The sequence below is a fragment of the Symphalangus syndactylus genome, chromosome 12 (genome assembly GCF_028878055.3).
Source record: "Symphalangus syndactylus isolate Jambi chromosome 12, NHGRI_mSymSyn1-v2.1_pri, whole genome shotgun sequence".
In the NCBI taxonomy this organism is placed as follows: Eukaryota; Metazoa; Chordata; class Mammalia; order Primates; family Hylobatidae; genus Symphalangus; species Symphalangus syndactylus.
Window position 1 is genome coordinate 72,203,168 of NC_072441.2, and position 72,089 is coordinate 72,275,256.

The 72,089-nt window shown below is 42.9% G+C and overlaps 2 protein-coding genes and 3 pseudogenes across 3 annotated transcripts in view; 3 read left to right on the forward strand and 2 right to left on the reverse strand.

Annotated features, from left to right (window-relative positions):
- Positions 1-6,718: 6,718 nt before the first annotated feature.
- On the reverse strand, positions 6,719-7,822 carry LOC134734676 (glyceraldehyde-3-phosphate dehydrogenase-like; annotated as a pseudogene).
- Positions 7,823-18,199: 10,377 nt separating this feature from the next.
- Positions 18,200-19,679, forward strand: LOC129465742 (selenide, water dikinase 1-like). Of its 2 annotated transcripts, XM_063624695.1 has the most exons (2): positions 18,200-19,152; positions 19,360-19,679. In XM_063624695.1, exons 1-2 carry the CDS (start codon positions 18,403-18,405, stop codon positions 19,579-19,581), a joined length of 972 nt encoding a protein of 323 aa, XP_063480765.1. In that variant the 5' UTR covers positions 18,200-18,402; the 3' UTR covers positions 19,582-19,679. The 2 variants fall into 2 exon arrangements, with proteins under 2 accessions (XP_063480765.1, XP_063480764.1); XM_063624694.1 differs by having other exon boundaries at positions 18,207-19,679.
- A 1,608-nt stretch (positions 19,680-21,287) lies between these two features.
- LOC134733866 (3 beta-hydroxysteroid dehydrogenase/Delta 5-->4-isomerase type 1-like) lies at positions 21,288-39,411 on the forward strand (annotated as a pseudogene).
- A 20,471-nt stretch (positions 39,412-59,882) lies between these two features.
- LOC134734677 (glyceraldehyde-3-phosphate dehydrogenase-like) lies at positions 59,883-62,283 on the reverse strand (annotated as a pseudogene).
- Positions 62,284-65,620: 3,337 nt separating this feature from the next.
- Positions 65,621-72,089, forward strand: part of LOC134733875 (3 beta-hydroxysteroid dehydrogenase/Delta 5-->4-isomerase type 1-like) — a 9,304-nt gene continuing 2,835 nt past the window's right edge. Inside the window, 2 exon segments of the mRNA XM_063624726.1 lie at positions 65,621-66,538; positions 70,245-70,409. Of these exon segments, the coding sequence (XP_063480796.1) occupies positions 66,394-66,538; positions 70,245-70,409 (310 nt within the window). The 5' untranslated portion in view covers positions 65,621-66,393.

Sequence of the window (72,089 nt, forward strand, 5' to 3'; positions counted from 1 at the left end):
AGGAGGTTTCCCTACCAACATATTTATGAAGGGATTAAAAAAACTGGGATGGGAGACATTTGAAAGAGGGCAGAGGGTAGGTTTAACCAGAAGTCAGCTGTCTAAGCCATTTGTCTGGCCCATACAGCCCAACCTCCCATGGGAACAACAGCTTGAGGAATGCGGGTGCTGCATGAATGGAGACAGGCAGGTGCTTCATGGTATAGAAATAAAAGTAGCTGGCTGTGAGAGGGCCTAAGGAAAGGGGGAGAGGAGGGCAAAAAGAAACAAGTATTATTTCATTTTAGAAACAGAATATTTCTACAAATGAGAGTGAGGGGTGCAAATCTTGAGTTCTCATTTCAATTTTGCCGTCGAAGTTAAGCAAATCTCTTCACCTTTCTCGGTCTGTTTCCCTTCCTGCAAAATGAAGGTTATGGCTCATTTCTAAGATCTGTTGCCAGTGACACTGGGCTGTAAAAGAGTAAGATGATTTGCATCCTCTGGCACCTGCACACTTCTGCAGCTAAACTTCATAATAACACAAGCTTCAATGTGCTTATTTGTTTGTGTGAAGCTGAAGCCATTTGAGAAAGTGGTTTCCCAGCTCTTCCTTGGCTCTAGTGGCACCTGGCACCTCACTGGGAAAGGGGCATCATACCTCTCATAGGGCTGTGAAGGATCAAGAAGTGGGGCCAAGAAGTGTGGCAGATGCCCTCCCTCCCTGATATCTGCTGACCACTGAACTGCAGAACTTAGTGATGAGTTAAATAAGGACTTTTTTCTTTACATTAATATGTGGATGTTTCCCAAGTAGGTTTTAAAATTCTTAGACAATCACTAGACATAAAAGTGGGCAGAGCCAATAGAGACAGTGCCTACCGAACAGGAAACAGAAACCCAGAAAAGTCATGCCTTGCTCAAGTCCACTGCCCGTTAATGCCGAAGCTCTGCCCTGCACACTCCATGCACAGCACACCCTCAAAGAGAAAGCAGAACTAGTTCCTTCTTTCTTCCTGTTCTCAGGAAAGGGAGGCCATGGCTTTTCACTCCCTCATCACCCTGCCCCAGGAGCTGGAAATCCCAGAGGACACAGGTCACACGCACAGCAACTGCCCCTCCTCCTTCTAGGCTCCCAGGAGCTATGATAAAAGACTTTAGGATGCGCCTCAGCAGCCCCTTCTCTGCAGCACTGAGCACAACCACCTGGTAACCACCTTGCTTCCTAACATTCACACAAGCCCCTGAATCTTACAAGAGCCTTCATGTTTGTCATTTGGTTTGATTTCCCCACACCTCATACCTGTGCATCTTTCCACTGCACAGATGACAGCAAGATCAAGAATACCTATAGGGCTTGGTATTGAACAGTGGCTGTGTCAGTCCAGTGAATCTCAAGCTGTGAAGTCATGTCTGTGATTTCTACCAACTCTATTAACTTCAACACAGAAAGCAGTAGAGATACTTCAGGTGAAACTTTGAGGAGACCCTCATTTCAGACATTAGCTAATGCTGCCCTTGACAAGAGACATGTCTAGCCAGATATTTTTCCAGCCCCTTGACAAAGTAAATTAGCTTTTCCAAGGTTACACACTGTTCCTTCCTTCACCCAGCAAAGCCAGCTACAGTGGACATTGCCTAATTTGCAGCAGTGGTGGGAATCCTGACTTATAGTTGCAAAGTCCTTGGCAGAGAATCTGCTTAACACTGAGCCTTTGTTGAATGTACCATCTTGCCCTGGCATAACATGTGAGGCCTTGACATGAAGTTCCCCCTGTCCACCTCCCACCACCTGCAGCCCCAGGGGCCAAATCCTTAAAGTCATAGTTGGCAAAATAATTCACCCCAAGCAGGTTGGGCAGGCAGGAAACAAAATCAGCCTTCACCTTCACCCTTAAATGGTGTTGGAATGTGTAAGCATCTCTACCTCTCTCATATCTGTCTCTCTAGCATTGAGCACTATGCCTGGAACATGCCCACTCAGCTGAGGGGTGAAATTCCCAGGGTCTCTGCTCTTAATGAGTCACAGCCTTGGGGCCTGTGGAAAGCCAGTCATACACAGATGGTATGAGAACACCCAGGCAGAACCACTCCCTACTTCAGCCCTTGATGCTTTCAGAAAAGCATCTCAGCGGAGTGTCTTCAGTGAATAAAAAGAATGCATGGAACTGCTTCCAGTGAATCCCTAGTCTCCATGAACAGGAGTCTGTCAATTGTTTTACTTGTGTTGAACATCCTTCAAATGTGTTCGTGAGAATGCCAGCTTGAACACCGCACATACACTGATGCCATCTTCAAACTTCTTAAATGGAGGGAAACGTGGTATATGGCACAACTTGCCACCCACCTCACTGGCTTCCAAAGCTGAACATTCCTGGCTGCTAGAATGAGGCAGGGCACTGGCTGGATGCAGAGAGCACTGAGAAAAGTGGCCTGGATCTCACAGGAGCAGCTGGAAATTGAAACCCATTGGAATGTGCTTTGGGTTAGCAGAAATGACCTTAAAACCACAGTCTGGCAGCAGAAAACTGCTATCTACCGGGTACTTGCAGCATGATAGGGAGACAGAGGAGCAAGCACTAGGCAATTCATGCTGGAGACTGGCCAAGTGTGCTCCTCCCCTCCCACCAGGGGAAGAGAGGATGGAAATTATGTGATTGCCAAGGGCAGCTGAGAAAACAAGTCATGCCTGGGGTTTTGCTTTGTTAAGTGAGCTGAGTTGGGGGAATAAAGATCTGAGAGAAGCAGAAGAAGGCTGACTGTGAGTGGTGAAGACAGTGAAGGCCAGCAGCAGCCTTCCACACCTATTCCATTGTCATCTGATGGACAGCCAAGACAGGCACTTTTCCTGGCTCTTACTTATGATATTGTCTTCACTATTTGGAGCAGTTGTGTGAAAGGTGGCCTACCAGGAGCAGACAAAGCCTGATGCACCTTGCACTGCCCTTTGCCTCCATAATTCTGGGGGGGCAGAGGATTTGAGCCTTATGTATTATACTTACTGTAATCCCTAAGAAAGAAAGGGGGTCCCTAATTGGTCCTAAAGAGTTCTCACCCTCTTTGCCCATTAAAATCACCCAGGAAGTTTCTACAAAATTACAGGTACTTAGGCTTCACTTCAACTAATTGCTCTCTACATTTAAAAGACAAACAGAAAAGTTCTCCAAGGTTAAGAAAATCTGTCACTTAAACTAATCAAACCTCAAGAATTCCACGGTGACCAGGTACAGTTTCTTTAATTGGAATGTGGGCAGAGGCTCACACACATCAAAGTTAGAGATAGCTGGGCACAAAATCTCATGTCTATAATCCCAGCACTCTGGGAGGCTGAGGCAGGAGGATCACTTGAGTCTAAGATTTGAAGACCACCCTGAGCAACATAGGGAGACCCCATCTCTACAGAATTAAAAATTTGTTAAAAGCCTAGCCAGGCATCGTGGTGCATACCTGTTGTCGTAGACACTCCTGAGACTGGAATAAGAGAATCTCTTGGTCTGGGAAGTTGAGGATTGCGCCACTGCACACCAGTGCTCTGGGTGACAGAGCAAGACCCTGTCTCTAAAAAACAAAAAAAAAGAAGGTTAGAGAAAACAATCTCTCTCTAAATGAACACCCTCAGCACTGGCTTTTCCCATGATCTCTCTTGCTGCTTGCCACATTCTGTTCTCCATACAACAGCCTGAGAGATATTTTAAGTAAACTCAAATCCTATGTCTCACCTATATAAAACCTTTCTGAGGCTTCCCATTCCATTTACTATAGACTCTAAACTGATCTCCAGCTCTCCTGGGCACTGCATGATCTGCTCATCCTTCCAACTTGTGTCCTCATCACTCTCTCTTTTACTCATGGTGTCCCAGCCAGATTGGCCTCCCTTCAATTCTGTAAACACGCAATACTTTCTTGCCTCTGGATCTTCACATTTATCATTCCCTTTACATAAAATGATGTTCCTCATCTTCTCATGGTTGGCTTTCTGTTGACATGTAGATCTCAGCTGAACTGTCACCGCCCTAATGAGGTGAGACGTCCCTGACCATCCTCTCCTGAATAGGCTCTGCTTCACGCATCACATCACACTGTTTCTCTCCTCCTAGCTGTCAAAACTATCAGAGAAAATAAAGTCCATTTTAAAAACTGAATGAAATAATATATGTAAAGCACCTGATACGTAGTAAAGGGCTCGATTAATATGTTACATCTCTTATGTAGAGCTTTCTATGTGCAAGGAGATGTCCCATATGACCTCTTGGTCTAATCTCAACTGATTATTCCTTAAAATAAATATCTGGGTGAACTTGCTGGGTCAAGTCTGTGAAAGTTTAAAATATCTTGTCACATGCTTACCAGATGTTTGTGTTAACTTACACTTCCACGAATAACATGCCTGTCTCCCCACATCTTCACTAACACTTAGTAACTTCAGTGAGTCTAATATTTGCTAAACCACTCGTAGTTTTCAAACTAAGTTTAATGAAGGGATAAAGTTCTTCGTAAGGCAAGAGAAATCCCCAAGAAAAGAAAGCAGTTTGTTAAAAGTATGTCAGTTTACCTTTTTTCTTCTTAAACATTGGAGTACCAAGAGCTCTTGATTGACACAAAGTTCCAATTTCATCAGAAGACTCAACTGGGGAAATATCTACTTTCAAGCTGACTTTCATAGTTGTTGGAAAATTCACTTCCTCGAAGCTTATTGGACTGAGATCCTCAGTTCCCATTTGACAGTTGGCTGCCCTCAGTTCATTACTACATTTTCCTCCCCAGCATGGCAGCTTGCTTCATCCAGCCCAATGAGAAAGAGGAAGTGTAAAACAAGATGGAAATCACGATCTTTCCTAACCTAATCATGGAAGTAACATTCCATCATTTTTGTCCAATTATACTGATTAAAAGCAAGTTAGTAGGTTCAGCCCACACACAAGGGAATGAATACCAGGAAGCAGAGATCACTGGAGTCAACTTAGAGGCTGGCTACCATACCATCATTGTCAGACTCTGGAGGAAATGGTTGAGTAACATCTATCTGACCTCCCTCAAAAAATAATTGACAAACAGAGGATTCAGTAAGAAATAAAAAAGAGATTTTGCTAAAGTCTTCTCATTTCTCACTTTGAAGGTCTTACCTGGAAAGACAGCCAAGTTGAGCTCATATAACCCAAAAGCTCTGGCCCTAGTTCTCCCTGTATGGTGAAGGGGATGGCCCATTGTTCCTTACTTCTGAAAACTGGTTCTTCAAGTACACTTCAAATACCTGGGATCCTACTCATATCTGTGCTATAGATGAGAAGAAAATTGCTTCTCCTTGGCAAACAGCTTTGGTCTGGGCAATGATTCCAGCCTCTCATTAGTATGGGAAACTTTCTAGTATTTTCATTTTTGTGGTCACTGTTCTCTTCTATTTCTTTCTTTGTATTAGTCCATAAGCACTAACTTTCAAAAGCATTAAGACATTCTAGAGTCCTTGATTGTTCACTCATCCTTCCATTCCTTTATTCAATAAATATGTGTTAAGTTCCTATTATGTCATATGTGCAAATTCTTATGGTAATAAAAAGATGTATGAAACATAGACACTTTATTTAGTCAAACACTCAACAATGTTTGAACATTTGCTCTGTATAAGGTGCTAAGGATCAACTGTAGTCCAGTTTAAGACAACATAACAAAAGCAAACTCTTCACTCCACTGGCTGTAACACCTTTTTACTGAGATCTTCATGGTTCAACTTCTTGAACAGGTGTTTTTTTTAATAGTCACTCTCTTCACAATTTTCTTCTATTCCTCAACACGCAGATGAATTGTGTGTTGGACTTTCCAGTTGAACTTTCAACCCAACTATTTGTGGAAATTGCTCTTACAAATTACTTACAATTTTGCCAAACCCAGTAATCAATTATTTTCTTGTTGCATTTGATGTGTCAGCAGCATCCAATATAGTGGACCAAACTCTTCTTGAAACACTTTCTTCACTTGACTTTTACAAGGCCATCTCCTCATAATTTTTCTCCTTCCTGCCACCAACTCCTACTCAGCATGTTTAGCTGGCCCCTCCTTCTCTGTTCAACTTCCAAATGTTGATATGTGTATTCCAGGATTCCGTCCAGAAACTTTCCCTCTTATCCATGAATATTCTTACCCTAGCTTATTTAAACTACTCCTGTGACTTTAAAACTCATTCTATGCTACTCATGTCCAAATTGACCTCTCTAGGACTCAAGCACAAGGGATGTAAGTATCCTAAAGTAACCCAGGAGTTTAATAAGCTGGCCAAGGAGAGGAATTTTCCTTTTCCCAGCATGGGGGGCTGTGCCTAGTACAGCTCCTTGTAGAATGGGTGGCTTTCTCCCCTAAGAAAAGGGAAGCCCTTTGCATGAGCCCCAAAGACTTCAGGTGCTGGGTAGTTGGTTTTTCTAGATGATCTTGTGAACAGCTGGCACCTAAATCTGGACTGTTTCACACCAAAGCCTGTGTGCTCCTCCATTGATAAAGCTGCATCCTTGTGCTTAAAATGATAAAAAATTATAACAAGGGAGACTAATGCTCCCACACTGGAATGCAGACTCTCATTGTGAGCCCATCATTTCCTGATCATTTATGCATCAGTATTAAATAGGAGGATAGAGAAATCATGCTGTCTATTCTTTTTCTGATAAGTAATCTTTGTGAGCTTTCCTAATACAGCATTTTTTTTTCTGAGCACAGACAAGGGACTTTACTGATGGTACATGACAACATGGAGTTCCCTAGGCCCCTCCCTCTTCAGGGGGTCTGCATGGAAACTGTGAGGAGGGGAGATTCTCAGTGTGGTGGGGGACTGAGTGTGGCAAGGATTCCCCAGCAGCTGAGGGCCTCTCTTTTCCTCTCATCTCTCGCTGGGGCTGGTGGTCCAGAGCTCTTACTCCTTGGAGGCCATGTGAGCCATGAGGTTCACCACCCTGTTGCTATAGCCAAATTCATTTTCACATCAGAAAATGAGCTTAAAAAATGGTCATTGAGGGCAATGCCCATTCCAGGATCCAAGGTAGAAGAGTGGGTGTCAGTGGTTAAGCTGGAGACAACCTGGTTCTCAGTGTAGCCAAGGATGCCCTTATGGGGACCCTCTGATGCCTGCTTCACCACCTTCTTGATGTTATCATATTTGGCAGGTTTTTCCAGACGGTAGGTCAGGTCCATGACCAACATGATGGTGGTGGGTACATGGAATGCCATGCCACTAAGTTTCCCGTGCAGCTTATTGATATACTTGCTTACAGCCTTGACAGTGCCAGGAGATGCAAAGATGATGTTCCTTTGAACCCTGCAGTTTTCTTGCCACAGTTTCACAGAGGGGTCATCCACAGTCTTCTGGGTGGCAATGATAGCACTGACTGTGGTCATGAGTGCTTCCACCATATCAAAGTTGCCATGGATGATCTTGGTCAGAGTTGGTAAGCGTTTGGTGGGAAGCATGTTTTTACATAATCAAGAAGCATTGCTGATGATCATGAGGCTGTTGTCATATTTCTCATGGTTCACATCCATCATGGACATGGGGGTATGAGCAGAAAAGTTAGAGATAATGACCCTTTTAGCTCTCCACTACAGGTGAGCCACAGCCTTCTCCATGGTAGTGAAGATGCCAGTGTACTCTATGACGTACTTAGTGCCAGCCTTGCCCTAATTGATTTTGGTGGGATCTAGCTTTTGGAAGATGGCGATGGGATTTCTATTTATGAAAAGCTTCCTGTTCTCAGTCTTGATGGTGCCAAGGAATTTGTCATAGGTGGAATCATACTGGAACATGTAGACCATGTAGTTGAGCTCAATGAAGGGGTCATTGATGGTGACAATATCCACTTTACCAGAGTTATAAGTACCCCTAGTGACAGGTACCCAGTAGGGCCAAATCCATTGACTCTGGCCTTCACCTTTACCATGGTGTCTCAGGGATGCGGCTAGTGCTGCACAAGAAGATGCGGCTGCCTGTCAAACGGGAGAAGCAGAAAGCTACAGCATATTATTTAACCCATACTATCATATTGAGAAATTCTTCACACACTCTGATGTCAATAGGTGGTGACTCAGGTGGACATCACTTGACATAGCAGGCTGACATTCCCTGAGCATGTGGACAATTCAGTTGTCTCAGTGTCACTTGTTTAAAAGACAATCTTTTTCCCTATTGAATTTACTATTGTCAAAATCAATTGGCCATATGAATTTAGGCCATTAACTCACACATAGGCAAAAATTCCCTCAAAATAAATTATAGGCCTAAATTTAAGGGCTAAACTATACAATTTTTAGAAGAAAACATAGATTAACATATTCATGATCTTGAACTGGCAAAAACCCAACTTTTCCTGGTTAAAAAATACTTGAAAAATAAAATATAACCAAAACTAAAAATGTTGGCATCTAAAAGCCATCAATAAGAAAATGAAAAGATAAACCATGGTCTCAGTCTATGGACTGAGAAAAATAATTTCAAATCATATATTTAATAAAGGACTTGTATCCAGAACATAAAATATACTGACAACTAAGCAACAAAAAGATAAATAACCCAATTTTAAAATAGGCAAAATATTTATGTAACCATTTCATCAAAAAGATGTAGGAATGGCCAATAAAGTACATGAAAAGATGGTCAGTATCGTCAGTCAGCAGGGAAATGTGAATCAAAACTACAGTGTGTCACGACTTCTTACCCACTAGAATGCTATAATAAAAAAAGACAGTAACACCTGGAGGAAGTGAAGTAACAATGATGTGGAAAAATTGAAATACTCATGCATCGTTGATGGACATGCAGCCATGTTGGAAACCAGTTTGGCAGTATCTTAAAATATTGAAGATACATTTACCATATGACCTAGCACTTTCACTCCTAGCTATCTACCCAGAAGAAAAAAAACCTGTGTCCACACAACACATGAATGTGAATATTCATAGCAGCTTTATCCGTAATAGTCCATAAAGTGGAAACACATCAAATATCAATCAACTGATAAGTTAATAAACCAATGGGAGCTATCCATACAATTTAATAGGATTTGGCACATAAAAGGAATTAAATATTCATATGTGCTGCCACATACATGAACCATAAAAGTAAATTAGGCTTAATAAAATAAGACAGATACAAAAGGCCACATGTTACATGATTCCATTTATATGGTCTCCAGAAAAGGCAAATCTGTAGAGTCAGTAAGTCAATTATGGGTTACCTGGAGCTGGGGACTGGGAAAAAGTAGTGGTGATTGATAAGCATGAGGGATTTCTTAGGAAAAATAAAAATGTTGCAAAACAGGATCATGGTGATGGTCACACAAGTCTAAAATTTTACTGAAAATAATTTAACTGCACACTTAAAACAAGCGAATGTTATGTCAATTATACCTCAGTACAGCTGTTTAAAAATAAAAGACATTTAGTAGTGTGGCCCCCATTAGTCTTGCCCTTTGTTTAATTTCTCACTTTCTTTCGGGCTTTTATTTATTGGTTCCACTCAGACACTCCAAGAGACACTGGCTGAAATCTATCAGCCTTCAGAACTCTCAACAGCTGAGGGAATGTGCAGGTTCATCCTGAAGGTGATGGGGAATCTGTAAGGTGGGCTCTAGCATGTGCTACAGAAGACAAAGTTGTGTGATGCACCTGGGTGGTTTCAGATAGCGCTCCACATGTCTCAGCAAGACCCAGGGCCTGTAGCTACCAGAGAACAAGCTGCTACATCTTGCAGCACAGGGCCAACCTTTTCTAGGCAAGTGGGTTTGAAGCATTGGTAGTCAGGTCCCAAGTAGTAGTTGAATGTCTACAACATGGGAGGAGGGCAAGACCTAGAGTGGGGTTTCAAAGCAAATCATTTGTAGAATATTACTTCCAGCAACTGCAGAAAGCATTCTTTTCAAGTGTTTATGGGATGTTCACCAACACAGATCATATGCTGCACCATAAAACAAGTCTCAATATATATGCAAGGATCAAAATCATACAGAGTATATGCTATGGCCACAATAGTATTTCATTAGAAATTCAAAACAATAAGATATCTAGAAAATTCCCAGTTTTAGAAAACAAGCAACATATTTTGTTGGTATGGCTTACTTGGGTCAAAGGCAACCTTACAAGAAAAAGTTCAAAACATCAGTAACTGAATGATGATAACCCAATGCATCAAAATGTTGGATACAGCTGACACAGTGCTTAGAGAGAAACTTACAACTTTAAATGCCTTTAGTGGAAATGAGCAAAAGACTAAAGTCAATTATATATGCTTTTATAATAAGAACCCTGAAAAAAAAGAGTAAAACAACCCCAAAGGTAATAAACAAAAGCCGATAATAAAAATAAAGAAAATCGTGAAATAGAAAAATGAACAAACAATAGAGACAATCAATGGTCAATCCTTCTGTACTCCATGCACAAAAATTCATTTCAGAATGATTTTATATTTAAATATCTATCCAGAACCACAGAGATCTTAGAAGAATAAATAAGAAAATATAGTGATACAATGAGAATTCTGTGGGAATAGAAATCAGAAAGTAGTTGCCTACCAGGTAGATTGGGGACAGGGGTGGGAATTAGTTAATAACAGGCAGAAAAGAACTTTCTGCAGTGAAGAAAATGACCTATACATTTTTGGGGGTGCTACTTACATGGACATATATAACTGTCAATGTTCATTGAACTGAACACTTGAGATCTGGGCATTTTCATGAATATAAATTACACCTCATTTTTATAGGTAGAGGAAAGTGTCTTGGAGAGCTTATGGTGGTGAAATTTGGGCAGTTCTCTGGCATAGGTTCAAGGAGCATTCACAGCATCTTCAGTTCACAAATTTGCTGAGAATGGTTTTGTACCCAAAAATATGGGAAAAGTTCAGACATCTATGATAAGAGTCATTGGGGCATTCAACCACAAATCCCCACTCTTGTGGTACAGTGTTACAGGCCAAAAAGAATGAGGGTCGTGACCAACTCAGTATACCACTGGAGGCTATATGAGCAAACAGGAAACTGTTCTCATGCAAGCAGGATATTGGAAAACTGACAAACTATGTTTGCCACCAGAAGGGGTGCTGAGGGCAGTCACACCCCTAGTGCAGTGTTCCTTGTGATTATCTGTAGAAACATCTGAAACCTGTTGTCCAAAGAAAGCAATTATGTGTATCTGGGATAAATCAAGGAGCTGACCAGCCATTACCTCTCCCTCCCTGTTTTTCTACCTAATAAATAAGAAGGGCTGTAGAAGATCAGGGCTGCCTTTGCTCACTAGAAGCAAGGAGCCCCCTGACCCCTTGTTTTAAAACATATCCTTTTGTCTTTGTCTTCATTTCTGCATTCATCCCCCCTTGTTCACCCCATAGCAACTGACAATGACAAGTGGTGCCTGGGACAGGGACATGAGCAAAGAAGGTCTGCTGGAGCAGAGAAAGTGAAACTGACAAGATGAACGAGAAACCCTGGGAAGAGTCGGCTGACAGATATAAGGTCAGTACCTTAAAGAGGTACTGGGACATAAGGTCAGTACCTTAAAGAGGTACTGGGATATAAGGTCAGTGCCCTAAAGAGGTACTGGGATATAAGGTCAGTGCCCTAAAGAGGTACTGGGAGTGGGATGTTTTCTGAATCAGGGTAACATGGGGCAGAATTTGTCTATTGAGGAGCAACATTATGTGCAGTTGCTTAAAGTTTTACTTAAGCAATCTAGTGCTCAGGTTAGTTCTCAAACACTAAGATGCTGCAGGAGGTTATTATGCATAACCCATGGTTTCCACAGACAGGCACTCTTGATGTGGAAAATTGGAACAGAGCAGAAGGATTAAAATAGGTTCATCAAAAAGGTCTTAAAGTTGATCCTTCTGTTTTCTCCACTTGGAGTTTAGTCCGTACTGTCCTCCTGCCATTATTTCTTTCTTATTCTGCTAGACAGCAGGAGTCATGTTCTGAGTCTAAAAGTTTGAAAGAATCTTTTGTCCCCCACCCACAGCACCAATTGAAAATAAAAAACAGGAGGAGAAGGATAAAAATTGGCATATACCACCCACTCCAGTAGAAGAAACACTGTACTGCCTCCTTTAGTAGCAGAAATAGAGACCCCAATACAAAGAAACTTATGCTCTGCTGCTATAGCTGGAGAGCCCTTGGGACCTTGCACTTTTCCCATTTCCGTAAGGCCCGATCCAAATAATCTATAGCAGTTTATTCATGAACATACTCCACTAGAATTTAAGTTGCTGAAGGAGTTGAAAGCTAGTGTAGTTAATAATGGAGTACAAAGCCCATTTATTTTAGGATTGCTAGAATCTATATTTGGCGCCCTAAGCCTTCCACCATTTGATGTAAAGCATTTGGCTCACACTTGTTTGTCTGCTAGTGCATATCTGGCATGCAATTTAAATTGGCAAGAACAATGTGCAGACCAGGCTGGACAAAATTGTGCTGCTGGACATGGAAACATTACAGAGGATATGTGTTGGGTAATGGCCCTTTTTCAGACCTAGAACATCAAATGGCACTCCCAGATGCTGCTTATAAGCAGTGTGCCTTGGCTGCTAAACACGCCTGGGCCACAATTCCAGAGAAAGGGGCCCAGTACAATCTTTTTTACATATCATGCAAGGATTGCAGGAGCCCTATGCACATTTTCCTGCAAGATTACAAGAGGCAGTGAAGTGTCAGGTTCCTCATACCATGGCTGCGGAAGTGCTAACCTTAACTCTAGCTTTTGAGAACGCAAACACAGATTGTAAACATGCACTGGCACCTGTGAGATGTACAAAAAACTTGGGAAGTTTTCTCAAAGCTTGTCAACATGTGGGAATCGAGCTTCATCACTCTATAATGATGGCTCAAGCAATGGCTAATTTAGTGATGGACAAATCTAAAAAAGGCCAAGGGGCAAATCCTAAAATGGGAAAATGTTATAATTGTGGAAAAATCAGACATTTCAAAAAAGAATACTGTCAGACCTCTGGGCAGAAGGGATATTATAATGCAGCTCCCCCACCCCCAACAGAAAAAAATGCCAGGATTTTGCCCTCATTGCAACAAAGAAAATCATTGGGCTAGTCAATGCTGCTCAAAATTTCATCAGAATGGCACCCCCCTGTCGAGAAATGAGAAGGGGGCCTGGACCCAGGCCCCACAAACATTGAGGGCATTCCCAGTCCAGACCACAACCCCATTCCAGGGATGGGTTTCTGGAGGAGCATTGATTCCCTCTTCCCAGAAACACTCAGAAATGCAGGGTTCAATCTCCCAGTCAGAGAGAGGGTTATGTTGGTTGGAGGAGACAAACCCACCAAGATTCCCACTGGTATTTGGGGACATTCGCCAACAGGACATATGGGATTACTTTTGGGCAAAAGCTGTCTTAACTTACAGGGAATTACTGTAGTCCCAGGAGTTGTTGACTCTGATTATGAAGGAGAAATTCAAGTAGTAGGAATGTCACAGGATCTTTGGGTTTTTGAACTGGGAGAATATATTGCTCAGATATTGCTTATTCCCTGCAAATTGCAGCCTTCCCCAAGAAAGGAAAAGCAAGGCAATCAAGGATTTGGGAGTACAGCTAGAAGGGAAATTTATCTATCACAACCCATAGCATCTAATAGACGCACCTGTTCAGTGCAAATTAAAAGAAAGAAGTTTTATGGGCTTATGGGTACGAGACCAGATGTGTCAGTAATATCTAAAAATAATTGGCCCCCATCCTGGCCCTTACAATTAACTTCTACATCCCTAGTGGGAGTAGGAACAGCTCCAAGTGCTCAACAGGGTGCTGAGATTTTACCCTGTCTTGAACCAGATGGACAGTCATGTACTTTTCAACCTTATGTTACAAATATAGCTGTTAATCTATGGAGTTGAGATTTACTTACAGCATGGGATATGAGATTTACAAATCAAACTATTGACAATCCAGGATTTAAAATGTTAAAGAAAATGAGATATCAGAGCTTAAAGGGCTTAGGAAAGTCCCTACACGGAAACCTTGATACTATATCTATAACTGGACAACCAGATAGAAAAGGGCTAGGTCGTCAGGATTTCTGATGGTGGTCATTGATATTTCTCCTCTACCCACTACTTTGCCACTAGAGTGGCTGACTGGCAAACCTGTATGGGTGGACCCATGGCCCCTATCTCAGGAGAAACTAGCTCAACTCCATCAGCTAGCAAAAGAGCAATTGGATGCAGGACATATTGAAGAGTCAGTTAGCCCCTGGAATTAACCAGTATTTGTAATTCCAAAAAAGTCAGGAAAATGGCAATTGCTACATGATTTAAGAGCTATTAATGCACAGATTAAACCAATGGGTGCATTACAGCAAGATCTGCCACCCTCAGCAGCCATTCCAAGGGACTGGCCTCTCATAGTTATAGATCTTATAGATTGTTTCTTTACTACACCCTTACATGAGAAGGATAAGCCTCGATTTGCCTTCTCTGTGCCTTCTATTAATCAAAGGGAGCCTGTCTCTTGTTATCAAAGGAGAGTTTTACCCCAAGGCATGCTTAACAGCCCTACGCTATGTCCGCATTTTGTAGGGCAGGCATTAAAGGAGCCTCGAAATACGTTTCCTACTGCTTACATCATTCATTACATGGATGACATTCTTTTGGCCACTCCTACGGAACAGTTATTACATCAATTGTTCAGAGAAACAAAACAGGCTTTGATTAAATGGAATCTCAAAATAGCTCCAGAAAAGGTGCAAACAACTTCCCCATACCAGTACTTAGGTACTATTGTTACTAAAAGAAGTGTTCGACCTCAGAAAGTAGTTCTCCATAAGGACAGGTTGGAAACCTTGAACAATTTCCAACAATTGTTAGCAGATATTAATTGGCTGTGCCCAATGCTAGGTATCGCTACTTATCAACTCAAACACCTTTATCAGACCCTCCAAGGAGATTCTTCACTAGATTTTCCTCGGCATCTTACTAAGGAGGCAGAAGCTGAATTACAGCTTATAAGACAAATGCTTCAGCAGAGACATGCCTCCCAGCTACAGCCGCAGAAGTCTTTGCTTCTGTTTATTCATCCTACCCCCCATTCTCCAACAGGACTTTTGGGCCAGTTCATAGACAAGTCAATAATGGTAATAGAGTGGCTCTTTTTATCCAATCAGACAGTAAAATCTTTACAGGTTTATCTTTCTTTAATTACTCAACTTATAACCATTGGTAGGCATAGATCAAAAATGCTTATGGGATATGATCCAGACAAAATTATTGTTCCCTTAGATTGCCAACAACAGGTTGCAGCATGGGAAATGCTGACTGCATGGCAAGTTGCTTTTGCAGATTTTGTGGGAATAATAGACAACAACTATTCATCAGACAAAATTTTGCAATTTTATAAACTTCACCTTTTTACCCTCTCTGTGATTACTCATCACAAGCCTATTTCAGGAGGCCAGACTTATTTTACTTATGGCTCTTCCAAAGGCCCTGCAGCTATTGATGGAATTAAGCATACTCAAACAATAAAAACCCCTGGAGTTTCAGCTCAATGATCAGAATTAATAGCAGTTATTTAGGTTTTACAGCTCACTGCTTCAACTCCTACTGTCTGTGATTCGGCCTGTGTTGTAAAGGTAGCCAGTCGCATTGAGACTGCCACTATTAAAAGCACCTGGACCCAGAGCTGTTTAACTTGTTTCTAAGACTTCAGCAAGCTATTCATTTTCATGCTGCTCCTTTTCATATTTCTCATATTCATTCTCACACACAACTTCCTGGACCACTATCTCTAGGTAATGATAGAGCAGGTAAACTGATTGGTTCTGTATTTCAACAAGCTCAAGCTTCTCATGCATTACTGCATCAAAACACTTTTGCCCTTACTCATATGTTTCATCTGCCTCACAGCCAGGCTCAAGCTATTGTGCAAGCCTGCCCCACTTGTCAGCATGTGCCTGGTGATATACCTGTAGAAGGATGTAACCCACAAGACTTAGCTTCAAATGAAATCAGGCAGTTGGATGTTACACATATAGCAGCCTTTGGCAAACTTAGCTATATTCCTGTGACTATAGATATTTACTCTCATATGCTACATGCCACATGTCAAGCAGGGGAAACAGCTGGCCATGTCCAACCACATTGTTTGTCATCATTTGCCCATATGGGGGTGCCTAAACAAATAAAAACTGACAATGGACCTTCTTATGTTAGCCATGCTTTTCAAAATATTTTACAGTTATGGGCAATCACTCTTAACACAGGAATTCTTTACAATCCCCAAGGACAAGGCATTATAGAGTGGGCACATCAAACATTACAATGTATGTTGAAAAGACAAAAAGGCGGAGTAGGAGACCAGCTACCACCTCAAACAAAATTACATTTAGTCATATTTACTTTAAAATTTTTGACTCATGGTACAATAATAACACTCCAGCAGAATGACACTGGCAAATATTAGAGGGAAAAAGGAAAGTTTACCCAAAGGTATTATGGAAATCCCTGGAAAAAGGACAATGGAAAGGCCCAGTGGATTTACTGACATGGGGATGAGGGTATGCTTGTGTTTTTACAGGAGATGGACAAACCATGTGGGTGCCCACATGGTGTGTGCAATCATGGAACAAGAGACTGGAGGGACCCATGGACCCTAAATATGGGTCTGGTTCCCCCAGTACAAGCCATGAGCCAGTTGAATCTGAATGCAAAGACAGAGCAAGGACCGACCAGAGTCACACAGACATCAACCCCCATAACATGAGAACAGATCAATAAAACCACACAGGAAGCTGAGAAACTGCTGGAGCATCAGGATCAGGCAAAAACCCCTGACTCCATGTTTATGGCCATGCTAGCTGTAATATCCTGTGCAGTATGTTTTCCCTGTGTAGAGGCAAAGACATATTGGGCATAGGTTTCCAAACCTCCAGTAGTATGACCTGTACTCTGGAGTGACACTCCTCCAGAGATATATCATGATCAAGGAGCATGGGCACCAGGACCCCTAATTCCCCCTGACATAGAGCAATTAGACTCTCAGAACAATGGTATCAATTATACTGTTCCATTGCAGGGACTTCCTTTGTGCATCACCCAGGATACATTGCCCAACCACAGCTGCCTTACAATTCAATCCCAGGCATGGTTGAGTTACCATGGAAAATATATGTACCTATTAGGCCTTAGCTCTGTTAATATTACTGGTGTAACTACTAGTCACTCCTGGCCCAAATGCCCAAATTGTATTAATTATACAGAATGGGCTCCCTTTGATCATTCTAACCCCTTTCCTTGGACCCAGTGTCTTGGCCCCCCTAGCTAGACAACAGTCCATGCTAATGGGAGACATTATCAACTGGGATCCCCATGGTCATTTTGTTGGGAGAGATGAGCATCAGACTTCATGGCATGAACTTTGCTAGCACTGGTGGTGAAACTTTAACATCTCTTCACTACATCATATTGAGATTCAACCCCAATCTCTTGTGCAAATTGCTTGGCACCACTCAGGCTTTAGCCCGCTTTTGCCTTGATGGCATTATCAAGGAGAGAGAGGTCCAATTCAGGAGTCGATGTGGAAAACAGCACTCCCATTTATGAATGGCAGCATTTGGGTCAGAACACTATTCAATAATAGTAACAGTGCTAAATGCAGTTTTAATGTTACCCTTGTAGAAAATATTACCACTCAATTTATGATTTGTGTTTTTAATCCTTATGTTTTTCTAGCAGCAAGAGGACCAACTCCAGATGGACAATGCCTAATTGACTTGTAATTCCTGTCAACTTTATCACTGCCTTAATCATAGCACAATATAAACACACAGAGCATATCCACCCTAATAATTCTAAGTCACATTCCCTGATTATGGGTTCCTGCAACTATGTCTGAGCCTTGGGCGGCCACTCTCACTTTACATCTCATAAAACTCTTTTTTCCCAGCTTACTCATCGTGCTCATAGAGCCTTAGGCATGATAATTTTTGCTATAGTCTCTTTAGTTACATTAATAACCTCTGTTGTGGTGTCTTCAGTATCAATGCACATCTCCATTCAAACAGCTCAATATGTAGAAAACTGGACATGCACAGCTGACCAGGCATGGATGCTTCAAAATAAAATTAACACCGAGATACAAACAGAAGTGGCAATGTTAGCCCCGCGCGCCCAGCCGGCGGGAGCGCGGCGGCCCGGCTCCCGCAGGGCCGCGCCTAGGCAGGAGAGCCCCCGCGGCGCCCAGGCGCGGGCCCGGGCCCCCGCCGCCGCCGGGCGCGGCATTTTTATTCAGGCGACGCTTAAGGGAGCCCGGCCGCGCCCGGTGCATTCTGGGACCGGCCCGCGGCCCGTTTTCGGGAGGAGGCGGAGGGCGCAAAGCGAGCCGGTGGATCCATAAAGAACCCAGCCAACCCGCAGAGGGAGGGGAGGGGCTGAGCTGTGAGGAGAGCGAGGCCCAAGAACCATGTCTACGCGGGAGTCCTTTAACCCGGAAAGTTACGAATTGGACAAAAGCTTCCGGCTAACCAGATTCACTGAGCTGAAGGGCACAGGCTGCAAAGTGCCCCAAGATGTCCTGCAAAAATTGCTGGAATCTTTACAGGAGAACCACTTCCAAGAAGATGAGCAGTTTCTGGGAGCCGTTATGCCAAGGCTTGGCATTGGAATGGAAACTTGTGTCATTCCTTTGAGGCACGTTGGGCTTTCCTTGGTTCAAACCACAGATTACATTTACCCGATCGTAGACGACCCTTACATGATGGGCAGGATAGCATGTGCCAATGTCCTCAGTGACCTCTATGCAATGGGGGTCACGGAATGTGACAATATGCTGATGCTCCTTGGAGTCTGTAATAAAATGACCGACAGGGAAAGGGATAAAGTGATGCCTCTGATTATCCAAGGTTTTAAAGACGCAGCTGAGGAAGCAGGAACGTCTGTAACGGGCAGCCAAACAGTACTAAATCCCTGGATTGTCCTGGGAGGAGTTGCTGCCACTGTCTGCCAGCCCAATGAATTTATCATGCCAGACAATGCAGTGCCAGGGGACGTGCTGGTGTTGACAAAACCCCTGGGGACACAGGTGGCAGTGGCTGTGCACCAGTGGCTGGATATTCCTGAGAAATGGAATAAGATTAAACTAGTGGTCACCCAAGAAGATGTAGAGCTGGCCTACCAGGAGGCGATGATGAACATGGCGAGGCTCAACAGGACAGCTGCAGGACTCATGCACACGTTCAATGCCCACGCCGCCACTGACATCACGGGCTTCGGGATTTTGGGCCATGCACAGAACCTGGCCAAGCAGCAGAGGAACGAGGTGTCGTTTGTAATTCACAACCTCCCGGTACTGGCCAAGATGGCTGCGGTGAGCAAGGCCTGCGGAAACATGTTCAGCCTCATGCACGGGACCTGCCCGGAGACTTCAGGCGGCGTTCTGATCTGTTTACCACGTGAGCAAGCAGCTCGGTTCTGTGCAGAGATAAAGTCCCCCAAATATGGTGAAGGCCACCAAGCATGGATTATTGGGATTGTAGAGAAGGGCAACCGCACAGCGAGAATCATAGACAAACCCCGGATCATCGAGGTTGCACCACAAGTGGCCACTCAAAACGTCAATCCCACACCCGGGGCCACCTCTTAATCTAGACAGAAATAGCTGTTTGGTTTTGTTTTTAAATAGATCTATTTCCCTTATCACTTCAATTAAAGACTATAAACAACAACAACAACAACAAAAAAAAGAAGTGGCAATGTTGAAGACTACTGTTCTGTGGCTAGGAGAACAAGGACAAAGTTTGCAGTTGCAGCAGGAATTGTGTTGCCATTTTAACCATACTCATATTTGTGTGACCAATTTGGAATATAACAAAAGTGAATATCCATGGGACCTTGTAAAGGCCCATTTACAGGGAGCTTTCACATCCAATGATACTTTTGATATTAATGATTTACAAAGTAAAATCCTTAACTTGAATAAGCAGACTCGAGCGTTTCAGCCCTCTTTAAAAGCTGGAGCAGAATTCCAACAAGGTTTAGAAAGCCTTTACCCTTGGACCTACTTCAAACAACACCCCAATGTCTTTTTTATAACTATTGTATTAATGTTATTATGTTTCTGTTTTTTGTTCGTAGTCTGCAATATCAGTGGGACCACCACATGGCAACTCAGAGATGCACAACCTCCAATTACCTGTATTCAATTAATGCAAAAACAAAAAGGGGGAGATGTTACAGGCCAAAAAGAATGAGGATCGTGACCAACTCAGTATACCACTGGAGGCTATTTGAGCAAACAGAGAACTGTTCTCATGAAAGCAGGATGTTGGAAAACTGACAAACTACGTCTGCTGCCAGAAGGGGTGCTGAGGGCAGTCACACCCTCAGTGCAGTGTTCCTTGTGATTATCTATAGGAACATATGAAGCTGTTGTATAAAGAAAGCAATTATGTGTACCTGTGGTAAATCAAGCAGCTGACCAACCATTACCTAATAAATACAAGGGGCTGTATAAGCTCAGAGCTGCCTTTGCTCACTAGAAGCAAGGAGCCCCCTGGCCCCTTGTTTGAAAACATATCCTTTTGTATTTGTCTTCATTTCTACATTTGACCACCTTCGTTCACGCCGTAGTAACCAACAGCAACAGTACAGGCCATATAATTAAGTGGCTATCACTAGATAGCCTTCCTTTAATGATGTTCTTCATCTAGGAATCCAGAGCTCTCCAGGGTAAAATGGCAACTGAGGTTTTGGATATATTGAGTGAGAAAGAAAGTCACCTCCATAAAACTTAGTAATTGGAGCTGTCACCATTACAAATTGCATTTCAAATGACACTGAGAGAGGAAAGAATGGGCTCATGTGGATTTCCCTCCAAACATATTTACTGCACAAAGGCAAAGTTCACATTACACTTGGAGATTTCTCTCAGTCTAGTTTAAGATCACAGATTGCGGATCCCAGAAAACTGGTATCAGCTGACTAGTGTCCTGTTAAGGCTAAACCTAAGACTCTACCACACTGCAGCCTTACAATTGGACTTCTCTTCCTGTTCCTGGGAAGAATTAGATATACAAATTAAAAGTCACTTTTCTTCTGAGAAAAGGGATACTGGAAGAGACAGGAGCAATGAGTATGTGGCAGGAGTTCAAAGTGATAAGGGGAAAGCCAGGAGCCACAGAGCATAGAGCTCCAGGGCTACCTTAGGGGATGAAGTGACCAGCACCCTGACTCTTCTGTCCAGCTTTAACAATCTAACAGTTAGAGTTTCTTTATTTTCTTCCAGCTATTCCTGGTAATGGTGAAGACATGGAATTTTTGCCAAAAAAAAAAGTGGGGTGGAGGAAAATAAAGCATTTGTATGAGTATATAACCATTTGATCTCATTTTTAGCCCTCTCCAGGGTCAACCTAGAATCAGATCTGCTCCCCAGCATCTTCTGTTTCCTGGTGAGTGTTTCCTGCAATCTTAGATTGGTGATGACAGGCTGGAGCTGCCTTGTGACAGGAGCAGGAGGGTTTCTGGGTCAGAGGATCATGCACCTGTTGGTGGAGGAGAAGGAGCTGAAGGAGATCAGGGCCTTGGACAGGGCCTTCAGACCAAAGCTGAGGGAGGAATTTTCTTATAAGTAAACTTGATTCATGGGTGTGTGGCTCCATTTTAAACCCTGCATGGGTGCAGGAAGGTGAACCTTTTCTAGCAAGTTACAGAAAGTTGTGGTCAAATCTAAACCAATCCCACATCCACAATCATCATAAAAAGAATATTAAATAGTATTAAATGGCATCATGTGAAAGATACTGGATGGGGTGTCCAGAGACTGGATTCTGGCCCTGACCCAGAACTTGAAAGGCAGCCACTTTGGACACCAGGCCCCTTTTATTCTCATCTAGAAAATCCCACATCAGTTATTTTTCTTGTCCACAACTTTTTTATGTTCTGAAGCTTTTTGTCTTGGCAATTGCTTTGCAACATTCACAAAGGACACCATTTACCTGGAGACTTCACCAGTGGGTCCCTGCCTCTCTAGACTGCCCGGAGCTTTGTTTTGTTTTGTAGCATCCTTGGCATCTTTAGTGAAGGCAAAATAAAAGGAAGTGAATGTATAAGCGAGTGTGTAAGTGTGTGTGTGTGCCAGAAAGCGAAACAGAGAGAGAAAATGAGGGGGGAGAGAAAATCAGAGAGAGAGAATGAAAAAGACAGAGAATGCATGAGAAAGAGTGAGAGAGAGAGAGGATAAGAGAGAGAGAGCATCAGTGATAGAGAGAGCCCGTGCAGAAGCGCACAGCACAGAGAAGAGATGGCAAGAGGCAGTGTGAGGCCAGATACGCCTCATTTTCAATTTTTCATATATGGCTTTACTTTTTAACCATTTGTCTCTGTTGCTCAATCACCAAGAAATTGCAGAATTTGGTGTAGCACATCCTTGTGCAACCCCATGAGGAAGGTAGAAAAGGGGTCACATCCAACTGAACAATGAACCATCAAGGTCCAGAAACATAAAGCAACTTGCCAAGACCATCTAATTAATGTGTAGCACAGCTCAGACCAGAGCTTCCTCCAGAGGCTTCCTCACTTGACTCCAGAGCTGATGCTTGGCAAAGTGGGTCTTCAGTCTCTCCCTTTGCCTCCCTGGGTGCCCAATTCCCTGTCCTCCTCCCCAACCCAGGGTATTGGGGGGGCTGTGTGTCTACATGTGGGCTCTGGCTGTGCAGAGAGTCATGACCTGCCCTCAGAGAAGCCTCTACTTGACAGCACTCAGGGACACACCCAACAGGCTGTTCCTTTTTTGCTCTTCTCTGACCTCTTCCAATTTCCTCCACCCTCTGTTTTAATGGTGTCTTTCATAAACAAATATTAACACAAAACAAGATTAAATATTTGTAATCCTTATGTGTCACCAGTATTTACAATCTAACACGTAATACCAGAAAAAAGCAATGCTCAGCCTAGAGGAATTGTTCCTTAGGGTGAAAAGGCAGGAGATATAATGGATGGGCAGTGGCCTGTATGAAGATAAAAACAAAGAATCCTTTCAGTGTTCTTTCTGTGCCAGGCACTGTGCTACATGTTTTGCATGTGCTGACTCATTTCTTACTCATAGCAACCCTATGAGATTAATATTATTATTCTCCTTTCTTACAGATTAGGAGACAGACACAGAGAGATTAATTAACTCACCAAAGGTCCCAGAGTTAGAATATTGCAAAGCTGGATTTGAAATCAGTCTTGTGCAGCATCTGTGCTCTTTTTTATTTTATTTTATTATTATACTTTAAGTTGTAGGGTACATATGCACAATGTGCAGGTTTGTTACATATGTATACATGTGCCATGTTGGTGTGCTGCACCCATTAACTCGCCATTTAGCATTAGGTATATCTCCTAATGCTGTCCCTCCCCCCCGCCACCCCACAACAGTCCCCGGAGTGTGATGTTCCCCTTCCTGTGTCCATGAGTTCTCATTGTTCAATTCCCACCTATGAGTGAGAACATGCAGTGTTTGGCTTTTTGTCCTTCCGATAGTTTACTGAGAATGATGATTTCCAGTTTCATCCATGTCCCTACAAAGCACATGAACTCATCATTTTTTATGGCTGCATAGTATTCCATGGTGTATATGTGCCACATTTTCTTAATCCAGTCTATCGTTGCTGGACATTTGGGTTGGTTCCAAGTCTTTGCTATTGTGAATAGTGCCACAATAAACATACGTGTGCATGTGTCTTTATAGCAGCATGATTTATAGTCCTTTGGGTATATACCCAGTAATGGGATGGCTGGGTCAAATGGTATTTCTAGTTCTAGATCCCTGAGGAATCGCCACATTGACTTCCACAATGGTTGAACTACTTTACAGTCCCACCAACAGTGTAAAAGTGTTCTTATTTCTCCACATCCTCTCCAGCACCTGTTGTTTCCTGACTTTTTAATGATGGCCATTCTAACTGGTGTGAGATGGTATCTTATTGTGGTTTTGATTTGCATTTCTCTGATGGCCAGTGATGATGAGCATTTTTTCATGTGTTTTTTGGCTGCATAAATGTCTTCTTTTGAGAAGTGTCTGTTCATGTCCTATGCCCACTTGTTGATGGGGGTTGTTTGTTTTTTTCTTGTAAATTTGTTTGAGTTCATTGTAGATTCTGGATATTAGCCCTTTGTCAGATGAGTAGGTTGCAAAAATTTTCTCCCATTTTGTAGTTTGCCTGTTCACTCTGATGGCAGTTTCTTTTGCTGTGCAGAAGCTCTTGAGTTTAATTAGATCCCATTTGTCAATGTTGACTTTTGTTGCCATTGCTTTTGGTGTTTTAGATATGAAGTCCTTTCCCATGCCTATGTCCTGAATGGTAGTGCCTAGGCTTTCTTCTAGGGTTTTTATGGTTTTAGGTCTAACATGTAAGTCTTTAATCCATCTTGAATTAATTTTTGTATAAGGTGTAAGGAAGGGATCCAGTTGCAGCTTTCTACATATGGCTAGCCAGTTCTCCCAGCACCATTTATTAAATAGGGAATCCTTTCCCCATTGCTTGTTTTTGTCAGGTTTGTCAAAGATCAGATGGTTGTAGATATGCGGCATTATTTCTGAGGACTCTGTTCTGTTCCATTGATCTATGTCTCTGTTTTGGTAGCAGTACTGTGCTGTTTTGGTTACTGTAGCCTTGTAGTATAGTTTGAAGTCAGGTAGCATGATGCCTCCAGCTTTGTACTTTCGGCTTAGGATTGACTTGGTGATGTGGGCTCTTTTTTGGTTCCATATGAACTTTAAAGTAGTTTTTTCCAATTCTGTCAAGAAAGTCATTGGTAGCTTGATGGGGATGGCATCAAATCTATAAATTACCTTGGGCAGTATGGCCATTTTCACGATATTGATTCTTCCAACCCATGAGCATGGAATGTTCTTCCATTTGTTTGTATCCTCTTTTATTTCATTGAGCAGTGGTTTGCAGTTCTCCTTGAAGAGGTCCTTCATATCCCTTGTAAGTTGGATTCCTAGATATTTTATTCTCTTTGAAGCAATTGTGAATGGGAGTTCACTCATGATTTGGCTCTCTGTCTGTTATTGGTGTATAAGAATGCTTGTGATTTTTGTACATTGATTTTGTATCTTGAGAGTTTGCTGAAGTTGCTTATCAGCTTAAGGAGATTTTGGGCTGAGACGATGGGGTTTTCTAGATATACAATCATGTCATCTGCAAACAGAGACAATTTGACTTCCTCTTTTCCTAATTGAATACCCTTTATTTCCTTCTACTGCCTGATTGCCCTGGCCAGAACTTCCAACCCTATGTTGAATAGGAGTGGTGAGAGAGGGCATCCCTGTCTTGTACCAGCTTTCAAAGGGAATGCTTCCAGTTTTTGCCTATTCAATATGATATTGGCTGTGGGTTTGTCATAGATAGCTCTTATTATTTTGAGATAAGTCCCATCAATACCTAATTTATTGAGAGTTTTTAGCATGAAGGATTGTTGAATTTTTTCAAAGGTCTTTTCTGCATCTATTGATATAATCATGTGGTTTTTGTCTTAGGTTCTCTTTATATGCTGGATTACATTTATTGATTTGCATATGTTGAACCAGCCTTGCATCCCAGGGATGAAACCCACTTGATCATGGTGGATAAGCTTTTGATGTGCTGCTGGATTCAGTTTGCCAGTATTTTATTGAGGATTTTTGCATCAATGTTCATCAAGGATATTGGTCTAAAATTCTATTTTTTGGTTGTGTCTTTGCCTGGCTTTGGTATCAGGATGATACTGGCCTCATAAAATGAGTTAGGGAGGATTCCCTCTTTTTCTATTGATTGGAAGAGTTTCACAAGGAATGGTACCAGTTCCTCCTTGTACCTCTGGTAGAATTCAGCTGTGAATCCATCTGGTCCTGGACTCTTTTTGGTTGGTAAGCTAGTGATTATTGCCACAATTTCAGAGCCTGTTATTGGTCTGTTCAGAGATTCAACTTCTTCCTGGTTTAGTCTCAGGAGGGTGTATGTGTCGAGGAATTTATCCATTTCTTCTAGATTTTCTAGTTTATTTGTGTAGAGGTGTTTGTAGTATTCTCTGATGGTAGTTTGTATTTCTGTGGGATTGGTGGTGATATCCCCTTTATCATTTTTTATTGTGTCTATTTGATTCTTCTCTCTTTTCCTCTTTATTAGTCTTGCTAGCAGTCTATCAATTTTGTTGATCTTTTCAAAAAACCAGCTCCTGGATTCATTAATTTTTTGAAGGATTTTTTATGTCTCTATTTCCTTCAGTTCTGCTCTGATTTTAGTTATTTCTTGCCTTCTGCTAGCTTTTGAATGTGTTTGCTCTTGCTTTTCTAGTTCTTTTAATTGTGATGTTAGGGCATCAGTTTTGGATCTTTCCTGCTTTCTCTTGTGGGCATTTAGTGCTATAAATTTCCTCTACACACTGCTTTGAATGTGTCCCAGAGATTCTGGTATGTTGTGTCTTTTTTCTCATTGGTTTCAAAGAACATCTTTATTTCTGCCTTCATTTCGTTATGTACCCAGTAGTCATTCAGGAGCAGGTTGTTCAGTTTCCATGTAGTTGAGCGGTTTTGAGTGAGTTTCTTAATCCTGAGTTCTAGTTTGATTGCACTGTGGTCTGAGAGACAGTTTGTTATAATTTCTGTTCTTTTACATTTGCTGCGGAGTGCTTTACTTCCAACTATGTGGTCAATTTTGGAATAAGTGTAATGTCCTGAGAAGAATGTATATTCTCTTGATTTGGGGTGGAGAGTTCTGTAGACATCTATTAGGTCTGCTTGGTGCAGAGCTGAGTTCAATTCCTGGGTATCCTTGTTAACTTTCTGTCTCGTTGATCTGTCTAATGTTGACAGTGGGGTGTTAAAGTCTCCCATTATTATTGTGTGGGAGTCTAAGTCTCTTTGTAGGTCACTCAGGACTTGCTTTATGAATCTGGGTGCTCTTGTATTGGGTGCATATTTAGGATAGTTAGCTCTTCTTGTTGAATTGATCCCTTTACCATTATGTAATGGCCTTCTTTGTCTCTTTTGATCTTTGTTGGTTTAAAGTCTGTTTTATCAGAGACTAGGATTGCAACCCCTGCCTTTTTGTTTTCCATTTGCTTGGTAGATCTTCCTCCATCCTTTTGTTTTGAGCCTATGTGTGTCTCTGCACGTGAGATGGGTTTCCTGAATACAGCACACTGATGGGTCTTGACTCTTTATTTTTTATTTTTTATTTTTTTTTTTGAGATGGAGTCTTGCTCTGTCCCCCAGGCTGGAGTGCAGTGGCGCGATCTCGCCTCACTGCAAGCTCTGCCTCCTGGGTTCACGCCATTCTCCTGCCTCAGCCTCCCGAGTAGCTGGGACTACAGGTGCCCACCAACACGTCTGGCTAATTTTTTGTATTTTTAGTAGAGACAGGGTTTCACCATGTTAGCCAGGATGGTCTCGATCTCCTGACCTCGTGATCCGCCTGCCTCGGCCTCCCAAAGTGCTGGGATTACAGGCTTGAGCCACCATGTCTGGCCTTGACTCTTTATCCAATTTGCCAGTCTGTGTCTTAATTGGAGCATTTAGTCCACTTACATTTAAAGTTAATATTGTTATGTGTGAATTTGATCCTGTCATTATGATGTTAGCTGGTTATTTTGCTCATTAGTTGATGCAGTTTCTTCCTAGCCTCGATGGTCTTTACAATTTGGCATGATTTTGCAGTGGCTGGTACCGATTGTTCCTTTCCATGTTTAGTGCTGCCTTCAGGAGCTCTTTTAGGGCAGGCCTGGTGGTGACAAAACCTCTCAGCATTTGCTTGTCTCTAAAAGATTTTATTTCTCCTTCGCTTATAAAGCTTAGTTTGTCTGGATATGAAATTCTGGGTTGAAAATTCTTTTCTTTAAGAATGTTGAATATTGGCCCCCACTCTCTTCTGGCTTGTAGAGTTTCTGCCGAGAGATCCGCTGTTAGTCTGATGGGCTTCCCTTTGTGGGTAACCTGACCTTTCTCTCTGGCCACCCTTAACATTTTTTCCTTCATTTCAACTTTGGTGAATCTGACAATTATGTGTCTTGGAGTTGCTCTTCTCAAGGAGTATCTTTGTGGTGTTATCTGTATTTCCTGAATTTGAATGTTGGCCTGCCTTGCTAGATTGGGGAAGTTCTCCTGGATGATATGCTGCAGAGTGTTTTCCAACTTGGTTCCATTCTCCCTATCACTTTCAGGTACACCAATCAGATGTAGATTTGGTCTTTTCACATAGTCCTATATCTCTTGGAGGCTTTGTTCATTTCTTTTTATTCTTTTTCCTCTAAACTTCTGTTCCAGCTTCGTTTCATTCATTTCGTCTTCCATCACTGATACCCTTTCTTCCAGTTGATCGCATCAGCTACTGAGGCTTCTGCATTCACCACGTAGCTCTCATGCCATTGTTTTCAGCTCCATCAGGTCCTTTAAGGACTTCTCTTCATTGGTTATTCTAGTTATCCATTCGTCTAATTTTTTTTCAAAGCTTTTAACTTCTTTGCCATTGGTTCGAATTTCCTCCTGTAGCTCAGAGTAATTTGATTGTCTGAAGCCTTCTTCTCTCAACTTGTCAAAGTCATTCTCCATCCAGCTTTGTTCCCTTGCTGGTGAGGAGCTGTGATCCTTTGGAGTAGGAGAGGTGCTCTGATTTTTAGAGTTTCCAGTTTTTCTGCTCTGTTTTTTTCCCATCTTTGTGGTTTTATCTACCTTTGGTCTTTGATGATGGTGACGTACAGATGGGTTTTTGGCGTGGATGTCCTTTCTGTTTGTTAGTTTTCCTTCTAACAGACAGGACCCTCAGCTGCAAGTCTGTTGGAGTTTGCTAGAGGTCCACTCCGAACTCTGTTTGCCTGAGTGTCAGCAGCGGTGGCTTCAGAACAGTGGATTTTAGTGAACCGCGAATGCTGCTTCTGGAAGTTTTGTCTCAGAGGAGTACCCAGCCATGTGAGGTGTCAATCTGCCCCTACTGGGGGGTGCCTCCCAGTTAGGCTGCTTGGGAGTCAGGGACCCACTTGAGGAGGCAGTCTGCCTGTTCTCAGATCTCCAGCTGTGTGCTGGGAGAACCACTACTCTCTTCAAAGCTGTCAGACAGGGACATTTAAGTCTGCAGAGGTTGCTGTTGTCTTTTTGTTTGTCTGTGCCCTGCCCCCAGAGGTGGAGCCTACAGAGGCAGGCAGGCCTCCTTCAGCTGTGGTGGGCTCCACCCAGTTTGAGCTTCCCAGCTGCTTTGTTTACCTAAGCAAGCCTGAGCAATGGCGGGCGCCCCTCCCGGAGCCTCGCTGCAGCCTTGAAGTTTGATCTCAGATTGCTGTGCTAGCAATCAGCGAGACTCCCTGGGCGTAGGACCCTCAGAACCAGGTGCAGGATACAATCTCCTTGTGTGCCGTTTTTTAAGCCCGTCGGAAAAGGGCAGTATTAGAGTGGGAGGGACCCAATTTTCCAGGTGCCATCTGTCACCCCTGTCTTTGGCTAGGAAAGGGAACTCCCTGACCCCTTGTGCTTCCCAAATGAGGCAATGCCTCACCCTGCTTCAGCTTGTGCACGGTGCGCTGCACCCACTGTCCTGTGCCCACTGTCTGGCACTCCCTAGTGAGATGAACCCAGTACCTCAGATGGAAATGCAGAAATCACCCATCTTCTGCATCACTCACGCTGGGAGCTGTATTCCGGAGCTGTTCCTATTCTGCATCTGTGCTCTTAAGCAGTAGTTAGTCTAGCAGCTTGAGGAAGGAGGGAGCTATGGCTCCACCACAAAGTCCCTTTTCCTGGTCGCTCTAGATCCCTGTGAACTCATTGAGGAAAAGCCTTTTCTCTTGTCTTTAGACTTCTTCTGCTTTGAAATGGCAATTCCTTTGAGCCAGTCTGTCTGAAGTTGGCAGCAAAGGGGAAGCAGAGGAAGGGAGCAGGAAGTGCAGAGGTGGAAATACAACCAGAGAAAATTCAACTCTCAGGCTGTTACCCATATCCTCCCAGCAGCCTCTTCCCTGCTTCCCCCATAGCATGGCCTTCTTGGAGTTGCCTGGCAATAGGAAGGGGCTGGGGGTAGACAAAACATGGCAGAGGCATTAGGAGAGGAAATGGTCTCACCTGTATCCCAGGAAGGAATTACTCCAGTCTTGAATTTTTCGCTCTGAATTTTACTCTCACTGTTCTTTGGCGTTTGTTGCCAATTTCGGTTGAACTGGCTTTTTCTTACTCTTTCTCATAAAAGTTCATTATAAACAGCCAGTCCTGTACCTGGTGTGCAGGGTACAAGGCTTGGAGGCAGAATGGCAAGTTTGAGCCTCTACTAGAAATGAAACCTTTGATCTGTCCCTTAATCTCTCTGAACCTCAGTTTCCTCACCAGTAAAGTGGGACTCAGAAAACCTATCTCATGAGATTGCTGTAAAAGGAAATAAGCAAGCTGTGAGTCATATGCAGATTATAAAGCACAAACAAGTGTAGTGTATTTATCCAAGCTTCATGTACCACAGTGTTCATTGTGTGGGCTAATTCCAGGTGACAACTTTACTGGCAGCATCACTTCTTGTGGATTTCAGAGGAGTGTGAAGACATTAAAGTAGTAACCACTGCCCTCTGCTAGACAGCTGGAATATTAGTTCATTGGTCGCTAACTTTCAGCGTTGCTATCCGCTTTTCAAATCTGATGAGTTTTTCATGGAAATTCCTCATTTAAGCCCATCAGCAATTCCCTAGTAATGGCTCCACTCTCTTCCCAATTGCCCAAGGAGGAAACCATAGGGGTGATTTTTGTCTTCTTTTTCTCTCAGCCCAGATCCAGTAGGTATCAGGACCTTCAAGGTAAGGTCTGAAATTCAAACCTGTTTTTTTTTTTATTTTTTCATTAACTATTTATTCTTCTCATTAATATGAAACAGAAAAAAAGATTAAGATTCTAGAATATATCCCTCGCTTTTAGTTCGTTTTTGAACTGATTTTTATATAAGCTTTTTTTATTATTACTATTATACTTTAAGTTTTAGGGTACATGTGCACAATGTGCAGGTTTGTTACATATGTATCCATGTGCCATGTTGATTTCCTGCACCCATTAACTCAACATTTAGCATTAGGTATATCTCCTAATACTGTCCCTCCCCCCTCCCCCCACCCCACAATAGTCCCTGGAGTGTGATGTTCCCCTTCCTGTGTCCATGAGTTCTCATTGTTCAATTCCCACCTATGAGTGAGAACATGTGGTGTTTGGTTATTTGTCCTTGCGATAGTTTACTGAGAATGATGGTTTCCAGTTTCATCCATGTCCCTACAAAGGACATGAACTCATCATTTTTTATGGCTGCATAGTATTCCATGGTGTATACGTGCCACATTTTCTTAATCCAGTCTATCGTTGTTGGACATTTGGGTTGGTTCCAAGTCTTTGCTATTGTGAATAGTGCCACAATAAATATACGTGTGCATATGTCTTTATAGCAGCATGATTTATAGTCCTTTGGGTATATACCCAGTAATGGGATGGCTGGGTCAAATGGTATTTCTAGTTCTAGATCCCTGAGGAATTGCCACACTGACTTCCACAATGGTTGAACTAGTTTACAGTCCCACCAACAGTTTAAAAGTGTTCCTATTTCTCCACATCCTCTCCAGCACCTGTTGTTTCCTGACTTTTAAATGATCATCATTCTAACTGGTGTGAGATGGTATCTCATTGTGGTTTTGATTTGCATTTCTCTGATGGCCAGTGATGATGAGCATTTTTTCATGTGTTTTTTGGCTGCATAAATGTCTTCTTTTGAGAAGAGTCTGTTCATGTCCTTCACCCACTTTTTGATGGGGCCCTCAGAAATAATGCCGCATATCTACAACCATCTGATCTTTGACAAACCTGACAAAAACAAGCAATGGGAAAAGGATTCCCTATTTAATAAATGGTGCTGGGAAAACTGGGTAGCCATATGTAGAAAGCTGAAACTAGATCCCTTCCTTACACCTCATACAAAAATTAATTCAAGATGGATTAAAGACTTGCATGTTAGACCTAAAACCATAAAAACCCTAGAAGAAAACCTAGGCAATACCATTCAGGACATAGGCATGGGCAAGGACTTCATGTCTAAAACACCAAAAGCAATGGCAACAAAAGCCAAAATTGACAAATGGGATCTAATTAAACTAAAGAGCTTCTGCACAGCAAAAGAAACTACCATCAGAGTGAACAGGCAACCTACAAAATGGGAGAAAGTTTTTGCAAGCTACTCATCTGACAAAGGGCTATTATCCAGAATCTACAATGAACTCAAACAAATTTTCAAACCTGTTTTATCTCTTCGCTCCTCTGCTTCCATTGCTGGACCCTGCTTCCAGTCCTCATCGAAACTTTGGCACAGATACTCTGATTAATCTCTTAATTACCTTACTTTCTCATATCCCCTATACCAGCCCTTTTTATATCCTCAAGCCAATGTTGACTTCCTACATTACAATTCTGCTTCTGTTTCTCTCTCTTTTTTTGTTCTTTTTTTTTTTTTTTTGAAACAGGGTTTGGCTGTGCCACCAAGGCTGCAGTGCAGAGACATGATCCCTGCTCACTGCCACCTTCACCTCCTGGGCCCCATTCATCCTCCTGCTTCAGCCTTCCAAGCAGCTAGGACTATGGGCATGCACCACTACGCCTGGAAAATTTTTGTATTTTTAGTAGAGACAGGGTTTCATGAGGTTGTCCCGGCTGATCTTGACCTCCCGGGTGCAAGCAATCTGCCCACCTCAGCCTCCAAAAATGATGGACTTACAAGTGTGAGCCACCACACCCTGCCTGTTTCTCTACTTATTCCCAATATAAATAAGGAGTTTCTCTGACACGGTGCTGGAGACCCAAAATCATGATCCTGCATCACCTGCAGAATTAAATTCAAATTTTCCCGCTTATACCCAACTCTCCACAATCACCCTACTCTCTTTAAAGATTTTGGGAGCTTTCCGTGACCCTAGAAATGCTTATATTCCAACCACACCTGACAGCTCATTGCTCAGATTACTTTTCTGAAATGACATGGGGTAGAAACAGATGTTTGCTCTTTCCCAATAAATTGCTACACATTCTGACTTCTGGTCCTTGTTTACTTGTTCCTTCCATGGAATGTACACCCTCCACTCCAACACCCTGACTCTAGCTATCCTCGAACACCTATGCAACATCATCTTTATGAGGAAAATTCCAAGCCAGTTTCAGAAACCATTCCGATAACCTGTCTTGTGTTCACACAGAGCTCCAGAACAAGACCAAGCTGACACTGCTGGAAGGAGACATTCTGGATGAGCAATTCCTGAGGAGAGCCTGCCAAGACATGCCGGTCATCATCCACATCACCTCTATCAGAGATGTCATCGGTGTCACTCACAGAGTCCATCATGAATGTCAATGTGAAAGGCCTGGGGAGGAGATGAAGCAAGGTGGGCAATTAAGGATCAGAAAGACAAACAACAAAGGAAGAGGAGTCCCTCCACTGAATATCTGCTGTGCTTTTGGCCACGTGTCTTTGCTGATCACTACCAACTGGGGGAGTTCAAAGCTGCTATCTTCAGCTTTTTACATGAGGAAACCAGTGCTACAGGTGGCAAGTAACTAGTCCAAGGTCCCCCAGGTAAGTAAGTAAGTAGGAGAGTTAGACTTTAAACTCACCCCTGTGTGACTCCAAAGGCTGTGGACACTCTATTCTGGCTCCAGTCAAAAGTCAGCTAAACTCCGACTTTAGACTCTTTATATCCAGCCACTCTTTGCCTCTATGGGACAGAATCAAACCTTCCAGGTGCCACCATAGTCATCATTTTAAACCTTGTGTGTGGGCTTATGATAATGAAACGGGAAAAATTCCCTTGTCCCCCTCACCAGGCATGCAATGGGGATGTGGCTTGCTTCTTCAGTGCCTCACTCCTGAAACCTCTATGGGAGCATACAGAGAGGTAGGCTGTGGGACTCTGACACCATGGCAGTGTCTGGGGTGAATGTTTACAGCTCCTGAAGCCCCAGTGGGTGTGTGTTACATGGTGCTCTTTTAGTCTTGCTCTTTTAGTTTTGACATCTATAGGCAGCTTGTTTTAACCAGCTAAATTAGACCCTCTACCTTGTCAGAAGGTCAGAGGGCTTTCTGTATCCTGGGTTCTTGCTTTGGTTACTGGAAGAATTGGATCACACCTGGGCTTGGAGAATGAGTGACAGGTTTTGTTGAGTGGAGGTAGCAGTCAGCAGCTGGGGGAATGCCAGAAGGGGAGGATTTTCCCCTGGAGTCGGTTGCTCAATGACCCAACTCTTCTCCAACCACCTCAGGCAAACTCCACATCATTTTGCCTGTGGGTGTGTTCTTCCCAAAGTCCAGCTGCCCGTGTATTCCTCTGCTGATGTGTTCCTCCGCTGATGTGTGCCTCCACTGATGTGCCCTTCCTGACATCCAGCCCCTCTGTCTTCTTCTGCCAATCTGCTCCTCTCAATGTCCAGCAGCTTGTGCATGTGCCTGCTAGGGTCTTGGGGGGGGATTTATAAGCAGAGAATGGGGGCATGGCAGGCCAGGGTGGTCTTGGTAAATGCAACATTTGGGCAGAAAATGCTTGTCCTCATCTAGGTCCCTGGGGGTGCAGCCCTAGCCAGAGATCACACCCTCCTTCACCCAGCACTTCCCTTCTCTGCTCCCGTATCATTTAAAGGGACCACGCTCTTCCCTTCCCAGCACTCCCATATCAAGACCATTCAGAGCCCTCCTGCCCACCTCAAACTCTTGAGAGAACTAGCAAAGCTGGTTCAAGAGGTCTCTCAAAACAGAATTATCCAGCACATGCATTCTCACAATATTTTCTTAACAAAAAGAATTTCCCAGTATGCAGAATATGATCTCTTCAGCTCACAACAGGGCCTGCTATTACAGAGCCATTTCAAACTAGGTGCCCAAAGTGCACCTTCATTCAATCCTCATCCCTTAAAAGCTTGGTGGTCTTTCTGAATTGCAGCTTCCCAAACTACTTTAAATTCAGACACATTCCCTTAAGGAATCTTGCCATGCAGTCTTGCCCTCTGATTCCCAGAGTCCAGTCTCTTCAGCACCACAGCTCCCAACCACAGACCTGGCCCTCCACATTCAGTCTACTCTGACGCCTTTTCTCCTGCAACTAATTGCTTTGAGTCTCCAGCACCAAAAAGAAAAGAAAAGAAAAGAAAAGAAAAGAAAAGAAAAGAAAAGAAAAGAGAAAAGAAAAGAGAAAAGAAAAGAAAAGAAAGAAGAGAGAAAGAAAGAAAGAAAAGAAAAAAAGAAAGAAAGAAAGAAAGAAAAGAAAGAAAGAAAGAAAGAAAGAAAGAAAGAAAGAAAGAAAGAAAGAAAGAAATAAGAAAGAAAGAAAAAAAACCTTTCCAGTTTCTACTCATTCATGTCTTTCAGTACCCCTACAGTGCAAGGAGGGTGTTAAGAGTAACCAGTTTTTCATTTGAATTGCTAACTCTCCTCAGCTCCCAACAACAAGAAATGCGAAATGACAGGGGAAGTGTTAGAGGCATCTGTTTCCTAAACCATTATCACTCCCAGGCTTAGAAAATATTTCACAATGTTGGTCATTTCCCCCTTGAAGGTAAACTACTTCCACATTTCCTCTGTCACCAGATTAATTGTTGCAAACATGAGGCTGTCTCTCCAGAAACTCAAATTCCACAGAGACTTTAAACAGGGCCAAGAATAAAAAAATAAGATAAAATAATAATCCTTTGCCTAGGAAATTCCTTCCTTCTTCAAGGGAAGGCACTCCGAACACCTCCATGAGCTTCACTTCCACACAGCTCAGGGGAGGCTGCAAGGTCCTCCCAGTGCAGGTGTTACCAGCAGAGGGCACACTCCACTCCGCAGTCCTCCACCAGGCTCCACAGGAAACGCCAGGGCAGGGTTTAAAGGAAGATTTATCAACCCGACTTTACATAACCAGGTAAACAGAGTCACAGCCAGAATTGGAAGCAGCCTTCCCAGGGAATGCACAATCAGGAAAAGAGTGTGGGTTTCCAGCATCTCCCCAGAAGCCACTGTTCACTCAATGACTCCAGGAATGGTCCTTGTGACAAAGTTTTATTAGTGTGCTCAAAATGAGAAAAACACCAGCAATTGCATGTATATTTAAGAGTACATTTCAGAGTGTATATTCCTTATATAGAACTGTTTATGGGTGTGTGTGTGACATAAATTCTTCCAGTGCCCTTTTCTGCCTAAGGACTGGGACTGTCCATATTCTCGGAGTATATCTTCCTGATTTTTTAGTTTTTCAATAATCTGCCATTAATGGTATTGATGTCACATTGTAATTTTTCAACATCATTACTTGACAGAATATAAAGTGATAACTCTAGGTCCTTTGCCAAAATTAGAGTATATACACACACACACACACCGAGACACACACATCCATACACCCAAAAGTCTAGAAATTCTGGCTCTCCAGAACCCACATGTCAGTTTCTTTTCATTTTGATGTTTTTCCTATGGCTGTAGCATGGCCCAGTCTCAGTCAGAGTCACATAAGAATATTCTCTGAGTCTGTTATAACCACTGCATTTGGGAATGAATATCTATGCACATGGTTGGGGCCCCTTTGTTATATTTCCTGACACTGAAAGAATGCCTTTCGTTGGTAGGTACCCAGCTTCTGTTGGAGGCCTGTGTCCAAGCTAGTGTGCCAGTCTTCATCTACACCAGTACCCTAGAGGTAGCCAGGCCCAATTCCTACAAGGAAATCATCCAGAACAGCCACGAACAAGAGCCTCTGGAAAACACACGGTCCGCTCCATACCCATACAGCAAAAAGCTTGCTGAGAAGGCTGTGCTGGCGGCTAATGGGTGGACTCTGAAAAATGGTGGCACCTTGTACACTTGTGCCTTAAGACCAATGTTTATCTATGGGGAAGGAAGCCCAATCCTTTCTGCCAGTGTAAATGAGGCCCTAAACAGCGATGGGATTCTGTCAAGTTTTAGCAAGTTCTCCAGAGTCAACCTAGTCTATGTTGGCAACGTGGCCTGGGCCCACATTCTGGCTGTGAGGGCCCTGATGTACCACAATAAGGCCCCAAGTGTCCAAGGACAGTTCTACTATATCTCAGATGACATGCCTCACCAAAGCTACGGTAACCTTAGTTACACCCTGAGCAAAGAGTTCGGCCTCTGCCTTGATTCCAGTTGGAGCCTTCCTTTATCCCTGATGTACTGGATTGGCTTCCTGCTGGAAATAGTGAGCTTCCTGCTGAGGCCAATTTACACCTGCCAACCACCCTTCAACCACCACAGAATGACATTGTCAAATAGCGTGTTCACCTTCTCTTACAAGAAGGCTCAGCAAGATCTGGCATATAAGCCACTTTACAGCTGGGAGGAAGCCAAGCAGAAAACTGTAGAGTGGATTGGTTCCCTTGTGGACTGGCACAAGGATACCCTGAAGTCCAAGACTCAGTGATTTAAAGATGACAGAGATGTGCATGTGGGTATTGTTAGGAGATGTCATCAAGCTCCATCCTCCTGGCTTCATACAGGTGACAAGGGCAAAAGCCCAGGTCCTGCTGCCTCCCTTTCACATAATAGCCAATTTATTGTCTTCCTCATGTCGTCATGCCTAGTCCCTGGCCCAACCAGAAGCTTTCTGTCCTAATCATATACCAGAGGAGAGACAATGTGATTTGCTTTTTCCAAATCTCAGTGGCTGATTCTGAACAATTGTTGTCTCTTCTAACTTGAGGTCATTTTTAACTACTAGAGCTCCATTTCTACTCTTAAATCAGAAAGGATTTCTTTTCTTTTAAATCTCCTATTTCTTCACGCAGTTCAATGTAAAGAGCAATAAATGTTTTAATGCTTAACCTGGAGGGAGATGTAGTTTTCTGTTAATACCTAGTTCCCTCCTTTTCTTTTCATTTCCAGGTATCATCATCTTCAACTTAGTAGAGTAGCATGAAGCCAGGGTTGGAGGGGTGGGCAGAGTAGTGGGAGGATCTGGAAGGGCGATGAAGACTGAATAGGCTCTACTGTGTTTCAGGCATCTACAACAGGACCTACATGTGACATATATTACCTCACTCAATACTTATCAGAAACCTATCAGGTGGGGGTGACTATTCCCATTTTACCGTTAAGGAAACTTGTTCACCGTCACACTAATGATTAGTGGCTAGGCCTGCTACCAGGAAGTTGGTCTTGAAAGTCCTTATCTTTCCATGGAATCATGCAGCCTGAACTGGTCTTATCAGTGGTACAGCAGAGCACTGGATCATGGGACGCTGATACTTGGGAGAGCCCCAGCTTTTTGGGGTTACCTCTTTCTTGCCCAATCTGGTACAGGGGAATCTCTAGAACCAAGGAGAATCCTTGAGGGGCATCTGAAAGAATTTGCATGCCTTTCTTAATGGCCCTCAGCAGGGCAGAGAGAAACAAAAATGCATCAGGCCTCCACCTGCTTCAGTGTAAATTTCTTTGAAGGTCTCTAGAACACACCTGGTTATATGTGTGTTGGCCATTCTGATCATACATAACCCTGCATTTCACCCTTTCAAATCACACAACGAACCACACCATGGGTTCCTGGGCAAGTAGAAAAAACAAGTGTGAACTTCCTCCAAAATATACCTTCTACTCAGCCCAAAATTAGAAGTCTACTATCCCACATCCCCAGATTTAACTGCCTCTCTCTTCTTTCTCCTTCTCTTCTCTAAATCATATCCTTTCTTCCTTTATTCTTCCATATCCTTAGCCTCTTTCTTCCCTCCATCTCTTCTTTAATCACTGGTTCTCTGATTCTTCTCAATTTCCCTGAAGAGAGGAGGCCAATCAAGACAAGTTTGGGGACTTCAGTGATGACATAGTCATTAACCAATCAATGAAAACACAGTCAAAAGAAATACTGTCAGGGGCATCAGGGACAGAGTTGAACTGAAGCAGGTGAGGAGGTTGCTATGGGTCCAGAGTGTAGGGAGGGGAAGCTGTCTCCCTCTGGACCTTTGTGTATCACAGCCATGATGAGAGTCACACCCAACATCAAGATGGCTTTTTTCTTACACAGGAAATTAACAGATCATTACTCAGTTGAATTTGATTACCACAATGGAGTTAGTTTCAGTGTTCATTCAGAAGAGAAAAGGGAACCATATTCTGGCCCAGTTGAACAGGTTACCACCATCTTCAAAAGCCCAAGGAACAGATGATCAGCACCAGCATCGGGGGGAGTGGCCCCAGGCAGTGGGGTAAGGTGAAAAATGCAACACCCAGTGGTCACTTCCAAGATGGCCAATTAGGAACAACTCCAGTCTGCAGCTCTCAGTGAGATTGATGCAGAAGACGGGTGATTTCTGCATTTCCAACTGAGGTACCTGGTTCATCTCATTGGGACTGGTTGGACAGTGGGTGCAGCCCACAGAGGGTGAGCTGAAGCAGGTTGGGGCATTGCCTCATCCAGGAAGCACAAGGGGTTGGGGGATTTCCCTTTCCTACCAAGGGAAGCTGTGACAGACTTGCCTGGAGAAAAGGTATGCTCTTGACCAAATACTGTGCTTTTTCCACAGTCTTAGCAACCAGCAGACCAGGAGAGACCCTTCTGTGCCTGGCTCAGTGGGTCCCACGCCCAGGGAGCCTTGCTCACTGCTACTCCAGCAGTCTGAGATAGACTGGCAGTGCTGCAGCTTGATGGGGGGAAGGGGTGTCTGCCATTGCTGAGGCTTGAGTAGCTCACAGTGTAAAGAAAGAGGCTGGGAAGCATGAACTAGGTGGAACCCACTTCAGCTTAGCAAGGCCTACTGCCTCTATAGCTTCCACCTCTGAGGGAAGGACACAGTAGAACAAAAGGCAGCAGACAGCTTCTGCAGACTTAAATGTCCCTGTCTGACAACTCTGAAGAGAGCAGTCGTTCTCTCAGCATGGCATTCCAGATCCGAGAAGAGACAGACTGCCTCTTCTAGCAGGTCCCTGATCCCCATGTAGCCTGACTGGAAAACACCTCCCAGTAGGGGCTGACAGACACCTTAAACAGGTGGGTGCCCCTCTGGGACAAAGCTTCCTTTGTCTGACTGTTCGAAGGAAAACTAACAAACAGAAAGGAATAGCATCAACATCAACAAAAAGGACGTCCACACCAAAACCCCATCCACAGGTCACGGTCACCAACATCAAAGACCAAAGGTAGATAAAATCACAAAGAGGGGAGAAACCAGAGCAGAAAAGCTGAAAATTCCAAAAGACAGAGTGCCTCTTCTCCTCCAAAGGATCATAGCTCCTCACCAGCAAGGGAACAAGACTGGACGGAGAATGACTTTGACGAGTTGACAGAAGTAGGTGTCAGAACTTCAGTAATAACAAACTTCTCCACACTAAAGGAGCATATTCTAACCCATCGCAAGGAAGCTAAAAGCCTTGAAAAAGGTTAGACGAATGGCTAACTAGAATAAACAGTGTAGAGAAGACATTAAATGACCTGATGAAGCTCAAAACTACAGCACGAGAACTTTGTGACGCATGCACAAGATTCAACAGCTGATTCAATCAAGTGGAAGAAAGGGTATCAGTGATTGAAGATCAAACTAATGAAATAAAGTGAGAAGACAAGATTAGAAAAAAAGAGTGAAAAGAACTGAACAAAGCCTCCAAGAAATATGGCATTATATGCAAAGACCAAATCTACATTTGATTGGTGCATCTGAAAGTGACAGGGAGAATGGAACCAAGTTAGAAAAAACTCTTGAGGATATTATTCAGGAGAACTTCCCCAACCTAGCAAGGCAGGAAAACGTTCAAATTCAGGAAATACAGAGAACACCACAAAGATACTCCTCGAGAAGGGCAACCCCAAGACACATAATTGTCAGATTCACCAAGGTTGAAATGAAGGAAAAAATGTTAAGGGCAGCCAGGGAGAAAGGTTGAGTTACCCACAAAGGGAAGCCCATCAGACTAACAGTGGATCTCTTGACAGAAACTCTGCAAGCCAGAAGAGAGTGGAGGCCAATATTCAACATTCTTAAAGAAAAGAATTTTCAACCCAGAAACTCATATTCAGCCAAACTAAGCTTCATAAGTGAAGGAGAAATAAAATCCTTTAGAGACAAACAAATGCTGAGAGATTTTGTCACCACCAGGCCTGCCTTACAAGGCTCCTGAAGGAAGCACTAAACGTGGAAAGGAACAACCACTGCAAAACCAGCCACAGCAAAAACATGCCAAATGGTAAAGACCATCGACACTATGAAGAAACTGCATCAATTAATGGGCAAAATAATCAGCTAACATCATAATGACAGGATCAAATTCAAACATAACAATAACCTTAAATGTAAATGGGCTAAATGCCCCAATTAAAAGACACAGACTGGCAAATTGGATAAATACTCAAGACCCATCAGTGTGCTGTATTCAGGAGACCCATCTCATGTGCAAAGACACACATAGGCTCAAAATAAAGGGATGGAGGAAGATCTACCAAGAAAACAGAAAGCAAATAAAAAGCAGGGAATGCAATCCTAGTCTCTGATAAAACAGACTTTAAACCAACAAAAATCAAAAAAGACAAAGAAGGCCACTACATAATGGTAAAGGATCAGTTCACCAAGAAGAGCTAACTATCCTAAATAAATATGCACCCAATACAGGAGTATCCAGATTCATAAAGCAAGTCCTTAGAGACCTACAAAACAGACTTAGATTCCCACACAATAATAATGGGAGATTTTAATACCCCACTGTCAATATTAGACAGATCAGTGAAACAGAAGGTTAACAAGGATATCCAGGACTTGAACTCAGCTCTGCGCCAAGCAGACCTAATAGATATCTATAGAACTCTACACTCCAAATCAACAGGATATACATTCTTCTCAGCACCACATCGCACTTATTCTAAAATTGACCACATAATTGGAAGTAAAACACTCCTCAGCAAATGTAAAAGAACAGAAATCACAACAAACTCTCTCTCAGACCACAGTGCAATCAAATTAGAACTCAGGATTAAGAAACTCACTCAAAACTGCACAACTACATGGAAACTGAACAACCTGCTCCTCAATGACTACTGGGTAAATAACAAAATGAAGGCAGAAATAAAAATGTTCTTTGAAACCAATGAAAACAAAGACACAATATACCAGAATCTCTGGGACACATTTAAAGCAGTGTGTAGAGGGAAATTTATAGCACTAAATGCCCACAAGAGAAAGCAGGAAAGATCTGAAATTGACATCCTAACATCACAATTAAAAGAACTAGAGATGCAAGAGCAAACAAATTCAAAAGCTAGCAGAAGACAAGAAATAACTAAGATCAGAGCAAAACTGAAGAAGATAGAGACACAAAAAAACTTCCAAAAAAATCAATGAATCCAGGAGCTGTTTTTTTTAAAAGATCTACAAAAATGATAGACTGCTAGCAAAACTAATAAAAAAGAAAAGAGAGAAGAATCAAATAGACGCAATAAAAAATGATAAAGGGGATATCACCACCAATCCCACAGAAATACAAACTACCATGAGAGAATACGATAAACGCTTCTATGCAAATAAACTAGAAAATCTAGAAGAAATGGATAAATTCCTGGACACATACAGCCTCCCAAGACTAAACCAGGAAGAAGTTGAATCTCTGAATAGACCAGTAACAGGTTCTGAAGTTGAGGCAATAATTAATAAGCTAGCAACTAAAAAAAGTCCAGGACCAGATGGATTCACAGCTGAATTCTACCAGAGGTACAAAGAGGAGCTGGTATCATTCCTTCTGAAACGATTTCAATCAAAAGAAAAAGAGGGAATCCTCCCTAACTCATTTTATGAGGCTAGCATCATCCTGACACCAAAGCCTGGTAGAGACACAACAAAAAAAGGGAATTTTAGGCCAATATCCCTGATGAACATCAATGTGAAAATCCTCAATAAAATACCGGCAAACCGAATGCAGCAACACATTAAAAAGCTTATCCACCACAATCAAGTAGGCTTCATCCCTGGGATGCAAGGCTGGTTCGACATACGCAAATCAATAATCATAATCCATCACATAAACAGAACTCACAACAAAAACCACACGATTATCTCAATAGATGCAGAAAATGCCTATGACAAAATTCAACAGTGCTTCATGCTAAAAACTCTCAATAAACTAGGTATTGATGGAACATATCTCAAAATAATAAGAGCTATTTCTGACAAACCTGCAGTCAATATCATACTGAATGGGCCAAAACTGGAAGCATTCCCTTTGAAAACCGGCACAAGACAAGGATGCCCTCCCTCACCGCTCCTATTCAACATAGTGTTGGAAGTTCTGGCTAGGGCAATCAGGCAAGAGAAAGAAATAAAGGGTATTCAATTAAGAAAAGAGGAAGCCAAATTGTTTCTGATTGCAGATGACATAATTGTATATTTAAAAAACCCCATCCTCTCAGCCCAAAATCTCCTTAAGCTGATAAGCAACTTCAGCAAACTCTCAGGATACAAAATCAATGTGCAAAAATCACAAGCATTCCTATACATCAATAACAGACAAACAGAGAGCCAAATCATGAGTGAATTCCCATTCACAATTGTTTCAAAGAGAATAAAATGCCTAGGAATTCAACTTACAAGGGATGTGAAGGACCTCTTCAAGGAAAACTACAAACCACTGCTCAACAAAATAAAAGAGGACACAAACAAATGGAAGAATGTTCCATGCTCATGGATAGGAAGAATCAATATCATGAAAATGGCCATACTGCCCAAGGTAATTTATAGATTCAATACTATCCCCATCAAACTACCACTGACTTTCTTCACAGAATTGGGAAAAAAATACTTTAAAGTTCATATGGAACCAAAAAAGAGCCCACATAGCCAAGACAATCCTAAGCCAAAAGAACAAAGCTGGAGGCATCAGGCTATCTGACTTCAAACTATACTACAAGTCTACAGTAACCAAAACAGCATGGTACTTGTACCAAAACAGACATGCAGACCAATGGAACAGAACAGAGGCCTCAGAAATAACACCACACATCTACAACCATCTGATCTTTGACAAACCTGACAAAAACAAGCAATGGGGAAAGGATTCCCTATTTAATAAATGGTGCTGGGAAAACTGGCTAGCCATATGCAGAAAGCTGAAACTGGATCCTTTCCTTACACCATATACAAAAAATAACTCAAGATGTGTTAAAGACTTAAATGTAAGACCTAACACCATAAAAACCCTAGAAGAAAACCTAGGCAATACCATTCAGGACATAGGCATGGGCAAAGACTTCATGACTAAAACACTAAAAGCAATGCAGCAAAAGCCAAAATTGACAAATGAGATCTAATTAAACTAAAGAGCTTCTGCACAGCAAAAGAAACTATTATCAGAGTGAACAGGCAAACTACAGAATGGGAGAAAATCTTTGCAATCTACCCATCTGACAAAGGGCTAATATCCAGAGTCTACAAAGAACTTAAACAAATTTACAAGAAAACAACAAATCACCCCATCAAAAAGTAGACAAAGGATGTGAACAGACATGTCTCAAAAGAAGACATTTATGCAGCCAACAGACATATGAAAAAATGCTCATCACCACTGGTCATCAGAGAAATGCAAATCAAAACCACAATGAGATACCACTCATGCCAGTTAGAATGGCAATCATTAAAAAGTCAGGAAACAACAGATGCTGGAGAGGATGTGGAGAAATAGGAATGCTTTTACACTGTTGGTGGGAGTGTAAATTAGTTCAACCATTGTGGAAGACAGTGTGGCAATTCCTCAAGGATCTATAACTAGAAATACCATTTGACCCAGCAATCCCATTACTGGGTATACACCCAAAGGATTATAAATCATGCTGCTATAAAGACACATGCACACGTATGTTTATTGCAGCACTATTCACAATAGCAAAGACTTGGAACCAACCCAAATGTCCGTCAATGATAGACTGCATTAAGAAAATGTGGCACATATACACCATGGAACACTATGCAGCCATAAAAAAGGATGAGTTCACATCTTTTTGCAGGGACATGGATGAAGCTGGAAACCAACATTTTAAGCAAACTATCACAAGGACAGAAAACCAAACACTGCATGTTCTCACTCATAGGTGGGAATTGAACAATGAGAACACGTGGACATGGGGCAGGGAACATCACACACTGGGGCCTGTCGGGGGTGAGGGGCTGGGGGGCAGATAGCATTAGGAGAAATACCTAATGTAAATGACAAGTTGATAGGTGCAGCAAACCAACGTGGCACATGTATACCTATGCATCAAACCTGCATATTCTCAGCTTTCCTGTATGTTTAACATAGGTTATAATTTTTGAATAAATTAAATTTGGTGGGGAATAAATATGCAAACTAAGAAAACACATTCACAAGCTGGCTCCAGGATTAAGGCCTCTGATTTTCTACTTCTGCTCCCAGTCTAGAGGTCCAGTGCAGGACATAAAATAGGAGACATGTTAGGTGCAGTGCACAGTAAATGTGAAGAGTGCCATAAGAAAGGAAAATGCTTTCTTTCTTAAGTTGTGCACATGTACCCTAGAACTTAAAGTATAATAAAAATTAACTAATTTAAAAAAAGAAAAAAAATACAACACCCCTCCTTCCCCAGCCACTGCACAAAATGCAAGAGCCAGCATCACTCCAGCTCTTGTAAGGCAAGTGCAACATCCATATGTTAATGCCAAATACCACATGAACCAAAGGAAGGTGGTGGAATCAGAGACAAGAGCCCTTCCCCTGGTTTTTCAGCCTGGTGAAACCCTACACTTATGAAACCACCAGGGCAGTTTTCACAGGTAAAGAAAGGAAGAGGACATATCTCCAACAGGCAGTGAGGGGTGATCAGCGAAAGAGACGAGGAGGCCCGATCAGTCAGCCATCTCACTAAACAGGTACAAAGGCAGCGTGTTGTGGTCAACAAAATGTGCCATTCCTTCTTACACCTGAGGGTGCCAGGCAGAGCTCCTGCACCAAGCCCCGATGCACCTCAAGGATGCACCATAAGGGGGCAGAAAGGCTCGGAGGGAAAAACAAGGAAGCCTGACCTGGAAGGTACTTTTGGGTCCTTTTTGTCCACCTGGGTGGCTCTGCAGGGTACCTGACAAAGGAATGAATGAAAGCACAGGCAAGTGCTCAGCCACCGGCTTAAGGGCTAGGTATATATGAGTACAGAGAATGAAGCTGAGCTGAAGTCACTAGGAAAAGCCACGGGAGCCAGTGGGGCTTGAATGAGGCCTTGAATTCCTCGGTCCAAGCAACGGGCGCAGCCCGAGCAGTGGTGCAGAGGAGGATGGGGGGGTCATGAGGAGGACCCCTGCCTTCTGGAAAGCATGTACAAAGGGCAGATGAGAGAGCTCGGGTGCCAGACTAAGCCACAGACTAGATAGGCAGATTCCAAGGGCCGGGGTGGGCCCCAGAGCCTGTGATGGACTGGTGAGAACTGGCAGGAAAGTGACCAGAGGCCAACTCTTATGATGTGAAATCCCGTGATTTCTAAATATTAGTGACTAACTTTAAATTTGAAAAAGCAGTGTGAAGATCTGCTCCAGGAGAGGGATGTGTGGGCTAGTGTTCCAACTGTATGTGCAATAATTTATGTCTTAAAAAGTGGGTGGCGAGGTGTCAGCAGCAAATCTGTTCATTCTTGGCGATAAGTCCCAAATATACATTATTATATCATATTCTCAGCTTTCCTGTATGTTTAACATAGGTTATAATTTGTTAATAAATTAAATTTGGTGGGGAACAAATATGCAAACTAAGAAAACACATTCACAGGCTGGCCCCAGGATTAAGGCCTCTGATTTTCCACTTCTGCTCCCAGTCTAGTGGTCCAGTACAAGAGATAAAATAGGAGACATGTTAGGTGCAGTGCACAGTAAATGTGAAGAGTGCCATAAGAAAGGAAAATGCTTCCGGGAGATCCATTCCCATAGGGGATTCATGGGGTCCTTGCATTTGGGCTAAATATCAGCAGATGGGTAGGGTTTCAACAGACAGGAATGTGAGGGAAAGTATTCCAGGTGGAGACAATGGAGACTGCAAAGACCCAAGTGGGAAAGGGGTCACTTTTAGGGAACAATGAGACCAGACCAGAGAGCACCACGCCACGGGAGAAAGGGAAGATACACCTGGAAAGACATGATGGGCACAAACAGGATCACTCAGGGCCACCCCTGGAGACGACCTGCCTCCTTCTTTCATTGACCTCAGAATAGGAGTTCTGTGTCCCCATTTAAAGACGACTTGGGCCAGGCATGGTGGCTCAGACCTGTAATCCTAGCACCTTGGGAGGCTGAGGCAGATGGATCACCTGAGGTCAGGAGTTCGAGACTAGCCTGGCCAACATGGAGAAAGCCTGTCTCTACTAAAAATACAAAAAATTAGCCAGGCAAGGTGTTGGCGCCTGTAATCCCAGCTACTTGAGAGGCTGAGGCAGGAGAATTGCTTGAATCCAGGAGGCTGAGGTTTCAGTGAGCCGAGATTGCGCTATTGTACTCCAGCCTGGGTGACAGAGTGAGACTCTGTCTCCAAAAAAAACAAGACAACTTGACATTCAATTACTTCACACATACAACATGCCTCATGTTCTCTCAAAAATTGGACTCTATGGGAAAAGAATGTCTCCTCTAGCTACGAATATTGATGGTGATGCTAAAAGCTGGGACATCATTCACTCTGCAATGGGAATTGTTCAGCTGTCCCTGGAAGATGACCTTGGCAGCATGTTGTAGGATGGACTGAAAGAGATGAAGAGGATACTTCAAGAATCTAGGTAAGAAATAAAGGCCTGAGTTATGTGTTGGTAACAAAATGGAATACAGGAGCGACTGAGGCAGGCCCGAGGCAGAATGGCCACTAGTTTAGACAGGACTGGGTGTGGGCACAGAACTCTCATGCACCCACTTTTTCAAGACAGAAACCTGGACAACAGCCCCCCACTCTTCCCACCTATCATTCAGTGCTACCAACTTTACCTCCACAACACCTCTTGAATGCGTCTTCCTCCCTGGTAACATCATTCATACTTGTACCCGCCACAGGCCTCCATGTCTTGGAGAGTCACTCATGAAACGTATCCTCAGCAGTGTTGCCAGAGTTGTCTCTCCAAACTAGTCTCACCATGTCATGCCCTTCCTTAAAACCAACCACTGGATAGAGACCCAGGACTGTCAGGATGAGCCTGAGAGCCTTAGCATAACATAGAGGGCCTCTGAAGCCCTGGGCCCTGCCTAACACCTCAGACTAATTCTCACCAATCCCTGTCCTATCCCCGGATTCTCCTACTTTGTGTCTCAACAATTTTCAAAAACTCAGGGCTTCCTGCTTGCAGCATGCTTTTACATCTACCCAGGCCAGTGCATGGCATTCCTTCTGCTTAGAGGGTGCCCAGCTCTCCTGCCAGTGCATCCTTCCCAGCTCCTTATTCACCATCCAAAGCATCTCTTTTACAGCCTGTGTGCTTTGTGCATATCTAGTTGCACTGCCATTAATTTTTTATTTATATATCCTGTTCCCCACCCCTACACTGCCATGTCCTGAGGACGGTAACTCACCATGTCATCTCACTCTCCCCAGTGACTGACACAATATAGAGACATGGGCGGATGGAGAGATAGATGGATGCACAGATGGAAAGATGAAACACCAACAAACTCAAATGCTAGGATGGAGAGAGAAGGGGCTGGGGAGTCAGGGAGCAGAATGCTTTGAATGACAAAGCAAGAAAGAATTCAAAGACGAATTTTCAGGGTGTCAATGAACCTAAAGAAGCTGGATCATCATGATGAGCGCTGGGAAAGAGATAAGCCACACAGTGGGTATGGTACTGAGAATAAACTCATTTGTGTGATATAGAGTGGGGTTGTGAGAGGCCCATGAGCAGGGAAAGGGAAAGGCTGATGAAGGCGAAGCCCAGCTGCCAAGGTTATAAAGGGACTGGGAATTAGATCCAAAACCTGAAATGGTGCAAGGCACAGAGCATTTTTATACTACAAAAAAAAGGAAAATCTGCTTTTGAAAATTGAATTCAGAAGAGAATCTCCCACTCTTAGTTGATTCAAGTGAGGACCACGCAACCTCTCTGTCTACAGGTGCTTCTTAAGACATCAGGGGACTCTGGTGGAAAATTGAGGGGCGTTCTTTTTCTTTATGATGGCCCAAGATCCCACCCAATGGTAATGAGCAGGGAATGGAGTTGGTGATCTGAGGCATGAAAGAGATTCATTAAGAGGAAGTGGAGAGGGAAGGCTGGATGAAAAGAAAGTGGCTTAGCCACTCTGTCCCCAAAGGCAGGGAGCACTGAGGTCACTTGCAAACTCCAAAACAGTCAGTAATCTGTTCTGGAAACCTGAAGCTCCTTATTGAACAGCGCAATCTTTCCTCAAGAAATGGAAGAACCAGCACTGATGCAGTCAGCCCTTCTTCCAAAACAGGTGCTGGTGACAGAGAGGTGGGCGTAAGATGGACCCTGGGCCTATTGTCATCTTAGCATGAATGCTGGCCACTGAAGTATGAATACCCTTCTCATGAGCCTGGCCCTAACTGCCTCCCGCACCAGCTGGAGTCTGTCAAATCCCTGTTGTAGCTCTGAGCAGAGCAGCTCTCTGGGCACAAGGCCGGTGAGGTCACCCAGGGCCTGGGCTTGGCTTAAGGGGCTGCCATGGGACTCCACATTTCATTTTGCACTGATCCCTGTAAAATACACAGGCAGTCCTAATTAAGAGAACTTCTTTCAGCAGCAGGCAAAACACCTATTGCTGACCTAGAGTGGTTAAATAGAAAAGGCTTCCTGGCTCCTACAGGGCAGATCAATGTCTTTGTGGAGTTCAGATTTTAGAGCAAAGAAATCTTCATCAGGTATGGTGGGGCACACCTGTATTCCCAGCTACTGGGAGGCTGAGGGGGAAGATCACTTGAATCCAGGAATTCAATGCCAGATAAGACTTCATCTCTAAAATTTTTATTAAATTGAAGTTAAAGAGGGATCTAGAGACCTTTACTCCAGCTTTTAACTGTGCACTCCTTTCCTGCTTTCATTTTACTGATGAGAAAACTGAGGCCTGGGAAGTGAGATGACTTTTCCAACGTTCACCTAGACCACTGTCTGTAATGGTGACCTACAATTTGCTACTTTTAAGGTAAAATATTTATTAAGGGGAAAAAAAACTGGGATGAGAGACATTTGGAAAGAGGGCAGAGGGTAGGTTTAATGAGAAGTCTGCTGTCTAAACCATCTATCTTGCCTATATAACCCAACCTCTCATCTGAACATCAGCTTGTGGATGTGGATGCCGCATAAATGGAGACAGGCAGGTGCTTCATGGTAAAGAAATGAAAGCAGTTGGAGGTGAGAGATACTAAGGAAAGGGGTCAAGGAGGGCAAAAAACAAGTGAGTATTCTTTTGTTTTAGAAGAAAAATATTTTTCAAATAAGAGTGAAGAGTGAAAATCCCTGGATCTGATTTCAATTTTGTCATCGAAGTTAAGCAAATCTCTTCACCTTCCTGGGTCTGTTTTCTTTCCTGCAAAATGAAGATTATGGCTCATTTCTAAGGTCTGTTGCCAGTGACATTGGGCTGTAAAAGTGTAAGATGATTTGCATCCTCTGGCACCTGCACACTTCTGCCCCTAAACTTCTCAATAACACAAGCCTCCATGTGCTTATTTGTTTGTGTGAAGCCAAAGCTATTTGAGGAAGTGGTTTCCCAGTCATTCATGGCTCTAGTGGCACATGGCACCTCACTGGAAAAGGGGCGTCATACCTCTCATAGGGTTGTAAAGGATCAAGAAGTGGGCCAAGTAGGAACCAAGTCCCTTCTTCCCTGATATCTGATGACCACTGAACTGCAGAACTTAATGCTGACTTAAATATGGCCTTTTGTTTTGGCATTAAGCTATAGATGTTTCCCAAGAAGGTTTTAAAACTCTTAGACAATCACTAGAAATTAAAATGGGCAGGACCAATAGAGACAGTGCCTACTGAAAAGGAATCAGAAACCCAGAAAAGTCATGCCTTGCTCAAGTCCACTGCCCGTTAATGCCAAAGCTCTGCCCTGCACACTCCATGCACAGCACACCCTCAAAGGAGAAGCAGAACTAGTTCCTTCTTTCTTCCTGTTCTCAGGAAAGGGAGGCCATGCCTTCTCACTCCCTCATCACCCTGCCCCAGGATCTGGAAACCCCAGAGGACAGAGTCCATATGCACAGCAACTGCCTCTCTCCTCCTTCTGGGATCCCAAGAGCTATGATACAAGACTTTAGGACGCCCCTCAGCAGCCCCTTCTCTGCAGCACTAAGCATGACCGCCTTGTAACCATCTTGCTTCCTAACATTCCCACAATCCCCTGAATCTTACAAGAGCCTTCCTGTTTGTCATTTTGTTTGATTTGATTTTCCCACACCTCATACCTGCATCTTTCCACTGCACAGATGAGAGCAAGATCAAGAATACCTATAGGGCTTGGTCTAGGCTGCAGCAGCACTGAACATTGGCTGTGTCAGTCCAGTGAATCTCAGGCTGTGAAGTCATGTCTGTGATTTCTACCAACTCTATTAACTTCAACACAGAAAGCAGTAGAGCTACTTCGGGTGAAACCTTGAGGTGACCCTCATTTCAGACATTCACTAATGCTACCCCTGACAAGACAAATGTCTAGCCAGATCCTTTTCCAGCCCCTTGACAAAGTGAACTAGCTTTTCCAAGGTCACACACTGTCCCTTCCTTCACCCAACAAAGCCAGGTACAGTGGGCATTGCCTGATTTGCAGCAGTGGTGGAGACTCTGACTTACAGTTGCAAAGTCCTTGGCAGAAAATCTGCTTAACTCTGAGCTTTGTTGAATGTACCATCTTGCCCTAGCATAAAGTCATACTTTATATTTGGCAAGTATGACTTTAAAGTCATACTTATATTTGGCAAAATAATTCACCCCAAGCAGGTTGGGCAGGCAGGAAACAAAATCAGCCTTCACCTTCACCCTTAAATGGTGTTGGAATGTGTAAGCATCTGCACCTCTCTCATATCTGTCTCCCCAGCATTGAGCACTATGCCTGGAACATGCCCACTCAACTGAGGGGTGAACTTCCCAGGGGCTCTGCCCTTAATGAGTCACAGCCTTGGGGCCTGTGGAAAGCTGGCCATACACAGATGGTATCAGAACACCCAGGCAGAACCACTCCCTACTTCAGCCCTTGATGCTTTCAGAAAAGCATCTCAGTGGAGTGTCTTCAGTGAATAAAAAGAATGCATGGAACTGCTTCCAGTGAATCCCTAGTCTCCATGAACAGGAGCCTGTCAATTCTTTCACTTGTGTGGAATATCCTTCAAAAATATGTGTGGGAATGCCAGCCTGAACACCGCACAAACACTGATACCTTTTTCAAACTTCTTAAACAGAGGGAAACATGGTATATGGAACAATTTGCCACCCACCTCACTGGCTTCCAAAGCTGAGCAATCCCAGCTGCTGGATTGAGGCAGGGCACCCACTGGATGCAGAGAGCACTGAGAAAACGGCCTGGATCTCATGGCAGCAGCTGGAAATTGAAACCCATTGGAATGTGCTTTGGGTTAGTGAAGATGACCTTGAAACCACAGTCTGGCTGCAGAAAACTGCAGGGCACTCATGGCCGTGACAATGAGACAGAGGAGCAAGGACTAGACAATTCATGCTGGAGGCTGGCCAAGTGTGCTCCTCCCCTCCCACCAGGGGAAGAGAGGATGGAAATTATGTGATTGCCAAAGGCAGCTGAGAAAACAAGTCATGCCTGGGGTTTTGCTTTGTTAAGTGAGCTGAGTTGGGGAAATAAAGACCTGAGAGAAGCGGAGGAAGGCTGACTGTGAGTGGTGAGGACAGTGAAGGCCAGTAGCAGCCTTCCACACCTATTCCATTGTCATCTGATGGACAGCCAAGACAGGCACTTTTCCTGGCTCTTACTTATGATATTGTCTTCACTATTTGGAGCAGTTGTGTGAAAGGTGGCCTACCAGGAGCAGACAAAGCCTGATGCACCTTGCACTGCCCTTTGCCTCCATAATTCAGGGGGAGGAGAGGATTTGAGCCTTATGTATTATACTTACTGTAATCCCCAAGAAAGAAAGGGGGTCCCTAATTGGTCCTAAAGAGTTCTCACCCTCTTTGCCCATTAAAATCACCCAGGAAGTTTCTACAAAATTACAGATACTTAGGCTTCACTTCAACTAATTGCTCTCTACATTTAAAAGACAAACAGAAAAGCTCTCCAAGGTTAAGAAAATCTGTAGCTTAAACTAATCAAACCTCAAAAATTCCACGGTGACCAGGTACAGTTTCTTTAATTGGAATGTGGGCAGAGGCTCACTCACATCAAAGATAAAGATAGTTGGGCACGAAGGTTCATGACTATAGTCTCAGCACTCTGGGTGGCCGAGCAGGAGGATCACTTGACCCAAGGATTTGAAGACCACTGTGGGCAACATAGGGAGACCCCATCTCTACAGAATTAAAAATTTGTTAAAAGTCTAGCCAAGCATGGTGGTGCATACCTGTGGTCCTAGATACTCCTGAGACTGAGGTAGGAGAATCTCTTGGGCTGGGAAGTTGAAGACTGCACCACTGCACAACAGTACTCTGGGTAACAGAGCAAGACCCTGCCTCATAAAAACAAACAAAAAAAGAAGGTTAGAGAAAAAAATGTCTCTCTAAATGAATAGCCTCAGCACTGGCTTTTCTAATGTCTCTCTTGCTGCTTGCCAAACTGTGTTCTCCATATAACAGCCTGAGAGATTTTTTAAAGTAAACTCAAATCCTATGTCTCACCTATACAAAACCTTTCTTGGGCTTCCCATTCCATTTACTATAGACTCTAAACTGATCTCCAGCTCTCCCGGGCACCACATGATCTGTTCATCCTTCCAACTCGTGTCCTCATCACTCTCTCTTTTACTCACAGTGTCCCAGCCAGATTGGCCTCCCTTCAATTCCATAAACATGCAAGGCTTTCTGGCCTCTGGATCTTCAGATTTATCATTCCCTTTACATAAAATGACGTTCCTCATCTTCTCATGGTTGGCTCTCTATTGACACGTAGATCTCAGCTGAATTGTCATTGCCCTAATGAGTTGAAACATCTCTGACCATCCTCTCCCAAATAGGCTCTGCTTCACTCATCACCTCACACTGTTTCTCCCCTCCTAGCTGTTACCACAACCTGCAACTAACTTATCCGTTGTCTATTTTATTGTTTATCTGTACCTGAATGGGGACCTTAGACCGTCTTGCTTCCTGCTACATTCCCAAGAGCCTAGAATCATGTCCAATATCACAGAGGGCCTCATAAATATTTATTACATAAATTAACCCACGAAGGAAAAGCTGGATCAAAATACATCATCACATCTGGAGAATTATAGCAGTCAGAGGAGGAAAACAGTGAGTTAGGATGGAACCCAGCAGAATGGGTCACTACCTAAACCAACAGACCTGAAAAGTCTTCTATCATTCCTTGACTGGACACTTTCCTGCATGAACCCATGCCATAGTGCAGGTCCACTTTTGCCCAGATTAACCCACAGAGCCAAGGGCTGGGTCAAGGAAAAATTTGCATGGAAAATGCCAAAAGAGAAACAGTCCCATAGCAGTCTTCCTGGTAATAACTTTTAAGGCCTATTTGCTTAACCAAAATATACATGTAGTGCCTTCACCACCCAAATATTTAGAAAGGGAAAATGAAGTATCGTCATATAGCTCTGCTTGCCTATAACTGCAATTCAGATCCCAAAATTAAAAAGAAGTGAACACCCAAACTTTCAAAACAGCAGTCCCTTTAAAAAAAAGTAGTTCAGGCTGGGCACGGTGTCTCACACCTGTAATCCCAGCACTTTGGGAGGCCAAGGCGGGCGGATCACAAGGTCAGGAGATAGAGACCATCCTGTAAATGGCGAAACCCCATCTCTACTAAAAATACAAAAAATTAGCCAGGTGTGGTGGCGGGCACCTGTAGTCCCAGCTACTCAGGAGGCTGAGGTGGGAGAATAGAGTGAACCCAGGAGGCGGAGCTTGCAGTGAGCTGAGATTGCGCCACTGCACTCCAGCCCGGGTGACAGAGCGAGACTCAGTCTCAAAAATAAAATAAAATAAAATAAAAATAGTTTGTTAATTGTATGACTCAAAGAATTCCCATTGATTCTTCTCAGAACAAAAGATCTTAATAGGGCAGATCAGTTACGACTGAAACAGCCAGTGGATTATAATTTTTTGCACATACTGTCCAAAACTATGGAACTTTGCACTCTGGACAGAAGAGCTATACCTATAAAATTTTCCCAACAGAAATCATACTCTCTATCTATGAAACAGTGCAGCAAAGTTAAATCAGTTCAAAGGAAAAAAACCACATGTCATTAGAATACTTGGAAGAGTAGTGGATACTTTGGAGAACTGTGGTCATTGAAAAGAAGCACAGAAGGTTAAATTGGATGAAATTTTTATTGGGTTGGTAAAAAGAAAAGGGAAATTGACCATGCTCCCAGAATGAGGCCTGAACTCTTTATTTAGGTGTCAAATTGGCTGCTGCACTGGTGGGTTAATAATTTGAGGCCAAGGAGGGGTCTTTAATCCGGCAGCAAGGGTGGAGTGCTTGTGCTGAAAGTTTAGGGAAATACTAAGAAAGCACATGTCTAGGGGTGACTGTCTGGCTGACACAGCAGTCACAGTTGCATTGTGGAACAGGATGCCTAGATGACCACAGGCCTTGAAGATTACTTTCAACACCCTGATTTGAGTGACTTGTGAAAAATGGAAGTGTCATGATTTAGTCTATTTGTGCTAGTACAACAAAATATATCAGATTAGAAAATGTACAAACAGAAACTTATTTCTCATGTTCCAGATGCCAGGAAGTTCATGATCAATGTGTCTGCAGGTTCCATGTCTGATGGCAGCTCAGTGTCTCCTTCCAAGACAGCATCTTGTTGCTGCATTGCCTGTGTCCTCATGTGGCAGAAGAATGGAAAGGGTCAGCTAGTTTCCACAAGCCCTTTTATGAGGTCACTAATCCCATGCACAAGGACCCTGTCCTCATATACTAATCACTTCCTAAAGGCCCCAACTCTAAACACTATCACATTGGCAATTAAGTTTCAACATATGAATTTGGAAGGAACACATTCAGATCATACAATTTCAGAAGATCAAGAAGGAATATGGGACAAAGGTGAATTTGGTATAGCCTAACTCATGCACTGCTGCAAGGGACTTTGGGAATATTTTTTACTTTGAGTCAGATGGCAAAACCCAGAGACAAGAAAGAACAGAGGAGCAAAGGAAAGCCTAAAATATTCATTGTCATGACCTAGGATGTTACAGGATTTTATGGCACACGGACTGATGTCTATTCTGTGCAATTCACTGACCTCCAAGAAAAGTAGCAGAAAGAGAGTTTTCAGGTAAGAGTTTCAGGGACCCTGGAAACAAGTTAATATTAACTAGCCCAGTTCTTCACCAGTAAATGAGAAAGGAGATATCTTTATTTTGGTCATATTGGATAGTTTTAGTAGATACTTGGAGGCTTTCTCAATAAAGTACTACAGAGCTAAATGAATGACAGTGATTACTGTCTAAGAAATCATCTCTTACTCAGGGGTCTTCAAGAACATGGCCTCAGACAGTGGGCAGACTCATGAGACAGCTGTCCCACCAGGCACGTCCCACAACAAATGACCAAACCTAGGCAGACTTTGCTCTCCTCTGGCCTGTTCCCCAACGCTAATACCCCTGTCATCCATCAAGAGTCAGCCTCATGGACAGTAGGGCTTGGTATGCTTTCTTGAAGTGTACTCTCTGGAATTTCACTTCTAGATCACAGAACTGTTTTGTAGATACCACCTTTCTCAGCCCCCTTCTATTTGTGTTAAGTTTATAATTGTAGTCTCATGATTCTCCTCACATCAGAAAAAGATGACATTTTAGTGCTAAATTGTTCTTTGTAGATAAGTAAATAAATAAATAAATAAATAAATAAATAAATAAATCCTTGAAGATAAGACTCGAAATCAGAGAAAACATAAGATCCAAACACCCAATCACAGTCTTGTAAATCAATTTTTTTCATGCTTTTATGCTGGTTAGTGATCAAGTTGCAAAATTTCCCAAAGTTGCCTTTATTACAGGCACTTCAATGCAAGCATAGTGGCCAGCTTAAGGTCATTTCTTCAACCCTGAAATCACCAGCTGAAGACTTGTGGGAGTCAATAGAGATTGGTTTGGGGTAAGAGTAAAACAAATCACATGAGCATATGGTATTAAAGCAATGTGGTATACAGACAATGACATTAGCTTACTTTACAAGAAAATGTAGTAGAAGCTCTCTTTGTATGCATCTACCTGGTGATAACTGTGCTCCTGGACACAAATGTGTGTAATTTTTTAAGCTGCATCTGGCTCAGAGGGCTACATCAAAAATTCCAAGGGAAATGAGCAAGAATCTTATCAAGATAATACCAAAAGGCTGTTCTCCATTGCTTAGAAATATGGGAAAAGGAATGTCCACAGTAAACTGAAGAGATGCATACGAAATCTCAAAAGGAATCTCTTAACTCCTAAAAATGTTTTACATGTGGAATGCAATCTGATACAAATATAGGCAACAGACATGAACAGACACCCACCAAAGAAGATATATAAATTACAAGAAAGCATATGAAAAGATACTCAACGTCATATGCCATTACAGAATTGCAGCCTAAAACAAAAATGAGATACCACTGCACACCCATTAGAATGGTGAAAATCCTTAACACTGAGAACAACTAATGCTAGCAAGAATGTGGAGCATCAGGAATGCTCATCCATTGCTGGTGGGGATGCAAAATGGTACAGACACTTTGTAAGGCAGTTTGACAGTTTCTTATAAAACTAAACATATTCTTACCATATAATCCAGCAATTATGCTTCACTGTATTTACACAAATAAATTGGAAACTTACATCCACACAAAAACCTACTTCTAGGTTAGATCTTTATAGCAGTTTTATTCATGATTATCAAAACCTGGAAGCAGCCAATTTGTCCTTCAATAGTTCAATGGATAATGAAATATTATTCAGTGCTAAAAGAAAAAAAAGTGCTATCAAGCCATGAAAAGACATGGAGGAAACTTAAATATATATTACTAAATGCAAGAAGTCGACATGAACAGGCTACATACAGTGTGATTCCAACTATATGACATTCTGGAAAAGAATTGGAGACAGCAAAAAGGAAAACCTTGGAGACAGTAAAAAGATCAATAGCTGTCAGAGTCAGGGTGCACAGAGGGATTGATAGACAGAAGCAGATTTTTAGGGCAGATGACACTAAAATGGTGGTTACATATCAGAATACATTGGTCAAAACTAAGAATGTGCAAGGCCAAGAGTAAACTGTGGACTTTGAGTGATAAAGATGTGTCAATGCAGATCAATGATGGTAATAAAGGTACCATGTGGTGCAGGATGGTGATAGTGGGGGAGTGTGTGTATGTGTGGGAGTGGGAGTATATGAGAACTCTCTGCACTTTCCCTCAATTTTGTTGTGAAGCTAAAACTATCATAGAAAATAAAGTTCATTTTAAAAACTAAATGAGATAATATACGTAAAGCACCTGATACATAGTAAAGGGCTCAATTAGTATATTAGAGCTCATATATAGAGCTTTCTTTGTGCCAGGAGATGTCCCACATGACATCTTGGTCTGATTTCGACTGGTTATTCCTTAAAATAAATATCTGGAGTGGACTTGTATGGATGGATCAAGTGTGTGAAAATTTAAAATATTTTGTCAGATACTCACCAGAAATTTGCATAAACTTACACTTCCACGGATAACACACCTGTCTCCCCACATCTTCACCAACACTTAGTAACTTCAGTGAATCTAATATTTGCTAAACCACTTGTGGTTTTCAAACTGAATTTAATGAAGGGCTAATGTTCTTTGTAATGCAAGGGACATCCTCAAGAAAAGAAAGCAGCTTGTTAAAAATATGTCAGTCTACCTATTTTCTTCTTAAACGTTGGAGGTCCAAGAGCTCTTGACTTGACTGGCACAAAGTTCCAGTTTCATCTGAAGACTCAACTGGGGAAATATCTACTTTCAAGCTCACTTACATAGGTGTTGGAAAATTCACTTCCTCGAAGCTTATTGGACTGGGAACCTCAGTTCCCCTTTGACGGTTGGCTGTCCTCAGTTCATTACTATATTGTCCTCCCCAGCATGGCAGCTTGCTTCATCCAGCCCAATGAGAAAGAGGAAGTGTAAAACAAGATGGAAGTCACAATCTTTTCTAACCTAATCATGGAAGTAACATTCCATCATTTTTGTCCAATTATACTGATTAAAAGCAAGTTACTAGGTTCAGCCCACACACAAGTGAATGAATACCAGGAAGTAGAGATCACTGGACTCAACTTAGAGGCTGGCTACCATACCATCATTGTCAGACTCTGGAGGAAATGGTTGAGTGACATCTATGTGATCTCCCCTAAAAACAACTGACAAACAGAGAATTCAGTAAAAAAAAGACATTTTGCTAAAGCCTCCTCCTTTCTCACTTTGAAGGTCTTGCCTGGAAAGACAGCCAAGTTGAGCTCATATAACCCAAAGCTCTGGCCTTAGTTCTCCCTGTATAGTGGAGGGGATGGCCCATTGTTCTTTACTTCTGAAAACTGGCTCTTCAAGTACACTTCAAATACCTGGGATCCTACTCATATCTGTGCTACAGATGAGAAGAAAATTGCTTCTCCTTGGCAAACAGCTTTGGCCTGGGCAATGATTCCAGCCTCTCATTAGTATGGGAAACTTTCTAGTATTTTCATTTTCACTGTTCTCTTCTATTTCCTTCTTTGTATTAGTCCATAAGCACTAACTTTCAAAAGCACTAAGACATTCTAGAGTCTTGATTGTTCACTCATCCTTCCATTTCTTTATTCAATAAGCATGTATTAAGTTCCTATGATGTGTCAGATGTTGTGCAAATTCTTATGGTAATAAAAAGATGTGTGAAACATAGACACTTTATTTAGTCAAACACTCAACAATGTTTGAACATTTGCTCTGTACAAGGTGCTAAGGATCAATAAAGGAGTAGTCCAGTTTAAGACAACACAACAAAAACAAACCCTTCACTCCACTAGCTGTAACACCTTTTTACTGAGATCTTCATGGTACAACTTCTTGAACAGGTGTTGTTTTTAAGAGTCGCTCTCTTCACATTTTTCTTCTGTTCCTCAACACACAAATGAATTGTGTGTTGGACTTTCCGGTTGAACTTTCAACCCAACTATTTGTGAAAATTGCTCTTACCAGATTAATTACAATGTTGCCAAAATCAATAATCAATTATTTTCCTATTGCATTTGATATGTCGGCAGCATCCAACACAGTGAACCAAACTCTTCTTGAAACCCTTTCTTCAACTTGACTTTTACAAGGCCATCTCCTTGTAAGTTTTCTCCCTCCTGCCACCAACTCCTACTCAGCATATTTAGCGGGCCCCTCCTTCTCTGTTCAACTTGTAAATATTGATATGTGTATTCCAGGATTCAGTCCAGAAACTTTCCCTATTATCCATGAATATTCTTATAACATTTCATCTAGTCCTGTGCCGTTAAAATTTATTCTGTGCTACTCATGACCTCTCTAGGACTCAAGCACAAGGGGTGTAATTATCCTAAAATAAGCCAGGAGTTTAGTAAGCTGGCCAAGAAGAGGGATTTTCCTTTTCCCAGCATGAGAGACTGTGCCTAATACAGCTCCTTGCAAAATGGGTGGCTTTCTCCCCTAAGAAAAGGGAAACCCTTTGCATGAGCCCCAAGGACTCTAGGTGTTAGGCAAGTGATTTTTCCAGACAATCTTGTGTACATCTGGCACCTAAATATAGACTGTTTCACAGCAACAGCCTGTGTGTTCCTCCATTGATAAAGCTGCATCCTTGTGCTCACGTGATAAAAAATTCTAACAAGGGAGACTATTGTTCCCACACTGGAATGGGGACTCCCATTGTGAGCCCAGCATTTCCTGACCATTTATGCATCAGTATAAAATAGGAGCATGGAGAAATCATGCTGTCTATTTTTTTGCTGATCAGTAATCTTTGTGAGCTTTCCTAATACCGCTTTTTTTTTTTTCTGAGCACAGACAGGGGACTTTATTGGTGGTACACGACAAGGTGGCGTTTCCTGGGCCCCTCCCTCTTCAGGGGATCTGCATGGAAACTGCATGGAGGAGAGATTCTCAGTGTGGTGGGGGACTGAGTGTGGCAGAGACTCCCCAGCAGCTGAGGGCCTCTCTTTTCCTCTCATGCTCTCGCTGGGGCTGGTGCTCCAGAGGTCTTACTCCTTGGAGGCTATGTGAGCCATGAGGTTCACCATCCTGTTGCTGTAGCCAAATTCATTATCATATGAGAAAATGAGCTTAACAAAGTGGTCACTGAGGGCAATGCTAGTCCCAGGATTGAAGGTGGAAGAGTGAGTGTCAGTGGTTAAGCTGGAGGAGACAACCTGGTTCTCAGTGTAGCACAGGATGCCCTTATGGCAGCCTTCTGATGCTGCTTCACCACCTGCTTGATGTTATCATACTTGACATGCTTTTCCTGAGGGCAGGTCAGGTTCATGACCAACATGTTCGTGGTGGGGACATGGAATGCCATGCTAGTGATCTTCCCATGCAGCTCATTGACATACTTGCCAGTAGATGCAAGCATGATGTTCTTTTGAGCCCTGCAGCTGTTATGCCACAGTTTCACAGAGGGGCTGTCCACAGTCTTCTGGGTGGCAAGCCTAGCATTGACTGTAGTCATGAGTCCTTCCACTAAATCAAAGTTGTCATGGATGATCTTGGCCAGAGGTGCTAAGCAGTTGGTGGTACAAGAAACACTGTGGGTGATCTTGAGGCTGTTGTCATATTTCTCATGGTTCATGCCCATCACAAACATGGGGCTGTCAGAGGAGGGGTTAGAGATGATGATCCATTTAACTGGCCCCTGCAAATGTGCCACACACTTCTCCATGGTAGTGAAGACGCCACTGGAGTCTATGATGTACTTAGTGCCAGCATCGCCCTATTTGATTTTGGTGGGATTTAGCTTTTGGAAGATGGTGGTGGGATTTCCACTGATAACAAGCTTCCTGTTCTCAGCCTTTACGGTGCCACGGAATTCGCCATGGGTGGAATCATACTGGAATATGTAGACCATGTAGTATGGAACATGTAGACTATGAAGGGGTCATTGATGGTGACAATATCCACTTTACCGGAGTTATAAGTAGCCTTGGTAACCAGGCACCCAATAGGGCCAAATCCATTGACTCTGGCCTTCACCTTTACCATGGTGTCTCAGGGATGCGGCTGGCACTGCACAAGAAGATGCGGCTCCCTGTCGAACAGGAGAAGCAGAAAGCTACAGCATGTTATTTAGCCCATAGTTATCATACTGAGAAATTCTTCACACACTCTGTTGTCAATATGTGGTGACTCAGGTGGGCATCACTTGACATAGCAGGCTGACATTCCCTGAGCATGTGGACAATTCAGTTGTCTCAGTGTCACTTGTTTAAAAGACAATCTTTTTCCCTATTGAATTTACTATTGTCAAAATCAATTGGCCATATGAATTTAGGCCATTAACTCACACATAGGCAAAAATTCCCTCAAAATAAAATAAAGGCCTAAATTTAAGGGCTAAACTATACACCTCTTAGAAGAAAACATAAATTATTGTATTTATGATCTTGAATTAGGCAAAAACCCAACTTTTCCTGGTTAAAAAATAGTTGAAAAATGAAACAGGATCAAAACTAAAAATGTTGGCATTTAAAAGTCACCAATAAGAAAATGAGGAGATAAACCATAGACTGAGAAAAAAAATTCAAATCATATATTTAATACAGGACTCATATCCAGAATAAGAAATACACTTACAACTAAGCAACAAAAAGATAAATAACCCAATTTTAAAGTAGTCAAAATATTTGAATAACCATTTCACCAAAAAGGTATAGGAATAGACAATAAAGTACAAGAAAAGATGGTCAGCATCATCAGTCAGCAGGGAAATGCAAATCAAAACTACAATGAGACACCACTTCTTACCCACTAGAATGCTGTAATCAAAAAGGACAGTAACACCTGGAGGAAGTAAAATAATGATGTGGAAAAACTAAAATGCTCACGCATTGTTGATGGGACATGCAGCCATGTTGGAAACCAGTTTGGTAGTATCTTAAAATGTTGAAGATACATTTACCACATGACCTAGCACTATCACTCCTAGCTGTCTACCCAGAAGAAAAAAACCTATGTCCACACAACACATGAATGTGAATATTCATAGCAACTTTATCCATAATAGTCCATAAAGTGGAAACACTCAAATATCTATCAACTGATAAATGAATAAACTAATGGGAGCTATCTATACAACTTGATAGGATTTGGCACCTAAAAGGATTAAAATATTGATATGTGCTGCCACATACATGAACCATAGAAGTATATTAAAGTAAATGAAAGAAGACAGATACAAAAGACCACATATTGCATGATTTCATTTATATGGTCTCCAGAAAAGGCAAATCTGTAGAGTCAGAAAGTCAATTAGGGGTTGCCTGGAGCTAGGAACTGGGAAAAAGTGGTGGTGACTGATGAGCATGGGGGATTTCTTAGGAATGATAGAAATGTTGCAAAACAGGATCATGGTGATGGTCACACAAGTCTAAAATTTTACTGAAAATAATTTAACTGCACACTTAAAACAAGCGAATGTTATGTCAATTATACCTCAGTAAAGCTATTTAAAAACAAAAGAAATTCAGTAGTGTGGCCCCCATCAGTCTTGCCATTTGTTTAATTTCTCACTTTCTTTAGGGCTTTTATTTATTGGTTCCACTCAGACACTCCAAGAGACACTGGCAGAAATCTATCAGCCTCCAGAACTCTCAACAGCATAGGGAATGTCTGGCCCCATCCAAAAAGTGATGGGGGATCTGTAAGGTGCACTCTAGCATGTGCTACAGCAGGCAAAGGTGTGTGATGTGCCTGGGTGGTTCAGATAGCACTCCACATGTCTCAGCAAGACCCAGGGCCTGTAGTTATCAGAGAACAAGCTGCTACATCTTGCAGCACAGGGCCAACCTTTTCTAGGCAAGTGGGTTTGAAGTATTGGTAGTCAGGTCCCAAGTAGCAGTTGAATGTTTTCAACATGGGAGGAGGGCAAGGCCTAGAGTGGGGTTTCAAAGCAAATCATTTGTAGAATATTACTTCCAGCAACTGCAGAAAGCATTCTTTTCAAGTGTTTATGGGATGTTCACCAACACAGACCATATGCTGCACCATAAAACAAGTCTCAATATATACGCAAGGATCAAAATCATACAGAGTATATGCTATGGCCACAATAGTATTTCATTAGAAATTCAAAACAATAAGATATCTAGAAAATTCCCAATTTCAGAAAACAAGCTACATACCCTGTTGGTATCGGTCACTTGGGTCAAAGACGAACTCACAAGAAAAAATCTAAAACATCATTAACTGAGTGATGATAACCCAATGCATCAAAACGTTGGATACAGCTGACATAGTGCTTAGAGAGAAATTTACAGCTTTAAATGCCTGTAGTGGAAATGAGCAAAGGACTAAAGTCAATTATATATGCTTTTATAATAAGAACCCTGAAAAAAAGAGTAAAACAACCCCAAAGTTAATAAATATAAGCCAATAATAAAAATAAAGAAAATCATGAAATAGAAAAATAAACAAACAATAGAGATAATCAATGGTCAATCTTTCTGTACTCCATGAACAAAACTTCAGTTCAGAATGATTTTATATTTAAATATCTATCCAGAACCACAGAGATCTTAGAAGAATAAATTAAGAAAATATAGGAATAAAATGAGAATTCTGTGGGAATAAAAATCAGAAAGTAGTTGCCTACCAGATAAATTGGCGACAGGGGAGGGAATTAACTAAGAACAGGCAGAAAAGAACTTTCTGCAGTGAAGGAAATGACCAATACATTTTTTGGGTGCTACTTACATGGGCATACATAACTGTCAAGGTTCATCAAACTGAACACAAGATCTGGGCATTTTAGTAAATATATATTACACCTCGATTTTTTTTTTTTTTTTTTTTTTTTGAGATGGAGTCTCGCTCTGTTGCCCAGGCTGGAGTGCAGTGGCGCGATCTCAGCTCACTACAAGCTCCGCCTCCCAGGTTGACGCCATTCTCCTGCCTCAGCCTCCTGAGTAGCTGGGACTACAGGCGCCCACCACCACGCCCAGCTGTTTTTGTTTTTAGTAGAGACGGGGTTTCACCGTGTTAGCCAGGATGGTGTCGATCTGCTGACCTCATGATCCATCTGCCTCGGCCTCCCAAAGTGCTGGGATTACAGGCATGAGCCACTGCGCCTGGCCTTGATTTTTTTAAGTAGAGGAAAGTGTCTTGGAGAGCTTATGGTGGTGAAATTTGGGCAGTTCTCAGGCATACACTCAAGGAGCATTCACAGCATCTTTAGAAATTTGCTGAGAATGGTTTTATACCCAAAAATATGGGAAAAGTTCAAACATCTATGATAAGAGTCATTGGGACATACAACCACAAATCCCCACTCTTGTGGTATAGGCCATAGCATTAAATGGTTAACACTAGATAGCTTTCCTTCAACAGTGTTCTTCATCTAGGAACCCAGAGCTCTCTGGGGGAAAATTGCAATTGAGGTTTTAGATATACTGAATAGGAAAGTAAGTCACCTCCATAAAACTTAGTGATTGGAGCTGTCACCATTGCAAATTTCTAAACTTTGCAAGACAGCAGCAACATTTCAAATGACACTCAGAGAGAGGAGATAACGAGCTAATGTGGATTTCCTTCCAAACATATTTACTGCACAAAGGCAAAGTTCACATTACACTTGGAGATTTCTCTCAGCCTAGTTTAAGATCACAGATTACGGATCCCCGATATCTGGTATCAACTGACCAGTGTCCTGTTAAGGCTAAACCTAAGACTCTTTACCGCATTGTGGCCTTAGAATTGGACTTCTCTTCCTGTTCCTGGGAAGAATTAGAGATATAGACTAAAGATCACTATTCTTCTGAGAAAAGAGATGCTGGAGGAGGCGGGAGAAATGAATACGTGGAAGGAGTTCAAGGGGATAAGGGATAAGCCAGAAGCCACGGAGCATAAAGCTCCAGGGCTCCCTTAGGGGATGAAGTGACCAGCACCCTGACTCTTTTGTCCAGCTTTAACACTCTAACTAACAGTAAGAGCTTCTTCATTTTCTTTCAGCTACTCCTGGCAATGGCGGAGACATGGAATTTTTGCAAAAAATGGGGTGGAGGAAAATAAGACATCCGTGTGAGTATATAACCATTTGACCTCTTTTTTTAGCCCTCTCCAGGGTCGCCCTAGAATCAGATCTGCTCCCCAGCATCTTCTGTTTCCTGGAGTGTGTTGCCTGCTACTTTGGATTGGCCATGACAGGCTGGAGCTGCCTTGTGACAGGAGCAGGAGGGTTTTTGGGACAGAAGATCATCCGCCTCTTGGTGGAGGAGAAAGAGCTGAAGGAGATCAGGGCCTTGGACAAGGCCTTCAGACCGGAATTGAAGAAGGAATTTTCTGGTAAGTAAATTTGATTCAAGGGTGTGTGGCTCCATTTTAAACACTGCATGGGTGCAGGAAGGTGGACCTTTTCTAGCAAGTTACAGAGAGCAGTAGTGAAATCTAAGCCAATCTCACATCCATAGTCTTAAAAAAAAAAAAAATTAAATAGTATAAAATGGCATAGTGTGAAAGATTCTGGATGGGCTATCCAGAAACTGGATCCTGTCCCTGACCCAGAACTTGAGAGGCAACCACTTTGGACACCAGGCCCCTTTTATTCTCATCTAGAAAATCCCACATCAGTTATTTTTCTTGTCTGCAACTATTTTATATTCTGAAGCTTTTTGTCTCGGCAATTGCTTTGCAACATTCACAAAGGACACCATTTACCTGGAGACTTCACCAGTGGGTCCCTGCCTCTCTAGACTGCCCTGAGCTTTGTTTTGTTTTGTAGCAACCTTGGCACCTTTGGTGAAGGCAAAATAAAAGGAAGTGAAGGTATAGATGAGTGTGTAAGTGTGTGTGTGTGTGTGAAAGAGAGAGAGAAAATGAGGGGGAGAGAAAATCAGAGAGTGACAATGAGAAAGAGAAAGAATGCATGAGAAAAAGTGAGAGAGAGAGGGAGAGGATAGGAGAAAGAGACAGCATCAGTGACAGACAGAAAGCATGCACAAGTGCACAGCACAGAGCAGAGACAGAGTAAGAGGCAGTATAAGGCCGGATATCCCTCTTTTCAATTTTTCATTTATGGCTTTATTTTTTAACCATTTGCTTCTGTTGCTCAATACCCCCAAGAAATTGCAGAATTTGCTGTAGCAACTCCTTGTGCAAATAACCCCATGAGGAAAGTAGAAAAGGAGTCATATCCAACTGGACAATGATCTATCAAGATCCAGAAACATAAAGCAACTTGCCAAGACCATCTGCTTAATGTGTGGCAGACCTCAGACCAGAGCTTCATCCAGAAGCATCATCACTTTACCCTGGAGCTGATACTTGACAAAGTGGGTCTTCAGTCTCTCCCTTTGCCTCCCTGAGTGCCCAATTCCCTGTCCTCCTCCCCAACCCAGGGGGTGGATGAACTGTGTGTCTACACCTGGGCTCTGGCTTTGCAAAGAGTCATGCCCTGCCCTCAGAGAAGCCCCTACTTGACAGCACTCAGGGACCACCACACCCAAAACTCTGCTCTTCTTTTGCCCTTCTCTGAACTCTTCCAATTTCCTCCACCCTCTGTTTTAATAGTGTCTTTCATAAACAAATACTAACACAAGACCAAGATTAAATGTAATCCTTATGTGTCACCAATATTTGCAATCTAACACCTAATACCAGAAAAAAAGCAATGTTCAGCCTAGAGGAATAGTTCTCCTATGGTGAAAAGGTAGGGGATATGATGGATGGGCAGTGGCCTGTATGAAGATAAAAACAGAGAATCCTTTCAGTGTTCTTTCTGTGCCAGGCACTGTGCTACGTGTTTTGCATGTGCTGACTCATTTGTTACTCATAGCAACCCTACGAGAGTGTTAATAATATTATCCTCCTTTCTCACAGATTAGGAGACAGACACAGAGAGGTTAATTAACTCATTGAAAGTCTCAAAGTTAGAATATGGCAAAGCTGGATTTGAACCCTTGAGGTCTAGTGCCGCATATGTGCTCTTAAGCAGTAGTTCATCTAGCAGCTTGGGGAACGAGGGAGCTATGGCTCCATCCACAAAGTCCCCTTTTCCTGCTCTAGATCCCTGTGAACTCATTGAGGAAAAGCCTTTTCTCTTGGTTTTAGACTTCTTCAGCTTTGAAATGGCAATTCCTTTGAGCCAGTCTGTCTGAAGTTGGCAGCAAAGGGGAAGCAGAGGAAGGGAGCAGGAAGTGCAGAGGTGGAAATACAACCAGAGAAAATTCCACTCTCAGGCTATCACCCATGTCCTCCCCAGCAGCCTCTTCCCTGCCTCCCCCATAGCATGGCCTTCTTGGAGTTGCCTGGCAATAGGAAGGGGCTGGGAGTAGACAAAACATGGCAGAGGCATTAGGAGAGGAAATGGTCTCACCTGTATCCCAGGAAGGAATTACTCTGGTCTTGAATTTTTCACTCTGAATTTTACTCTCACTATTCTTTGGCCTTTGTTGCCAATTTCGGTTGAACTGGCTTATTCTTTCTCTTTCTCAGAAAAGTTCATTCTAAACAGCCAGTCCTGTACCTGGTGTGCAGGGTACGAGGCTTGGAGGCGGAGTGGGCAAGTTTGAGCCTCTACTAGAAACACGACCTTTGATCTGTCCCTTAACCTCTCTGAACCTCAGTTTCCTCACCAGTAAAGTGGGACTCAGAAAACCTATCTCATGAGATTGCTGTAAAAGGAAATAAGCAAGCTGTGAGTCATATGCAGATTATAAAGCACAAACAAGTGTAGTGTATTTATCCAAGCTTCATGTACCACAGTGTTCATTGTGTGGGCTAATTCCAGGTGACAACTTTACTGGCAGCATCGCTTCTTGTGGATTTCAGAGGAGCGTGAAGACATTAAAGTTGTAACCACTGCCCTCGGCTAGACAGCTGGAATATTAGTTCATTGGTCACTAACTTTCAGCATTGCTATCTGCTTTTCAAATCTGATGAGTTTTTCATGGAAATTCCTCATTTAAGCCCATCAGCAATTCCCTAGTAATGGCTCCACTCTCCTCCCAATTGCCCAAGGAGGAAACCATAGGGGTGATTTTGTCTTCTTTTTCTCTCAGCCCAGATCCAGTAGGTATCAGGACCTTCAAGTTAAGGTCTGAAATTCAAACCTGTTTTATCTCTCCCCTCCTTTGCTTCCACTGCTGGACCCTGCTTCCAGTCCTCATCGAAACTTTGGCACAGATACTCTGATTAATCTCTTAATTACCTTACTTTCTCATATCCCCTATACCAGTCCATTTTATATCCTCAAGCCAAAGTTGACCTCCTATATTACAATTCTGCTTCAGTTTCTCTGTCTCTCTTTTTATTAACAGGGTTTGGCTGTGCCACCAAGGCTGCAGTGCAGAGGCATGATCTCTGCTCACTGCCACCTTCACCTCCTGGGCTCCATTCATCCTCCTTCCTCAGCCTCCCGAACAGCTGGGACTACAGGCAAGCACCACTATGCCTGGCTAATTTTTGTATTTTTAGTAGAGACAGGGTTTCACGAGGGTGTCCAGGCTGGTCTTGACCTCCTGGGTGCAAGCAATCTGCCCACCTCAGCCTCCCAAAGTGCTGGAATTACAGGTGTCAGCCACCGTGCTCTGCCTGTTTCTCTACTTATTCCAAATATAAATAAGGGATTTTCTTTGACATGGTGCTGGAGATCCAAAATCATGATCCCGCATCACCTGCAGAATTAAATTCAAATTTTCCCTCTTATACCTAACTCTCCACAATCACCCTACTCTCTTTAAATATTTTAGTGAGTTTCCCATGACTCTAGAAATGCTTATATTCCAGGCACACCTGACAGCTCATTGCTCAGATTACTTTTCTGAAATGAGATGGGGTAGAAACAGATGTTTGCTCTTTCCCAATAAATTGCTACACATTCTGACTTCTGTGTCTCTGTTTACTTGTTCCTTCCATGGAATGTACACCCTCCACTCCAACACACCCTGACTCTAGCCATCCTCGAACACCTGCGTAACATCATCTTTATGAGGAAACTTACTTCCAAGCCAGTTTCAGAAACTGTTCCGATAACCTGACCATGTTCACACAGAGCTCCAGAACAAGACCAAGCTGACGGTGCTGGAAGGAGACATTCTGGATGAGTCATGCCTGAAGAGAGCCTGCCAGGGCATGTTGGTCATCATCCACACCGCCTCTATCATAGACATCATCGGTGTCACTCACAGAGAGTCCATCATGAACATCAATGTGAAAGGCACAGTAGCCTGGGGAGCAGATGAAGCAAGGTGGGGAATTAAGGATCACAAAGAACGACAGGAAGGGAAGAGAAGTCCCTCCACTGAACACCTGCTATGCTCTGGACCAAGTGTCTTTGCTGATCACTACCAACTGGGGGAGTTCAAAGCTGCTATCTTCAGTTTTTTACATGAGGAAACCAGTGCTACAGATGGCAAGTAACTAGTCCAAGGTCCCCCAGGTAAGTAAGTAAATAGGAAAGTCAGACTTTAAACTCACCCCTGTGTGACTCCAAAGGCTGTGGACACTCTTTCTATTGTGGCTTCAATCAAAAGTCAACTAAATTCCGACTTCAGACTCTTGATATCCAGCCACTCTTTGCCTCTGTGGGACAGAATCAAACCTTCCAGGTGCCACCATAGTCATCATTTTAAACCTTGTGTGTGGGCTTATGGTAATGAAATGGGAAAAATTCCGTCGTCCCCCTCACCAGGCATGCAATGGGGGTATGGCTTGCTTCTTCAGTGCCTCACTGCTCAAACCTCTGTGGGAGCATACAGACAGGCAGGCTGTGGGACTCTGACACCATGGCAGTGTCTGGGGTGAATGTTTACAGCTCCTGAAGCCCCAGTGGGTGTGTGTTACATGGTGCTCTTTTGGTCTTGCTCTTTTAGTTTTGACATCTATAGGCAGCTTATTTTAACCAGCTAAATTAGACCCTCTGCCTTGTCAGAAGGTCAGAGGGCTTTCTGTATCCTGGGTTCTTGCTTTGGTTACCAGAGAAATTAGATCACACCTGGGCTTGGAGAATGAGTGCCAGGTTTTGTTGAGTGGAGGTAGCTCTCAGCAGCTGGGGGATGCCAGAAGGAGAGGGTTTCCCCGTGGAGTTGGCCGTTCAACTGCCCAACTCTTCTCTGACCATCCCAGGGAAACTCCACATCATTCTGCTTGGCGGTGTGTTCCTCCCAATGTCCAGCTGCCCGTGTGTTCCTCTGCTGATGTGTTCCTCTGTTGATGTGCCGCTTCTGACATCCAGCCCCTTCTGTCTTCTGCCAATCTGCTCCTCCCATTGTCAGGCAGTTTGTGTGTGTCCTGCTAGGGTCTTGGGGGTTTTATAGGCAGAGAATGGGGGCATGGCAGGCCAGGGTGGTCTTGGGAAATGCAACATTGGGGCAGAAAATGCTTGTCCTCATCTAGGTCCCTGGGAGTAGAGCCCTAGCCAGGGACCACACCCTCCTTCACTCAGCACTTCCCTTCCCTCCTCCCATATCATTTAAAGGGACCATGCTCTTCCCTTCCCAGCACTCCCATATCAAGAACATTCTGAGCCTTCCTGCTCACCTCAAAGAAGTTCTCTCGAGAGAACTAACAAAGCTGGTCCACAGAGGTCTGTCAGGACTGAATTATCCAGCACATGCTTTCTCACAATATTTTCTTAACAAAAAGGGTTTCCCAGTGTCCAGAATACACAATCTCTTCAGCTCACCGTGGGGCCTGCTATTACAGAGCCATTCCCAGCCAGGTGTCCAAAGTGCACCTTTTTTTTTTTTTTTTTTTTGAGATGGAGTCTCGCTCTGTTGCCCAGGCTGGAGTGCAGTGGCGCAATCTCAGCTCACTGCAAGCTCCGCCTCCCGGGTTCACGCCATTCTCCTGCCTCAGCCTCTCCGAGTAGCTGGGACTACAGGCGCCCGCCACCACG

Excerpts from the sequence above, each read along its gene's own strand:
- LOC129465742 (XM_063624694.1), top strand. The coding sequence starts at position 18,403 with ATGTCTACGCGGGAGTCCTTTAACCCGGAAAGTTACGAATTGGACAAA.